The sequence below is a fragment of the Elephas maximus genome, chromosome 10 (assembly GCF_024166365.1).
Source record: "Elephas maximus indicus isolate mEleMax1 chromosome 10, mEleMax1 primary haplotype, whole genome shotgun sequence".
Classification (NCBI taxonomy): domain Eukaryota; kingdom Metazoa; phylum Chordata; class Mammalia; order Proboscidea; family Elephantidae; genus Elephas; species Elephas maximus.
The window spans coordinates 25,212,488-25,284,576 of record NC_064828.1 but is presented as its reverse complement, the minus strand read 5'-3'; the positions used below and the strand labels follow the sequence as shown (position 1 = coordinate 25,284,576).

Below are 72,089 nucleotides of genomic sequence, written 5' to 3'. Positions count from 1 at the left end.
CTTTCTATGGTTGAATGTAAATTGAATAGCCTGTCTGCAAATGATACCTTTTTTTTTTTGTAAATAGTGGGTAGTAGCCTCTGGTGTCAAGGTAAGTGTGCACTTTATGTCTCTTTCATTGTTTCATGAATCGCATGCAGATGCAGGGCTAGATTAAGGCTTGTAAAAAAACAAAACAAAACATGTAGGGGCCTAAAAACTGATAATCTGTGGTGCCCCCTCCTCGGCTTACACATTCAAATGGGATATTTGAACTATTATATTCATGTATGTGTATATATGTAATGTGTGTGTCTTAGTTATCCATGATGTAACCTATTTTTAAATGCAACTATAATATAAGCAATTGAGTGCAGAAGTGGTGTATACCATTTTAGAAGAATGAGATGAACTGGATCATAAAATTTTTAGTGAATGCCTGGTACTAAGATTTTTACTATATACCACATTTTCCACAAAAAGAATATTCCACATATTCTATAGCAATGAAAATGAGTCAGTGAGATCAGTTGTTTCAACATTCAACCTAAAATTCTGTTGATCACCCACAACAAAAAATTGACTTTCACCAATTTTTCTTTAAATGGTTTATACATCAATTTTGATGCTTATTTCATAACAAATGCTAGAATTATAAACAAATGAAAACAGATCATAAAAGAAAATTTAATGATCACAGAACAAATATTGTGACAAACTACTCTATTTTATTTTTAAATATATCTTACATGTCTAAAATGTAATAATTAAAAACATTTCTTTCTATTATTTGCTCTTACAAATTCTGCAATGATTTCTTCACAATTAAGCTTCCAAACAATATCTACTTCCACACATAATAAGGATAATGAATCAAGTCTTTCTTGAATCATTGCTATAAGCCGAAGGTTTTTGATTCTCTTTAGAAACATAAATGAGCATCCCGTTTTGAAGTTTGTGATCGTTAAAATTAAGAATATGTGTAAAGCAATTTCAACATTAGGAAATGTGTATTTTATTTTATCTTCTATTATGTATTTTATTTTATCTTCTATTATACATCCCTACATGAGTAATATTTGTCTTTCATGAATCTGTAAAATTAGTTCTCACGTAAGAATAAAATTGTCACACTTCTCCGTAAAGGTTTGTACTCAAGGCACCAGGATAAGCCTGCACTAATTTCTTGGATGCCTTCATGAATTTTTCATCAGGTATATCCACACTATTTAAGAGAAAAATCTATTTGAAAGAACTTCCTGCACTTTTGCCCTTTTTTCATGCAAAATTCAAGCTTGTCAATAATGGTTACACAAAATTGACCTTTGGCACTCAATGATACTTCTGGACTCGTTCCATCATTTACTTGTTTCTTTCTAACGCTTCTATGATGGTGAACTGCTTCACAATCAATATTTGACAGGATTTGTTTTGTTGTGGTTTCAAAATTTTCAAAACCTTTTCTTAGATAACATAAATAGTCTGTTAATGACTGGAAGAGATCTGTGCCTGTCTTTAACTTTACTTCTGAATCTTGGAGAGCTTAACTCATCCAATGAAAATGCTGCAATATATTATTCCACACACACACACACACAAAAAGAAAACCAAACCCAGTGCTGTCAAGTCAATTCCGACTCATAGCAACCCTATAGGACAGAGTAGAACTGCCCCATAGAGTTTCCAGGGAACACCTGGTGGATTCGAACTGCCAACCCTTTGGTTAGCAGCCATAGCACTTAACCACTATGCCACCAGGGTTTCCTTATTCCACATAACCAAGATAAATGCATACACTAGTGTTTGCATTTACTTGGTGGTGTTTTCAGCTTAATATTTTTTGGTATCTCCTTTTTCTGTCTGGTCTTCAGCAATATTTTCTAAGGTATCTAGAATCTGAATGTACAATTCCAGGATTGCACTCTTTGCTACAGCATGGGCTTCCCAACATATAATCGAAAGACATTTTAATACTCGATCATTGCCTAGATATGTTTTAAGAACTGCCCATTGATGAATAGAGGTGGCAAGAAATTATGTAGAGTAACTGAACAGTAGGAAAAAAAAAACTACTTCTGGACAACAATCAACTGTGCTACATCCTACAAGATTAAGTGAATGTGCAGCATATGATATGAAAATGGTATGTTCATTACATTCTAAAATTTTCTGTTGCATGCCTTATAAGGCATGAGATATTGGCCGTATTGTCCTAGGACTGTCCTCTGCACTCAGAAAAATCAATTTTGAAAACTTCACATAAGTCACAAAGTACTTGATCTGCAATTTCTTCACCGGTATGACTTTTTAAGCTAGTAAATACAAGTCACTTGACAGGTTTTCTATCTGTTGGAGATACATATCTTAAAACAATACTTAGCTTATCAGGAGTGGAATCTGCAGACAAACTGAAATATCAACCTGCACTTATTTCACCAAAAATGCTTCATTTATCTTTATCACTTGTTAAGTTTATTAATTCTTCATGCTTTTAGACATATATGATGGGTTGCCCTTTCTTGTGTTACCATATTTTGAGATGTGACCTGCTAAAACAGACCAAACTGAGCAACAAGTCAAGGAAACCCAGAAAAATTTCATTTTGGGGGCTAAGACACTTCATTTCTTCCTCAAAAAGATAGCCCATGTTCAGCAATTGTTATAATGACAGCAACAACATGTTGCAAAATGGCTTTCCAATACTGACCTTCTTCATTAATTTGTGTTTCCAGTTTATGAGTTAACCCAAAACCAGGTCTTTGTTTTAAAAATGACAACATAAAATTTCAGTAAATTGAAATGTTTTCATGTATATCAGTCATATTATAGTTGCACCAATTGCTAAATCCAGCTGTAGCAAATCAAGAATTAAATGACTTAGTTTGGAATAGTTTGTATACAAAACAGTGTACAGAGCTGACTGATGGAGAATACAATAGCCACAACCTCTTATAATTTTCACCATTAGCTTTGCACCCTAGAAATATATTCTGGTTACAGAATCCTATTTTTTGTTTTACCACCCAGAAATTTTCAACACAAACTTTCGAGTGGTCCAGTGTGATGTTGACAATCATTTGACCCTCTTTCAAGCCAATAATTTTCATCATTAGAGGAAAAATTATTCTGCAAAGCAGGATCTATATTTCTGCTATCTATGAGGCCTGCAGATGTGACAACTTCAGACCCTAAAATAGGTTCACTTTCTAAACTGTTATTATTATTATTGCTTTTTTTTTTACTGCAGCAAGGAATGGATTCAGACTTTTGAACAAATTCTATTTCATAAGTATTCCTATTAGTAATTTCAGCCCTAGTGATACTAGTACAATGACTTGCACCCATTAAATTTGAGCATTCAACAGAAAAAAATCTCTTCTGATTTGTTAATTTTGGAATTGTGTTTGTAGAGCCATGAATCCTTTATTTTTATCTTCTGAGAGCTTTTGTTTTTGTGCTCCATTTAGTTATTACTGCTTTATTTTCCATGGATATAAAAATATGTCATTTTTAAAATTTTGTTCTACCATAGCAAGTAAATTTGAATAATTGAAAATAGTAAAATTTACAACACAAGTAAATTTTATAAAATAAAATGGATATTAGCACAAAATTTATATTTGAAAATTATTAAGTAAAAAAATTGATTTGGAATGTATAACGTTGTTCTTTAGGTCTGAGAGAGTCAAAAGAAATAATACTTACAAAGCAGTTGGAAATAATTTCATTCATTTGGCTTAGGATGTTTGTTGACAGGCCCTTCATAGATCTCCATGAATGTTTTTAGTCTTAAAATAATATTTAAAAATTGTGCACTCACTTTCTATCCTTTGATGCTGCAACTTCACAGTTCATCGGACTATTGCTGATCCCCGACAGGGGCAAGAGCAATCTCAAAGAGTATGATACAAATACAAAGGTATGATTAATCTTAAGATGCATTTTGAATCACTTTGCACAAGAGCAGACATGCCAGAAGTCAAGTGATTATAGTGCCTCTGGCACAGTCTTATGTGGTCAAAGAGAGAGAACTGAACATGAGGTTATGCTCAGCACTTATACCTAATAGGTCAAAAATGAAAAGGAAAATATAATTGTTCTCATACACAAAATTTATAAAATAGTATCAATTTCATTTAGTGACCTGCCACTTCTTTGCACTATGGCACTCACTTTCCTTGTGTCCTGTCTGTTTGACATCTATGGGCCTTTGCTTTGAACAACTGGTGTCCCCGTTTTTTTGTTTTCCTGTTTTTTTGATGCCCTAAATCCATGCTTATCTTGCTTATTGGGTAACCTGTTCCTGTTCAGGTGGTACACTATAAATGAAAGAGTCAGGTGGTGTGTTATAAATGTAAGAAAGACTCAGGATGAATTCTACTAAACACACATTTATCAACAAGCAGACATTGACAATCATACAAACTATTCCATGGTACACACTCAGCATTTCTCAAGCTGAAAGAACTGAAGAAAAATTTCAAGCGTTGAGTCGTAATATTGAATGATTCTTTGGGAAAAACAGTGAATGACCCAAGAAGCATTAAAAGATGTTGGAAGGAATACAGAGTCACTGCCCCAAAAAGACATTCAGCCATTTTAGAAGTAGCATATGATCAAGAACTGATGGTATTGAAGGAAGAAGTTCAAGAAGCACTGAAGGCATTTGGGAAAACTAGTGTCTAGGAATTGACAGAATACCAATTGAGATGTTTCAACAACCAAATGCAACACTGGAAGCACTTACTCGCCTATGCCAAGAAATTTAGAAGACAGTTACCCAGCCAACTGACTGGAAAAGATCCATGTATGTGCCCATTCCAAAGAAAGGTGATCAAACAGAATGAGGAAATTATTGAACAATATCATTAATATCACATGCAAGGAAAACATTGCTGAAGATAATCAAAAACCAGTTGCAGCAGTACATTGAAAAGGATCAGAAATCCCAGCCAGATTCATATAAGGACATGCAATGAGGGATATTACTGCTGATGTCAGATAGATTTAGATGAAAGCAGAGAATACTGGAAAGATATATTCAACTGTGTGGATCATAACAAATTTTGGATAACATTGTGAAGAATGGGAATGTCAGAGCACTTCATGGTGCTCATGCAGAACCTGTGCATAGACCAAGAGGCAGTGGTTTGGCAAAGCAAGGACATACAGGATGGTATAAAATCAGAGGTGTGTGTGTAGGGGTTATATATTTTCACTACAATTATTCAATCTCTATGCTGAGCAAATAATTCAAAAAGCTGGACTATATGAAGAACTAGGTGTCAGGATTGGAGGAAAAGAATATTAACCTGTGATATGCAGATCACACAACTTTGCTGGCTGCAACTGAAGAGGACTAGAAGCACCTAGTGATAAGATCAAAGACTACAGACTTCTGCATGGATTACAACTCAACATAAGGAAAACAAACCTCCTCACAACTGGGTCAGTAAACAACATCCTGATTAAAAAAAATTTTTTTTTTTTAATTACATGGAGAAAATACTGAAATTGTCAAAGATTTCATTTTACTTGAGTTCACAATCAACACTCATGGAAGAAGCTGTCAAGAAATCAAACAACGCACTGCATTGTGCAAATCTGCTGCAAAAGAACTCTTGAAAGTGTTAAAAAGCAAATATGTCATTGTGGGGACTAGGGTGCACCTGACCCAAGGCATGGTATTTTCAATTGCCTCATATTCATGCTGTGCAGTTAATAAGGATGACCAAACAAAATTGAAGCATTTGAATTATGGTGTTGACAAAGAATATTGAATATATTATGGACTGTTAGAAGAACTAACAAATCTGAATTGGAAGAAGTATAGCCAAAATGCTCCTTAGAAGCAAGGAGGATGTAGACACTTTATATGATGTATTTTGGAAGTAAGGAGAGACCAGTCCCTGGAGAAGGACATCATGCTTGCTAGAGGATCAGTGAAAAAGAGGAAGACCCTCAGGAGACCGATTGACACAGTGGCTGCAACAATGATTTCAAACTTACTAATGATTGTGAGGATGGCACAAGACTTGTCAGTGTTTCGTTCTGTTGTCTATAGGGTCGCTAATAGTCAGAGCTCACTCGATGGCACTTGACAACAACCAACAAGGACATTCCACAGTATGAGTTCAATATATCAATTTTTTTTGTGGATCAGACTTTTGGTGTTGTGTCTAAAGCTATTTGCCTAGCCAAAATTTGTGTTTCCTCAATTATTTTTCCCATAAAATATAATATTACATTTTAAATTTAGGCCTATGATCAATTTTGGAGTTATTTTGTGTACACAATGTGGGACATAGGTTAATCTTTTCTTTCTTTTCTTTTTGCATGCTGTTGTTTTTGCATGTGCAAATGCAATATTTTCCCATATGACATTCAATTCTTCGTCATCGATCGCTGAAAACACGCTTGTTGCATTTTTAATATCTCTTCATCTTTTTGCTACTTTACATCAATATGTTAATGTACATAAGTCATCATCCTAAAGAAATCATTCTTTAATTTTGCTTCACCTTTGTCTACATGTCATATTTCCTATCCCTTCATCTTGAAACTTCTTAAAATAACTGTCTCACTCATTATTTCAACTTCCTGAACCCTCATTCATTTGGTCTCGTAACTCTTCATTCACTCATTCAAAGTTTGAAAATGGATTTGGCTCCAATTATTGCATTAAAAGTATTACTACTGTAATCAATAATGACTGGGCTAATTTCAGATATAATAGCCCACTTTTAATCTTCATCATCTGTGAAAAGTCTAGAGCATTGACCTTAATTTTTTTCTTATAACAATTTTACTTTTTATCTTTAGTCTACACGAATTTTTTTTTTTTTTTTTTATGCAAGAGAGGTGGGAAATAAACTTTGCTTTTATCTAAGCAAACAGCTTTCTTTGTCACAATTGAGATGTGGTCATGATTATAATGACAAATACAGCAGAAATGACTTTCCAAAGGATATTGCTTATAAGCTAGATTTAGAGATCCTGTTCTCTGGGAGGTGAGAAGTTTTGACTGTATCACCTACCTCTCAGAGGTAATGGAAAATGATGTTAATTTCAAATTCACTGGAGAACATTGAAGGACTCACAGGAATAAAAAAAAGATTATCAGCCTCTACACTATTAACGCTCTCTTCTTTGTCTTTACAGGTCATCCCAGACCAAGCCATATGATGGATTCCATGGAACAATTCAATCAGTCCCAAGTGTCAGAATTCATTTTGCTGGGACTGATCAGCTCCCAAAATACACAGTTCCTTCTCTTTGCACTCTTCTCAGTTACCTATGTGATCACTGTTTTGGGAAACCTTCTCATTGTGGTCACAGTGTTTTATACCCCATACCTGAACACCCCCATGTACTTTCTCCTTGGGAACCTCTCTTTTGTGGATATGACTCTTGCTTCTTTCGCCACCCCGAAGATGATTTTGAACTTGGTAAAAAAGCATAAGACCATTTCCTTTGCTGGATGTTTCACTCAGATCTTTCTCCTTCACTTCCTGGGTGGGGTTGAAATGGTACTGCTGGTCTCCATGTCATATGACAGATATGTGGCCATTTGTAAGCCTCTGCACTACACTGCCATCATGAACAAGAGGGTATGCATTTTGCTGGTAGTGACTTCATGGTTCTCAGGTCTTCTTCACTCAGGGCTTCAGATACCCTTTGTTGTGAATTTGCCTTTCTGTGGTCCCAATGTGGTAGACAGCATTTTCTGTGATCTGCCTCTGGTTACTAAGCTTGCCTGCATAGATACCTATGTTGTACAGATAGTCATTGTTGCCAACAGTGGAATGATCTCCCTGAGCTGTTTCTTTATTTTGCTTATCTCCTACAGTCTGATCCTCATTACCATTAGGAGCCACTCTTCTGTTGGGCAGTCCAAAGCCCGTTCCACACTGACTGCCCACATCACAGTGGTGATTCTCTTCTTTGGCCCATGCATCTTCATATATATCTGGCCTTTCAGCAACCACTCTGTGGATAAGTTTCTTGCTGTGTTTTATACCATTGTCACCCCCATCTTGAATCCAATAATCTACACTCTGAGAAACAAACAAATGAAGGCTGCCATGAAGAAACTCTGGGGTTCTTTTGTGAGTTCTAGACAAGATACTTAGGTTTAAAATATAATTCAGAAGGAAACAGAATATTTTTAAAGTTTTTAAAGATTACTTATAAAATTCCAGTTATTGTATCCATGTAGAAAGCCAAGTACAAAAGAGCAAGATTTTAAAAACCAGCCATATAAGGATATTTTGAATATAGTACTAACTAAAAGTAAATAATTTTTTTTTGGATTTTTAAAGTGATATTGTCTGAATTATAAAAATCATCAACCACAGACTCACTTGTCCTTCAGAAGAGCTAGTAAAGACATGCTCTATTAAGGTATTAAAATGACATTGCTTGAGATGAGGAGCCATGATGGCAGAATAGACAGACGTTTCTGACAAGCCCTCTTTACAACAAAGACTCAAAAAAACTATAAAAGTGTATATTTATGACAAGCTAGGAGCCCTGAGCATCAAAAGCAAGCTTAGAAAACCAACTAGGGGCAAGGGGAGGAAGAAATGGTTCAGAAGTGGAGATGAGTTACTGGACCTGAATTTCCAGGATACCTTCGGCACTATTCCCGGGAGTAGCTGCGGCAGGCTGGTACTAATGTTCTGCAGCAGTTTCCTCAGGGATAAGCAGCCAGCCACACAGCCTAATCATATGTCCGGAACCAGAAATGTACTTGTGTATATTTTACCATGCCCCCCGGCTCCCAAGCTGGCCTCAGCATCTGACTTCCCTGAGCCTGAGATAGGCGCTGTTGAGCACCTAGAGCCAAACTCCTGGCCTTGGAGAAGGAATAAATTTGCAGTTGGGGGAAAAGATAATTTGCCAGCTCCACTAACCAGGGGATCTCAGGACAGAAGCGGCTCCTGTCCAGGCATAAACAGTTCATGGACTTCGAGTACCTTTCCCCTCTGCATGGACTTGTGTGGACCTATTTCAGGAGAATAGGCCCTTGTTGGTGGACTCCAACCATTTCAGCTGTGTGGCAGAGAGGAGGGTGTTTGATGTTTGACATTGCTTTGCCTATTAAACATGGTCCTCACCTACCCACATCAGGGGCCTAAAGACTAGTGGCTCCACTCAAGTCACTCAGCCACCCGTGGCAGGGGTCCAAGGATAACTGGTACCTCCCAGTCCTTACAACCTAAAAAATTGGGTGCCCATGGTCTGTCTACAGAAACCACCCACTTGTACTCTCTAGGGAACAGGGACACACTTTCCTCAGACATATAGGGGATGATGCTCAGCCCCCAGCCTTGTTTAGAGTGTGGCTCCCTGCTGTAACCAGATACTGGTACTACATCAATCATCCCTGCCCCTTTAAGACTGTAGGACAGAGACTGTACCACACACTTGATGATCAGCTAGCTGAATTCATATAAGAAAAGTGAATGGACTCCTAGACTGATTAACTGATAATAGTTCTACCCATCTGAGGACAGGATGTCAGAGCTCCAAAGGTTAAAATAATCAAGCTAGCTCACTCAAGCAACCCATATGGGCATATCAAAACAAAGCAAACCAAGAAGCTATGACGCAGTAAGCAAGCATAAAATAAACTAATACAATAACTTATAGATGGCTCAGAGACAACAGTCAATATCAAGTCAAATAAAGAAACAGACCATGATCGCCTCAACAAGCTCTCAAAACAAAGAATTAAAGATCTTTTAGATGAAAGTGCATTCCTAGAATTACCAGAGGCAGAATACAAAAGATTAATATACAGAACCCTTCAAGACGTCAGGAAGGGAATGAGGCAATATGCAGAACAAGCCAAGGAAGACACAGATAAAGCAATGGCAAAAAAATTAAAAAGATTATTCAGGAGCATAATGAAAAATTTAATAAGCTGGAAAAATCTGTAGACAGACAGCAATCAGAAATTCAGAAGATTAACAATAAAATTACAGAAGTAGACAACTCAATAAAAACTCAGAGGAGCAGAATTGAGCAAGTGGAAGGCAGAATTCTGAACTTGAAGATAAAGTGCTTGGCACTAATATATTTGAAGAAAAGTCAGATAAAAGCATTAAAAAAATGAAGAAACCTTAAGAATCATGTGGGAATCTATCAAGAGAAATAACCTACAAGTGGTTGGAGTACCAGAACAGGAGGGATAACAGAAAATACAGAGAGAATTGTTGAAGACTTGTTGACAGAAAACTTTCCTGATATCATGAAAGATGAGAAGATATCTATCCAAGATACTTATTGACCTCCACATAAGGTAGATGTTTAAAAAAAATCACCAAGACATATTGTAATCAAACTTGCCAAAACCAAAGATAAAGAGAGAATTTTAAGAGCAGCTAGCGATAAATGAAAAGTCACCTACAAAGGAGAGCCAATAAGAACAAGCTCGGACTACTCGACAGAAACCATGCTGGCAAGGAGGCAATGGGAAGACTTATATAAAAAATTGAAGGAAAAAAATTGCCAGCCATGAATCATATATCCATCAAAACTGTCTCTCAGGTAGGAAGGTGAAATTGGGACATTTCCAGATAAACAGAAGTTTAGGGAATTTGTAAAAACCAAATCAAAACTACAAGAAATATTAAAGGGAGTTCTTTGGTTAGAAAATCAATAATAGTAAGTAGCATCCCAAGACTAAAACACTGGGCAGAGCAATCAGAAGTCAACCAAGATAGGGAAATCAAAAAAAAAAAAAAAATCAAGATTTAAAAAATGCTCAAAACAGGGTAACATCAATGTTATTATTTAAAAGAAGATGACATTAAAACAATAAAGAGGGACTAAGAAATGTAGTCATAGATCTTCCAAGTGGAAAGGAAGATAAGGTGATACAAAAAAAAAAAATAACAGTTAGGTTTAAATTTAGAAAAATAGGGGTAAATAAAAGGTAACCACAAAGGAGACAAACTATCCTACTCATCAAAATAAAATACAAGAAATAGAGACTCAACGGAAACAATATCAGCAACAATGAATATGAGGAAAGGACAATATATAATCTACTCTGCACATAAAATTAAGTGGGAAAAAAAACTGTCAACAGCGCACAAAAAAGATATCAAAATGATAGCATTAAATTCATACCTATCCATAATTACGCTGAACGTAAGTGGACTAAGTGCACCAATAAAGAGAGTGGCAGAATGAATTAAAAAAGAAGATCTGCCTATGTGCTGCCTACAAGAGACAAACCTTGGACTTAGAGACATAAACAAACTAAAACTCAAAGGATGGAAAAAATATATCAAGCAAACAACAATCAAAAAAGAGCAGGAGTGGCAATATTAATTTCTCACAAAATAGACTTTAAAGTTAAGTCCATCAGAAAGGATAAGGAAGGACACCATATAATGATTAAAGGGACAATACACCAAGAAGATATAACCATATTAAATATTTATGCAACCAATGACAGAGCTGCAAGATACATAAAACAAACTCTCTCAGCATTGAAAAGTGAGATAGACAGCTCCACGATAATAGTAGGAGACTTCAACACACCACTTTTGGTGAAGGACAGGACATCCAGAAAGAAGCTCAATAAAGATACGGAAGATCTAAATGCCACAATTAACCAAACTGACCTCATAGACATATAGAACACTCCACCCAACAGCAACCAAGTATACTTTCTTTTCTAGTGCACGTGGAACATTCTCTAGGATAGACCACATACTAGGTCATAAAGCAAGCTTTAGCAGAATTCAAAATATTTGAAATATTACAAAGCATCTTCTCTGACCGTAAGGCCATAAAAGTGGAAATCAATAACAGAAAAAGCAGGGAAAAGAAATCAAACACTTGGAAACTGAACAATACCCTGCTCGAAAATGACTGGATTATAGAAGACATTAAGGATGGAATAGAGAAATCCAGAGAATCCAATGAGAATGAAAACACCTCTTATCATAACCTTCGGGACACAGCGAAACAGTGCTCAGAGGTCAATTTGTAACACTAAATGCGCACACACAAAAAGAAGGACAAAAATCAAAGAATTATCTCTACAACTTGAACAAACAGAGAGCAACAAAAGAAACCCAACAGGTAACAAAAAATAAATAATAAAAATCAGAGCAGAACTAAATGAAACAGAAAAACAATTGAAAGAATTAACAAGATAAAAGCTGGTTTTTTGAAAAAATCAACAAAATTGATAAACCATTGGCCAAACTGGCAAAAGAAAAAAAGGAAAGGAAGCAAATAACCCAAATAAGAAATGAGGTGGGCAATATTACAACAGACCCAACTGAATTTAAAAGAATCATATCAGATTACTATGAAAAACTGTACTCTAACAAATTTGAAAACCCAGAAGAAGTGGATGAATTTCTAGAAACACACTATCTACCTAAACTAACACAAACAGAGGCAGAACAACTAAACAGACCCATAACAAAAGAAGAGATTGAAAAAGTAATCAAAAAACTCCCAACAGAAGAAAAGGCCTGGCCCGGACATCTTCAGTGCAGAGTTCTACCAAACTTTCAGAGGAGTTAACGCCACTACTACTAAAGGTATTTCAGAGCATAGAAAAGGGACGGAATACTCCCGAACTCATTCTATGAAGACTGCATATCCCTGACACCAAAACTAGGTAAGGACACGACAAAAAAAAAAAAAAAAATAACTGCTTTTGTACCACCTAGTGATACCGGTACCATTTATCACACTAGAGGATGATCCCAAGAGACAGAGACCACCTCCACAATTTTTTTAAATCTCCGTATGCCTCATCATGAATCTTAATTTCATTTTTCACAGCCAAGAATCAAAATTGTCCTACTGCCAGCTGAAGACAAGAGAGAGAAGAAAGCAAGTCGTTAACTCTAGAACATCGTCAATCTGCCTATTGGATCTAATTTCATCTGTCATATCCAAACTATCATTAAGGTTAAAGCACCAAATCACCACTAAACACTTTGTAGACCTGAAGCATTATCCCGTAACAGACAGAATTCCTGGTAGAATTACCTAGTAAGAATGGCCAGGGTTCCCAGCACTGATTAGACACGAACTAACACTAACAGAAACTATATTAGGAAGTCCTCAAGGTGGGGTGTGTATATGTTATTGACTTGTTCCTTCTTACGGTGCTATGAAATTAGAAGACTCCTGTCCTTCTAGATATTTTTTTTCCATCTGAAGTCATTTCCTGTTACTGCTTCTGAACTGGTAAGCAGAAGAGACATTGCTAACACAGTAAGGCCAATAGATTGTCTTGTTATGTCTCCAGCAAATTAGCAATTATTAAATGAATTTGTTATAATCAGTCATGGAAAGGCACAGTCTCAGGTTTGTGAAAATGGGCTAAATATGGACTAAAAATAGAATTAAATTCAGACTTATGAAAACTGGTGAGATAATTTGTATCACGTTTCTTTCTAGTACAGAGTCATGCATACAGCAGAGACGCAATAGGTGATTGCACTTGTTACCATTGAGGCAAGAATTTGAGCCTTTATTACATGCCAGACACTTCACTACATGCTAAGATAACAATGATGAGTTGCTGAAAGAATTCAGAATTTTGGGCTAAGGACAAAAATATGTATAAATAACTCAACTACAGGTTACAAGGACAGTACTATAGGATGACACAGGAGAATAGCATAAATTCTGACTCGGTTTGCTAGAAATGGCTCCACCAAAAATATATTGTTTTATTTACAAATTAAAGGGGAGTAGGCGTTAGAGAAACAACAGGATGATCCACCAGGTGCTCCTTGGAAACCCTACAGGGCAGTTCTACTCTGTCCGATAGGGTCGCCATGAGTCAATACTGAGTTGACGGCAACGGGTTTTTTTTTTTTCTTTTTTTGATGCATCGATTGAGATACATGTGTTTATTTTTAATAGGAAGTTAAATTTCCTGAAGCTATCCTCTCTAGAACCCTTTGAGAGGACAAATAGGCTACCGCTAAAGTAGAACCATTAAAACAGCAATTCTCAAAAACCCATATTCCTTTAAGAAAATCTAAGCATTTCATACCCAAATAGACACTCCCTAGCCAAATCCAGGAGAGAAACTGTTAGAGCTACAGTTGCTAATCTGAGAGCTTTTGCTGAGATGCTATGAAAACTAGAAGTGGGAAAATACTAGTGTATGCTACGTGAAGAATATATAGACTGTCATTACGTCTCTTAAAAACTGCATGAATCTCAGAAAATGGATCACCTGTGATTGGCTTTACTTCAATGACCCCACCCATAATTACTTCATTTTCCTGTGCCTTGGCTTCCCTTTATTGTTTAACCCCGTCAGTGAAGCAAACCCATTGCCTCTGAGTAGATTCCAACACATTGAGACTCTGTAGGACAGAGTAGAACTGCCCCATAAGGTATCCAAGGCTGAAATCATTATGCAAACAGGCTGCCACATCTTTCTCCTGCAGAGTGTGGCTGGTGGGTTTGAAGCACTGATTTTGGCTAGCAGCCAGGTGCTTTCACCTCTGCAGCACCAGGGCTCCTTAAATATCTGCACAGTAGCCCTGTTGGATTCCTCTTCCCAAAGGGAAGAGCAGCAATTCGATACCTACTTTCTCGTCATCGTAAATCTGACTAGAGAAAAGGAGTCTGGAAGGGAAAAAACAATGGGAGATAAGAAGTAACAAATGAAGGGCATGGTGTTTAGGAGAAGGGGGTTGTCTATTAAGGATAGGGATTGAGGAAACTGAACACTGAGAATGAATTTCAGAAAGAGTTAGTTCCTTTTTTATTTTAATTCACCATAGACTGAGGAGCTAAGCAGTGCTAAAAGCCTGAAAATCTACCCAGTTGCAATTGAGTCAAAAATAACTCACAATAACCCCATGTGTATCAGAGTAGAACTGTGCTCCATAGGGTTTTCAATGGATGCATTTCTTCCAAGGGGCCCGTGTGGACTTGAAACTTCAACCTTTTGGTTAGCAGCTGGGCGTGTTAGTGGTTTGTACCACCTAGCAGTGCCGATCAGATGGCAGAGTCAGTGCTTTCACCTCGCAAAACTCTCCAGGTGGGGTGTTGAATCAGGACAGTTGACTCTTCCTTAATAAGAACCATACATTTGTTAGCCTCTCTATTCTGCAAATCTTTTTTTTTTTTCCCAGTTGTGCTATATATGAAGGTTTATAGAGCAAACTAGTTTCTCATTAAACAATTTATGTATATAGATATTGTTTTATGACATCGGTTGCCAACTGTATTACATGTCAAAATTCTCCCCTTCTCAACCTTGGGTTCCCCATTACCAGCTTTCCTGTCCCTTCCTGACTTCTCATCCTTGCCCCTGGGCTAGTGTGCCCATTTAGCCTCTTTTTGCTTTATGAGCTCGTGTAATCCTTGGCTGAAGGGTGAACCACAGGAGTGACTTCATTACTGAGCTATCAGTGTGCCTGGGGGCCATATTTTCAGCGTTTCTCCAGTCTCTGTCAGACCGGTAGGTTTGATCTTTTTTAGTGTCTATGGTCTTAAAAGTTTGTGAATGGCCATCTAAGACCCATTCTCAAGCAAGGGAGAATGAGGAAAACCACAGACATAAGGGAAAGATTAGTCCAAAGGACAAATGGACCACAAGAACCACAGCCTCCACCAGACTGAGTCCAGCACAAGTAGATGGTGCCCGGCTACCGCCACCATTGGCAAATCTTTGGTTTCTCTCCCTCCAGAGTTTACACAGCATTGAAATACCTGTAAAAGGCAGGTGAGCATAATGCAGTCAGGGCTCCACAGTTGTTACTAATCAGGGTGTCCAAAGCCATGGGGTGGTGGTAAGGTCACCAATCAGGAAAGCACCAGTACCATAAGGTCTGACAAACTAGTTAGGTAAAGCTTTCACACACGACTAGCCACAGCATCAAAGCGATATGACAAAGCAACTAAATGGGCTGAGGGTGGAGGTCATAAGCAACCTAAATTCAGAGGAGACCAGAGCACCAGCTCAAGAAGTCCTTGAACCTAAAAGAAATATTTTCCCCAGAAAAGGTTTGCACAATACTTCTGTTTAGGCAACAATGACTTGCAGGGAGGAGATGCTGTGTTTATTTTTCTAGTGTAAGAGATTAGGAAAAGGAGAGGCAACATCCTAATTCTATTAGTGTTTTCCCTAAATTTCAAAGTATCTCAGATAAGATACAAATATATGAAAACTTCCAAGTTTGTTGGTGAAAATATGAATCCTCTAATTTAATGATAAAACAAACAAACAAAAAAACTTGTAAAAATAAAGAGAACTGCTAATCCACTGAAAAGGATGCAAGACTATGCTGGAGTGTAGCCTCAGCTGTATGGTTAATAACATTTGGTGTCACAAGTCCTGAGTGTCAATCCCAGTCCTTTATCTGTGTGAACCTTAGCAAGTTAGGAATAGTAGCAATCACTGACATTTATTGTGTACAAACTATATTCTAGGTTGTGTGCTAGTGCTTTTCACACAGTTCAATTAAAATACTCAGTCTCCCCAAGTCTTGTATTTTTTATGAGTAAAGTATAATCATTGAGATATGACACAATTACTCAGAGGAAAATCTAATATGAAAATTAACGTACAAGTAAACTTTGATCAAGGCTAAAACCTTGACAGTAGCTCCCTTCTGTTGTCTAACAATCCCAAGAGACAGACAGCCTAGAATGATAAGGTAAGCCTGGCCTTCCTACATTTCCTTATACTTTGTTTCTCCATTAATAGCTTTTGAACAATTACATGATTGAGGTCAGTTATAGCCCTTGTGAACATGACTGTAAGCAGGAAAATATTATAAAACAATTCTCATATCTAATAGAAAATTTTCTCTATTTATAAACAAGTTAGATTCCTAAATATAAGTTCCTAAGGCCATTTGTTCATAACTACAAGCAATTACTGAATCCCCCAGTTCAAAATTGGCAGCATTGATGCAGTTTGATCTAGGACAGAGGTCTGTTTTTCTTACTACGAATGACTGTAAGTTGAATGCAAGTGATACTTTTTTGTTGTTGTTGTTAAATAGTGGTAGCCTCTGGTGTTAAGGTAGGTGGGAATTTTATGTCTCCCTCTTCCTTTCATGAATCACACTCAGGTGCACGGCTGGCTTAAGGCATGTGAGGGCCATAAACACCGATAATCTGTGATGCCCCCTCCTCTGCTTACGCACGCATACAAATAGGATATGTGAGTTATATATGTACATGTATGTGTATATATATAGTGCGTGTGTCTTAAAACCCGTGTCTTAGTTATCCATGCTAAAACTTCTTTTTAAATGCAAGTATAATATAAGCAATTGAATGCAAAGGTGGTGTATAGCATTTTAGGGGAATAAGATGAACTGGATTATAAAATTTTTAGTGAATGTGTGGTACTAACATTTTTACTATATACCACATTTTCTACAAAAAGAATAGTCCATATATTCTACAACAAAGAAAACGAGTCACTGAAATTACTTGTTTCAACATTCAACCTAAAATTCTGTTGATCTCCCACAACAAAAAATTGGCTTTCACCAATTTTTCTCTAAATGGTTTATACTTCAGTTTTGATGCTTATTTCATAACAAATGCTAGAATTATAAATGAAAACATATCATAAAAGAAAATTTAATGATCAGAGAAATATTATTACAAATTATTATATTTTATTTTTAAGTAGATCTTACACCTCTAAAATATAATAATTAAAAACATTACTTTCTGTTCTTTGGTCTTACAAATTCTTCAATGATTTCATCACAGTTAAGCTTCCAAACAATATCTACTTCCATAATTATAAGGATAATGAATCAAGTCTTTCTTGAATCATTGCTATGAGCTGAGGGCTTTTGATTCTCTTTAGAAACATAAATGAGCATCCCATTTTGAAGTTTGTGATCATTAAAATTAAGAATATGTGTAAAGCGACTTCAACATCAGTAAATACGTATTGTATTTTATCTTCTATTATGGAATCATACATGCCTACATGAGTAATATTTGTCTTTCTTGAATCTGTAAAATTAGTTCTCATGTAAGAATGAAATCATCACACTTCTCCATAAAGGTTTGTTCTTAAGTCATTGGGATAAGCCTCCACTAATTTCTTGGATGCCTTCATGAATTTTTCATCAGGTATATCCACACTGTTTAAGAAGGGAAGGATATTTGAAAGAACTTTCTACACTTTTGCCCTTCTTTTTATGTAAAATACAGGTGTGTCAATGATGGTTACACAAAACTGATCTTTGGCACTCAATGATACTTCTGGAGCAGTTCTATCATTTGTTTCTTTCTAATGCTTCAATGAAGGTGAACTGCTTCATAATCAATATTTGGCCAGATTTTTTGCTGTGGTTTCAAAATCTTTGCTTATGTAAATACTTTTTTAAGACTAGAAGAGATCTCTGCATGTCTTTAAATTTACTTCCGAACCTTGGAGAGTTAGACTCATTCAATCAAAATGCTGAGGTATATTATTTCTCATAACCAACTTAAATGCATGCTCCTTTTGGTGTCTTCTTTTTGTGTCTGGTCTTCAGCAATATTTTACAAGGCATCTAGAATGTACAATTCCAGGATTGCACTCATTGCTACAGCATGCACTTCCCAACATGTACTTGAAAGCTATTTTAATCCTAGATCATGGCCTAAATATGTTTTAAGAACTGCCCAATGATGAATAGAGGTGGCAAAAAATATGTAGAGTAACTGAACAGTAGGAAAAAGAAAAATAAACTGTTTCTGGACAACACTCAACTGTGCTTTGTTCTACAAGATTAAGTGAATGTGCAGTACGTGGTATGAAAATGGTATGTTCATTACATTCTAAAATATTCTGTTGCAAGCCTTTATATGGAATGACATATTGGCAGCATTGTCATAGGACTGTCCTTTGCACTTAGGAAAATCAATTTTGAAAACTTCACAAAGGGGTAAAGTACTTGATCTGCAATTTCTTCACTTTTAAGCTAGTAAATATAAGTCACTCGACAGGTTTTCTGTCTGTTGGAGATACATATCTTAGAAACAATACTTAGCTTCTCTCTATGAGAAAGATCAGGAGTGAAACCTACAAACTGAAATATAAAGCTGTACTTATTTCACTGAAAATACTTTATTGATCTTTATCACTATTTGTTGATTCTTCACTAATTGTTTTAGATGTACATGATGGGTTGTCCTTTCTTGTGTTACCATATTTTGAGATGTGACCTGCTAAAAATAGACCAAACTGAGCAACAAGGTCAAGTAAACCAAGAAAATCGTCATTTTGTGGAGGCTGAAACACTTCATTTCTTCCTCTAAAAGATAGTCCATGTTCAGCGATTGTTATAATGACAGCAACAACACATTGAAAAACAGCTTTCCAGTAGTGGCCTTCTCCTTTAATTTGTGTTCCCAGTTCATGAGTTAAGCCAAAACCAGGTCTTTGGTTTAAAAATGACAACACACTATCTCTGAGAATTGAACTGTTTTCATGTTTATTGATCAAATTCTAGTTGCGCCAACTGCTAAATCCATCTGTAGCAAATCAAGAATTAAATGATTTAGGACTGAATAGTTTGCATACAAAACAGTATACAAAGCTGACTGATGGAGAATACAGTAGCCACTACCTCTTATAATTTTCACCATTCACTTTGCACCCTAGAATTATATTCTAGCTACAGAACCCTATTTATTTATCATCCAGAAATTTTCAACACGACTTTTCAAAAGGTCCACGGTGATGTTGACAATCATTTGGCCCTCTTTCAAGCCAGTAATTTTCATCATTAGGAGAAAAATTATTCCACAAAGCAGGATCTACATTTCTGCTATTTATGGGGTCTGCAGATGTGACAATTGAAGATCCTAAAATAGGTTCACTTTCTAAACCATCATCATTATTATTATTATTATTATTATTTTACTACGGCAAGGAATGAATGCAGACTTTGGAACAAATTCTATTACATTAGTATTCCTGTTAGTAATTTCAGCACTAGCAATACTAATACAACAATTTGCACTCATTAAACTTTAGCATTTCAGAAGAAATCTCTTCTGTTTTGTTACATTTTTAAAATAGGAATTAATTTTGGAATTGTCTTTATAGAGTCACAAATCCTTTCATTTTTATCTTCTGTGAGCTTTTGTTTTTGTGCTCCACTTAGTTGTCACTGTTTTATTTTACCTGGATATAAAATTATGCCATTTTAAAAAATTGGTTCTACCATAGCAAATAAATTTGAATAATTGAAAATAAGTAAAATTTACAAAACAAGTAAATTTTATAAAATAAAATGAATGTTAGCACAAAATTTATATTTGAAAATTATTAAGTAAAAAAAATGGTTTGCAACATGTAATGTTCTTTAGGTCTGAGATAGTCAAAAAAAATAGTACTTACAAAGAAGTTGGAAATAATTTCATTCATTTGTCTTAGGATGTTTGTTGGTGGGCCCTTCATAAATGTCCATGAATGTTCTTAGTCTTAGAATAATACTTAAAAACTTGTACACTCACTTTCCATCCTTTGATGCTGCATCTTCATAGTTCATTGGACTATTGCTGATCCCCAATGGGGGTGAGAACAATCTCAAAGAGTATGATACAAATACAACGGTATGACCAATCTGAAGATGCATTTTGAATCGCTTTGCACAAGACCAGATATGCCAGGAGTTGCATGATTATAGTGCCTCTGGCAGGGTCTTTTGTGGTGAACAAGAGAACTGAATGTGAGGTTATGTTCAGCAATTATATCTGATAGGTCAAAAATGGAAAGGAAAATATAATTGTTCTCACATACAAAATTAGTGACCTGCCAGTTCCCTTCCACCGTGCACTCACTTTCCTTATGTCCTGTCCAAGATGAACACATATTCTGATGCCTTTAATATGTGTTTATCTTGCTTATTGGGTATTCCGTCCCTGCTCAGGTGGTTTACTATAAAGAAAAGAAAGACTCAGGTGGTGTGTTATAAATGTAAGAAAGACTCAGACTGAATTCTACTAAAAACACACACATTTATCAACAATCAGACATAATCATACAACCTATTCCATAATACACACTCAGCATTTCTCAAGCTGAAAGAACTGAAGAAAAAATTCAAAGCCTCAAGTTTCAATATTGAATGATTCTTTGGGCAAAACATTGAATGACACAAGAAGCATCAAAAGAAGATGGAAGGAACACTCAGAATCACTGTACCAAAAAGAACTAGTCAACATTCAGCCATTTCAGAAGGCAGCATATGATCAACAACTGATGGTATTGAAGTAAGAAGTTCAAGAATCACTGAAGGCTTTTGGGAAAAACAAGTCCTTGTCTAGGAATTTACGAAATACCAAGTAAGATGTTTCAACAAACAAATGAAATGCTGGAAGCACTCACTCACATATGCCAAGAAATTTAGAAGACAGCTACCTAGCCAGACAACCAACTGGAAGAGATCCATATATGTGCCCATTCCAAAGAAAGGCGACCAAACAGAATGAGGAAATTATCGAACAATATCATTAATATCACACACAAGTAAAATTTTGTTGAAGGTAGTTAAAAAACTGCTGCAGCAGTACATTTAAAGGGAACAATCAGAAATCTAAGCCAGATTCATAAAAGGATGTGAAATGAGGGATGTTATTGCTGATGTCAGATGGATCTTAGCTGAAAGCAGAGAATACAGGAAAGATGTATTTGACTGTGTGGATCATAATAAATTATGGGTATCATTGTGAAGAATGGGAATGGCAGAACACTTAATGTGCTCATGCAGAGCCTGTGCATAGACCAAGAGGCAGTCATTCGACCGAACAAGGGCATATTGCATGGTATAAAATCAGGAAAGGTGTGTGTCAGGGTTCTATCCTTTCACCACACCTATTCAATCTGTATGCTGAGCAAATAATTTAAAAAGTTGGACTATATGAAGAACTAGGTATCAGGATTGGAGGAAAAAACATTAACAACCTGTGATATGCAGATCACACAACCTTGCTGGCTGAAAGTGAAGAGGACTTGAAGCACTTACTGATGAAATTCAAAGACTACAGACTTCAGTATGGATTACAACTCAACATAAAGAAAACAAAAGTCTTCACAACTGGGCCAATAAACAACATCATGATAAATGGAGAAAATATTGAAGCTGTCCAAGATTTCATTTTACTTGGCTCCACAATCAACACTTAATGGAAGCAGCAGTGAAGAAATCAAACAATGTATTGCATTGTGCAAATCTGCTGCAAAAGAACTGTTTAAAGTGCTAAAAAACAAAGATGTCACTGTGGGGACTAAGGTGCATCTGACCCAAGCCATAGTATTTTCAATTACCTCATATTCATGCTGTGCAATTAATAAGGAAGACCAAAGAAGAATTGATGCATTTGAATTATGATGTTGGTGAAGAATATTGAATATATCATGGACTGTTAGAAAAACTAACAAATCTGTCTTGGAAGAAGTTCAGCCAGAATGCTCCTGAGAAGCAAGAATGTAAACTTCATCTCATGTACTTTGGACATGAGGAGGGACCAGTCCCTGGAGAATGACATCATGCTTGTAGAGGATCAGAGAAAAAGAGGGATATCCTCAATGAGAGGAATTGGCATAGTGGCTGAAACAATGGGCTAAACTTACCAATGATTGTGAGAATGGCACAGGACTGGTCAGTGTTTTGTTCTGTTGTCCATAGGGTCACTATGAGTTGGAGCTTACTCAATGGCACCTAACAACAACCAACAGCAACATTCCACAGTACAAGTCCAATTTATCAATCATTATTTATGTATTAGATTTTTGGTGTTGTGTCTACAAACGGTTTGCCTAACCAAAATTTAGGAGTATTTTCCCCTATTTTTTCCTATAAAATTTAATATTATATTTTACATTTAGGTTTATGATCAATTTTGGAGTTAATTTGTATACACAGTGTGAGGTATAGGTTAATCTTTTCCTTTTTTTTTCATGTTGTAGTTTTTGCATATGCACATTCAACTTTTTTGCATATGACATTCAATTGTTCAGCAGTGATCATTGAAAACACATTTGTTGCATTTTTAATATCTCTTCATCTTTTGGCTACTTTACATCAACATATTAATGTACTTAAATCATCATCCTAAGGAAATAATTCTTTAATTCTGCTTCTCCTCTGTTCACATGTCATATTTCCTATCCCTTCATCTTGAAACTTCTTAAAATAACTGTCTCACTCATTATGTCAGCTCCCTGAACCCTCATTCATTTGGTCTCATAATTCTTCATTCACTCACAGAAAGTTTGAAAATGGATTTGATCCCAATTATTCCATTAAAAGCATTTCTACTGAAATCAATAATGACTAGGCTAATTTCAAATATAACAGCCCACTTTTAGTCATCATCATCTGTGAAAATTCTAATAGCATTGACCTTAATTTTTTAAATATTTTTCTTATAAAAATTTTACTTTTTATTTTTATATTTAGTCTACATGAATTTTTTTTTTTTTAATGCAAGAGAAATGGGAAACAAACTTTGCTTTTATCTAAGTAAACTTCTTTCTTTGTCACAATTGAGCTGTGGTTGTGACTATAAAGCCAAATACACCAGAAACTACTTTTGAAAGGGTATTGCTTACAAGCTAGGGTTAGAGTCCCTGTTTTCTGGGAGGTGAGGAGTTTTGACTGTATTACCTACTTCTCAGAGGTAATGGAAAACAACATTAAATTTGAAATTCAGTCGAGGATATTGAAGGACTCACAGGAATAAATAAAGATTGTCAGCTGCTACACTATTAATGTTTTCTTCTTTGTCTCTATAGGTCATCCCAGATCAAGCCATACGACGCATTTCATAGAACAATTCAATCAGTCTCAAGTGTCAGAATTAATTTTGCTGGAATTGGTCAGCTCCCAAGAGATACAGTTTCTTCTCTTTGCACTCTTCTCAGTTACCTATGTGATCACTATTTTGGGAAACCTTCTCATTGTGGTCACAGTGTTTTATACCCCAAACCTGAACTCCCCTATGTACTTTCTCCTTAGAAACCTCTCCTTTGTAGACATGACTCTTGCTTCTTTTGCCACCCCTAAGATAATTTTGAACTTGGTAAGAAAGCATAAGACCATTTCCTTTGCTGGATGTTTCACTCAGATCTTTCTCCTTCACTTCCTGGGTGGGGTTGAAATGGTACTGTTGGTCTCCATGTCGTATGACAGATATGTGGCCATTTGTAAGCCCCTACACTACACAACCATTATGAACAAGAGGGTGTGCGTCTTGCTAGTAGTGACCTCATGGTTTTCAGGCCTCCTCCACTCTGGGCTTCAGGTACCACTTGTTGTGAATTTGCCTTTCTGTGGTCCCAATGTGGTAGACAGCATTTTCTGTGATCTGCCTCTGGTTACTAAACTTGCCTGCATAGATACCTATGTTGTACAGATAGTCATTGCTGCCAACAGTGGAATGATCTCCCTGAGCTGTTTCTTTATTTTGCTTATCTCCTACAGTCTGATCCTCATTACCATTAGGAGCCACTCTTCTGTTGGGCAGTCCAAAGCCCGTTCCACACTGACTGCCCACATCACAATGGTGATTCTCTTCTTTGGCCCATGCATCTTTATATATACCTGGCCTTTCAGCAACCACTCTGTGGATAAGTTCCTTGCTGTGTTTTATACCATTGTCACCCCCATCTTGAATCCAATTATCTACGCTCTGAGAAACAAAGAAATGAAGGCTGCCATGAAGAAACTCTGGAGTTCTTTTGTGAGTTCTAGACAGGATACTTAGGATAAAAATATAATTTAGACAGAAACAGAATATTTTAAAAGCTTTTAAAGATTTCTTATAAACTTCAGGTTATTGGATCCATGTAGAGTAAGCCAAGTACAATATAATATAGCAAGATCTTAAAAACCAGCCATTTAAGGATATTTTGAACATAGTACTAATTAAAAATACATAACTTTTTTTTGGATTTTTAAAATGATATTGACTGAGTTATAAAAATCATCAACCAGATGCTCACTTGTCCTTCAGAAAAGCTAGTAAAGATTTGATCTATCAAGGCATTAAAATGACATTGGTTGAAAGGAAAAAATAAAATGAACTCTCAGACAGTCTATCACATTTTTCTGTACAGCCAGAACGATTTGGCTATTACTCTGGTCCCAAGGTTTGTCTCATTTTACTCAACAATATTAATATCTGAGTCAACACTCACATGTGGTACCTCATAAGAAAACAGGAACTATGGTTTTCAATATCTACCTACATCATCAAAATATGCTCATTTTCTTTGTTGCTGACAAAATGAGAAAGTTTCTACAGATTTTCTCTTGTCTGCTAATATTATGAAATGTTACTCCCATATTGTATCCAAAAGTATCTCAATTTTAGAAAACAATGCTCTTGATTTCCAAAAAATTACGCATTTCAGAAAGACATTTTTTCTCAAGAGTAATTTGAATCTAAAATATAATCTCTAATAATAAATAAATTTAACCATTTTGTTACTTTCTAGGGATTTAATGCAATGACTTTTGAATACCACAACATCACTACTAATTTCCATTAATAAAACACGATTTCTTGGATTTTTTTTTCTTACCTGTGAACCTGCTTAGATTGATTTACAACTTTTAATCTCTTTCCTTCTATAATACAAGTCATTGATGTATGAGATAAAAATCAGCAGCTATAGAAATTTTGTTTTATCATTTGACATGTCTAATTGTAAACCAAGTGGACTGTTGGCAATAAATAAAATCAATGCATATTTGTTGATAGATTATTTTCTTCACTTTTACATATCCTTTGACCATAATCAATTACAAAAATAGAATTAATGAATGAAGAAGACCTTGAGATCTTAGGGAAGGAATTTTAGATAGTGCCAGCAACCGTGATTACAAGGAAAAGGAAAATAAAAAATCATCTATTTATCCCAGCCTCCCCTTATGCCAGACACCTAGAATACCTATATTTTGAGGGCTCCTTCACAACTCTCCACTTGTGAACAAGAATTTTTATAGAAATTCACTGATCACTGTTACAAGTCTATCTTTTCTGCATGGATTTATTTTTCTTGTGTTTATTAGATGGCTGCCTATTCAAAATAGGCTTTTAAAACCTTAGACACTCTCCATGAAAGATAGCCAGGCACCATCTGTTCCATCTTTGCCATGCCATAGCTTGGATCTCTGCTTCTGTGATCTTTCAAGAAGGGGTGTACAAGATCAGGACAAAATTGATAGGCATCACTGAGAAGGTATCAGCCAAAATGAAGAGCTGAACTATTTTCTAAGGAATGACTCTGTACCAAATACATGATCATTTGTATAGCAAGTAGTGTTGCATTGGAGGACAAGTATTTGGAAAACATTTCATAAGACATTCAATTAATCCTATAATAATTATTATGATGCTTAAGAGAATTAATCCAGTTTATAAAATTGAACATAATGAAGAGCCAATTTCAGTAGGTAGCCAACTAAAAATATCAGGAAAAGGGGAGTTGGACACAGGGATTAGTTGAAGCCATGTAGCTTTCTAGCAGCTTTGTTTAAGACATTGTTCTACTTCTCCTGATGTAATTATCAAAGTATAGCAAGTGGTATTAGCAATTGCATAAAATCCTCTTTGTTGTGCTAGAAGAAAATCAAGGACAATTATATGATCCAACACAACTTTGAAAAGAGAGTTAAAGAATTCTTGTTGGAGTTCTATGCTATCAGCTAGCTCATTTGTTATTTGAAGCACAGTAGGAAACAAATTGTGAATAGATTTTCTAGTATAGGGATACCCACAGGTGGTAAAGGCCCTGGAAAAATGCCATCCACCCCGAGATCTGTCCATTTTGTTGTTGTTGTTGTTAGGTGTCATCAGGTTAGTTTTGACTCATAGCGACCCTTTGTCCAACTGAACTGAAACGCTGCCTTTATAGTGTTTTCTAATTTTTTTTGTATTGGGAAAAGAGTTTCAGATCATTGGCCAAATGTGCACTTTCATTATAAGAGTGGAGATTCAGGAGAATTACTAAAAAGCCAAACATACATTGACATGTCGTTTTAAAACCATCTAGGCATGATAGTGCCCAAGCATAAGGTTTGTTATTTGGATTAGGATTTTTCTTAGTTGGGTATTTTGACCCCTCACAAAAAATATGCTTCTAAGATACAGATCGTATTATTTCCTGTGTCATTTTGTGAAAAATGGATGATTTGTTTAACTTTTTTGAGCCATTCTTCAATCAAATAGACAATAGCCTAATATGTAGGGTAGGAAATGCAATACAAAAGGGTGGCTTTCCTTTGGTACTGCTTCAAGGTACTTGTATAAAAGTTTGAAGATACCAGGAATTCCTTGGGTTATGAGTGGCCAATCAGTACATGAATAAAGCTTTTATGTATTTTTGGTGCAGTTTTTCAGATTTCTCTCTGTATCATTGACTTCAGGGCATTGAGTTAAATTGAAACATGGCACCTGGGACTCAGTCGTAATTCTGGAGGGTTCCACAACCTGACACATGTATCTATTTTAAAGGAAATATTAGGGTTTACAGTAGAATCAGGTACAGAGACATAGTTAAACCAGGCATAGCTAGAAGGCCTGAATTAGTATTCCAAATTTTGAAATTTGATGGCAAATTCAATAGTCAAATTACTGGCACTAGCTACCAAGTGAGCTAATTTAACAAAGGCATTATCATGTCAGACATCAGCAATAGTCATGATGTACAGCTTAAGAAAAGCTTCATAGTGTAAGAATACTAACTAAAAAGTAATGCAATAAGGCAAATATCAATATAACAGCTATGATAAAACAAACTCCACCTTCAGTTACTCACATGAAAGAAGGAGGATATTAAAACAAGGGATAATACCAATATACTGTAGTACAGCAATCAGTAGAAGGATGGCTATAAGTATGAAGCAAATGACAAAAATATCAATAGTCTGCATAAAAAGTTCTTATCAATCAGCTCAAGCTTGAAAAATAAGGCCATACCAAAACAAAGCCCAATAATTTCAAAAGTGTCATGTAAAATGGGTCCCACTGTCACGGCAAAGAATTATTTATGCTCCCCAGGTGGGGTTTATATTTTCAAGAAGTTTCTTAGCTACAAAAGAAGCAGCGGCATGGTGACTAGGAAAGACCTCTACCCAGTAGACTGAGTTCTGCCTCATTAAAATAACTGCCTCTAACCCTGTCTCATTAACATTATAGAGGTAGGATTTATAAAATATAGGAAATCACAACCAGATGACAAAATGGTAGACAATCACACAATACTGGGAATCATGACCTAGCCAAGATGACACATATTGGGGGGGGGAGCAATTCAATCCATAATGCATGCTATTATTTCATGTGTAGACCCACTTTGTTTAAGGCTTAAAAATACAATTGTCATTGTTGTTAGGTGCTGTCAATTTTATTTCAATTCATAACGACATTCTGTGATAGAGTGGATCTGCCCCATTGGGTTTTTAGGCTGTAATCTGAGCCTGAGCAGATAGCCACATGAATTAGAACAGTCAAGCTTTTGGTTAGTAGCCACATGTTTAACAGTTGCACCACCAGGGATCCTTAAATATACAATATATTAAATTCTTAACACCAGTCTTGGTGAACATTCCCCAAATAGCTCTTGATTGGATGAAGCTTGTTCTCTAGTAGATCCCTCAAGAAGTGTTTATGCATAGAACATTCTACCTAAGCTTGCATACTTAATTCTATTTTTGTATAATCCTGATTTACCTGAAGGAGAGATTGGCTATATGACAAATAAATGTTGCACATTTTGTTTCTTTGATACTTTTGAAAATGTGTTCCATTGTTATCTTTCATTGTATATTAGTCTCAAGAAGTCTGGTACCAACTCGATTTTCTCTAATATTTAAGTTACTTGAGCTCTTTGCTAGGAGACATAGAAGATACTATTTTTTTAAGATCTTATAATTTTACTGGGATATGTCTCAGGATTGATCGTCTGGTCTCAATTTTCACAAATATACTACAAGTTTTTTCATTATGTAGATTCTGGTCTTCGTTTCTTAACACAGTAATAAAAGTTTTAGGTATTAATTCAATAGTGTCTTGGTTACATTTTTGAGGGGCTCAAATCACACACATATTAGACATCATTTACCTGGTTCCACATAACCTTTTCTTTAGTCATGATTGAGGTGGGGCACTAACATCTTGAAATAAATAAGAATTGTCTATCACAGCTGTGGTTAAAATCAAGGGATATGGCATATTGAACCTGCTACATAAAGGTATAAATATGGCAATTATTGCCGTATAGATTATAGCCACAGCACTGGATGGACTTACAAAGAGAAAACTTTAAATAGATGAACCTAGAAAGGAGTTCTGGGTACATAAGGATTTAGAGGTTAAGGAAAAAAAAAGCTAGAAAAGGAGACTGTGAAGGAGTCATCAGTGAGAATGGAGGACGATAGGAGCCAAGTGATGAAAACATGTTAAGAAGGGAATGATCTAATTCTGTCAAATACAGCTAACGTATCAAATAAGATGAGGACCCCCAATCTTGCATTGAATAAATAACACGAGCCTTTCATGTTATTGAGACGATCAGCTGAGGATGGAATACTGTAGATAAGTAACGACTGAAGACACATAGACCAGTGGAATAGGATCCAGAACCCAGATCTAAATACATACACTTGTAGTCAATTGATCTTTGGCAAATGACCAGATCCATTAAATGGGTGAAAAGATAGTCTTTTTAACAATGATTTTGCTAAAACTGGATGTCTATCTGTAAAAAAATGAAACAGAACCCATATCGCATACCTTACACCAAAAAAAAAATGAAGCTAACGTAAAATGGATCAAAGACCTCAATATAAAACCTGAATCGATAAATATCACGGAATTAAAAATGCGACAATACTAGGGGCCCCGATGCATAGCATAAATGCAACACAAAACATAACTAACAATGCACAAACACCAGAAGATAAGCTAGGTAATTGGAAGCTCCTAAAAAATTAAACACTATGCTCATCAAAAGCCTTCACCAAAAGAGTAAAAAGGTAACCACCAGACCGGAGGAAAAAAAAAAAAAGTTGGCTAGGCCATATCTGACAATGGTCTAATCTCTCAAATCTATAGACTACCTCAACATCTCAACAACAAAAAAACAATTCAGTCAAAAAATGGGCAAAGGATAGGAGAAACCATTTCACCAAAGAAGACATTAAGGTGGCTTAGAGACACATGAGGAAATGCTCCCTATCGTTAGCCATTAGAGAAATGCAAATCAAAACTGCCATGAGATACCATCTCACCCCAACCTTATAGCCACTAACTAAAAAAACAGAAAATGACAAACGGAGAGGTTGCAGGGAGATTGGAACTTTATCCGCTGCTGGTGGGAATGTAAAATAGTACGACTACTATGGAAAACAATACAGCACCTCCTTAAAAATCAAGAAATAGAAACAGCATACACTTCAGCAATCCTACTCCCAGGAATGTATCCTAGAGAAATAAGAGCTGTCACACGAATAGACATATGCACACCCATGTTCATTGCAGCATTGTTTACAATAGCAAAAAGATGGAAACAAGGTAATTGCCCATTAACAGATGAATGAATAAACAAATTATGGTACATACACACAATGAAATACTGTGAAAGGATACAGAACAATGATGATTTCTTGTAACATCTCACGACATGGATGAATCTGGAAGGCATTATGCTAAAAAGTGATACAAATCTGATTGTATGAGATCAGTATTATAAAAATCCAAGAAAAGGTTTACACACAGGAAAAAACAACCCTCAGTGGTTATGAGACAGAGGAAGGGTGGGAAGGAGAAATCACTAACTGGATAGTAGGCAAGTGATAACTTCGATGAATGGAAAGGTAACCACAATATTGGGGAAGTCAGCACAACTTGAGCAAAGCAAACCCATAGATGCTTTCGAGACACTTCCAAACACCATGAGTATTCGAGTTACTGGGGCTGAGGGCTGGGGACCATGCTCTTGGGGGTTACCTAGGTCAATTGGCATAACATAAAAAAGTTCATAAATAAAATGTTTTACATCCTTTTTTAGTAAGTAGCATTTGGGGTTTAAAAGCTTGCAAGCTGCCATCTGAGATACACCTATTGGTCACATCCTATTCTTAGAAAAGGAGGCTGAAAAAAACCAAAGACACAAGGAAAATATTAGTCCAGAGGACTAACGGACCACATGAACCATGGCCTCCACCACCTGCGACCAGAGAACTAAATGGTTTCTGGCTACCATCACAGGCAACTCTGACAGGGATCACAATAGAGTTTCCGGGACAGAGTGAGAGAAAAATGTAGAACAAAATTGAAATTCACAAAAAAGACTAGGTTTACTGGTCTAACAGAGACTGGAGGAGCCCCCGAGGCTATGGTACCCAGACACTCTGCTATCTCAGAACCGAAGCCATGCCTGAAGTCCGCCGTTCAGCCAAAGTTTAGACAGGCCTGTAAAACAAACAATAACACGTGTGAGGAACGCGCTTCTTAGTTAAATCAAGCATATGAGACCAAATGGGCAGCGCTGCTGGGCTTCTAACCTGAAGACTGGTGGTTGAAACACACCCAGAGGTGGGGGAAAAATAATAATATTCATTTAAGTGTTACTTATGGAAAAGTGGTTTGGGAATCTCTTCTCTGACTTCCCCTCACACCTAGTTGGATCTGAAAACAACCTCAGCAGAGAAGGTCACCTGCTTTTTGGAAAAAAAAAAAAAAAAATTAAAAACTCCATGTAAATGCCCCCTTTCTGCGTGTGCTGACTCAAGAGCAAGTGTGTTTAATAATAATAATTGAAGAATTTTTAAGAGATACTTTAAAAAGACAAATTTTAGACACGGCTGCTGGGGACTTTTGCTGCTTTTTTGCAAGAAATAGAGTGGCAGCCGGTAGGAGAAAAATGGTCACTTTTTTCTTTTCTTTAAAGCAGAGAGGTAATAACAAGGTTTATGCTGCGAGAACGATGCAGTGTTTTTGCCGTATGGACGTGCATGCAGTGTGCATACAGACTAAGAATGATGCACTTTTCCTCTTGAGCTCTAATTGACGCCTATTGTTTTACATAAATTATTTTGAATCCTTCTAATACTATCCATACTTTGCAAATGAGAAAACAAGACTCAGAAAAATGAGAAATGCATTTTCACCTGGTCACAGAGCCTGTCAATGTCTACGCTAGAATTAAAACACAGATCAATTTGATTTGAACGAACGTTAAATCTTACATGGCATTGGTAGGTGCAACAGTGAATTCTCCCTAAAAAAGAACTGAAATAGTAGGTCATGGGACAAAAAAAAAAACAAAAACAAAAACTAAATTTTCCAGAATTACACGATTATTCTAAATTTAAAAATCAACATTAGAGGTCATAAAATTAATAAGAAAATTAAATATTTTGTACTTCTGTTTGATGTAACTCTCAAGCAGAGAATGAAACCACAGAGTTCCAAGCATAAACACATACAGGGTTAAAAGAATGCAATGGATCATTTTGGTTATCTTTTTTTTATTTTTTTAGGACTGTTGTCTGTATGTTCCTTTAGGGATATGTCCATTGCTCCACTGTGTTTATCACCATCACGCTATCTTTTTTTTTTATGGTATTTTTTTTTGTTAGGTGCTGTTGAGTTGGTTCTAACTCATAGCAACCCTATGCACAACAGACCGAAACATTGCCTGGTACTGCTCCATCTTCACAATTGTTATGCTTGAGCCCATTGTTGCAGCCACTGTGTTAATGTGTATCATTGAGCATCTTCCTCTTTTTCGATGACCCTCTACCAAGAATGATGTCCTTCTCCAGGGACTGGTACCTGCTGAAAACACATCCAAAGTACTTGAAATGAAGTCTTGCCATACTCACTTCTAAGGAGCATTCTGGCTGTACTTTTTCCAAGACAGACTTCTTTGTTCTTCTAGCAGTCCATGGTATATTCAGTATTCTTTGCCAATACCATAATTCAAAGGTGTCAATTCTTTTCTGGTCTTCCTTATTCATTGTCCAGCTCCTGCATGCATATGAGGTGATTGAAAATACCATGGCTGTGGTCAGGTGCATCTTAGCCCACAAAGTGATATCTTTGCCTTTTAACACTTTAAAGAAATCTTTTGCAGCAGATTTGCCAAATTCCATTTGTTGTTTGATTCCTCGACTGCTGGCTTCATGGGCATTGATTGTGGATCCAAGTAAAATGAAATCTTTTATAATTTCTGTACTTTCTCTGCTTATCATGATGTTACTTATTGGTCCAGTTGTGAGGATTTTTGTTTCCTCTGTGTTGAGGTACAATTCACATTGAAGGCTATAGTCTTTGGTCTTCAACAGATCTTCATCAGATCTTCAAGTCCCCCTCACTTTTAGCAAGCAAGGTTGTGTCATCTGCATATTGCAGGTTGTTAATGAGTCTTCCTCCAATCCTGATGCCGCATTCTTTGCACAGTCCAGCTTCTCGGATTATTTGCTCAGCATACAGATTGAATAAGTATGGTGAAAGGATAAAACCATGACACACACCTTTCCTGACTTTAAACCACAAGGTATCCCTCTGTTCTGTCTGAAAAACTGCCTCTTGATCTATGTAGAGGTTCCTCATGAGCAAAATTCAGTGTTCTGGAATTCCCATTCTTTGCAATGTTATCCATAATTTGTTATGATCTACTCTGTAGAATGCCTTGCATAGTCAATAAAACACAGGTAAACATCTTTCTGGTGTTCTCTGCTTTGAGCCAAGATTCATCTGACATCAGCAATGATATCCCTCATTCCACATCTTCTTCTGAATCTGACTTGAATTTCTGAAAGTTCCTTGTTAGTGTACTGCTGCAACTGTTTTTGAATGATCTTCAGCAAAATTTTGTTTGTGTGGTGTTAGTGACATTATTCAATAATGTCTGCATTCTGTTGGATCGCCTTTCTTTGGAATGAGTACAAATATGGCTCTCTTTCAGTTGGTTGGCCAGGCAGCTGTACTCCAAATTTCTTGGCATTCACAAGTGAGCACCTCCAGTGCTGCATCCATTGGCTGAAACATCTCAACTGTTTTTGAATGATCTCAATTGGTATTCCTTAAATTTCTGGAACCTTGTTTTTCTCTAATGCCTTCAGTGTAGCTCGGAGTTCTTCCTTCAGTATCATCGGTTCTTCGTCAAATGCTACCTCCTGAAATGATTGAAAGTTAACAAATTCTTTTTGGTACAGTAATTATGTGTATTCCTTCTATTTTCTTCTGATTCTTTCCGTATCATTCAATATTTTCCCTATAGAATCCTTCAGTATGGCAACTCGAGGTTGGAGTTTTTTTCCTTCATTTTTTTCAGCTTGAGAAATTCTGAGCGTGTTCTTTCCCTTTGGTTTTCTAACTCCAGATCTTTTCACATGTCATAGAACTTTATTTTGTCTTCTCAAGACACTCTGAAACCTTCTGTTTGGCTCTTTTACTTCATTATATCTACATTCAAGAGCAAGTTTCAAAGTCTCTTTTGACATCCTTTTTGGTGTTTTATTTCTTTCCTGACTTTTTAATGACCTCTTGCTTTCTTCACGTATGATGTCCTTGATGTCATTCCACAACTCATCTAGTCTTTGGTCATTAGTGTTCAATTTGTCAAATTTATTCCTGAGATGGTCTCTAAATTCAGGTGGGATATACTCAAGGTCATATTTTGGCTCTTATGGACTTGTTCTAATTTTCTTCTGCTTCAACTTGAACTTGTATATGAGCAACTGATTATCTGTCCCACAGTCAGCCCCTAGTGATTTTTTGTTTGTTTGTTTGTTTTTAGCTGTTGTGGATTCCCCAGTATTGTGCGTTAACTGGTCTTCCTTGTACATGCACGGATATTATCCTGTCACTGACAGCACTGTACTTCAAGATACATCATGGAATATTTTTGACAATGAATGTGACACCATTCTTCTTCAACTTGTCATTCCCAGCATAGTAGACCATATGATTGTCCAATTCCAAATGGCCAATGTCAGTCCATTTTAGCTCACTAATGCCTAGGATATTGTTCTTTACGTGTTCATTTCATCTCTGATGACTTCCAATTTTCCTAGGTTCATACTTCGTACATTCCACATTCTGATTATTAATGAATGTTTGCAGCAGTTTCTCCTCATTTTGAGTCATGCCACATCAGTAGAAGAAGTTCCCAAAACTCTACTTCGAGGAGGCAGCTCTTCCTCAGTTGTATTTTGAGTGTCTTCCAACCTGAGGTGCTCATCTTCCAGCACTGTATTAGATAATATTTTGATGCTTCATACCTCAGTTCTTGATCATATGCTATCTCCTGAAATGGTTGGATATCAACTAGTTATTTTTGGTACAGTGACTGAGTGTATTCCTTCCATCTTCTTTTGATGCTTTCTGTGACATTCAATATTTTGCCCACAGAATCCTTCAATATTGCAACACAATGCTTGAATATTTTCTTCAGTTCTTTCAGTTTCTTTAACAACTTGTGATATGCAGATGACATACTTTGCTTGCTGGGACCAAATAGGACTTGAAGCACTTATTGATGAGGAATTAAAGACGACAGTCTTCAGTATGTATTACACGTCAACATAAAGAAAACAGAAACCCTCACAACTCCACCAATAAGCGGCATCATGATAAACAGAGAAAATAGTGATGTTGTAAAGGATTTCAATTTACTTGGATCTACAATCAATACCCATGGAAGTAGCAATCAAGACATCAAATAAGGTATTGACTTGGGCAAATCTGCTGTAAAGGCTCCCTTAAAATGTTAAAAATCAAAAATACCACTGTGAGGACTAAGGTGCGCCTGACCCAACTCATGGTATTTTCAATCGCCTCATATGCATATGAAAGCTGGACAATGAATAAAGAAGATCTAAGAAGAATTGATTCCTTTGAATTATGGCAAAGAATATTGACTATACCACAGACTATACCATCGAACAAATCCGATTTGGAAGAAGTAGAGCCAGAACGCCCTTTAGAAGCAAGAATGGCAAGACTTTTTTTAACATGTTATCAGCAAGGACCAGTCCCAGGAGAAGGACACTACGCTTGGTAAAGTAGAGAGTCAGTGAAAAGATAAGACCCTCAACAAAATGAATTGACACAGTGGCTCAATGATGGGCTGAAACATAGCAAGGATTTTGTGGATGGCACAGGACCAGGCAGTGTTTTGTTGTGTTGTACTTAGGGTTGCTGTGTGTCAAAACCAACTTGACGGCACCTAACAACAGGCAATGGCAACAACCGCTGTCCAGATCCATGCGTTAACATTTTCATCAACTCTAAAACTTCCTTCATGCCCATTACAAGACAATACCTCTAAAGGTAGCAACTATTTATATCTTTTATTATAGACTTGTTTTGCCTGTTCTAGAACATAACTTGAATGCGATTATGCCTTATTTTGCCCTTTACTGTCACACAATGATTTTAAAATGCATCATGAAGCTTCATGTATCAGGGGTTCTTTCCCATTTATTGCTTAGTAGTATTTCGTATGATTATGTGATAGTTTACCCGTTACCTTGTGGATAGATATTTGGGTTGTTTCTAGTGTATTGGGCTATACTAGACTATTATTAATAAAGTTACTAGAAATATTCTTGTACAGTTTTGTTCAGATAAGATTATTTAAAAATAAAAGCCAGTAAGGGTAATCCTACAGGCCAAAGTGAAGACAATACTGAATAACAGAATGAGAATCTGAAGCAGAAGCCATGGCTGCCTCGGGGTTCTTGTCTACCTCCTAACCATGATACACAGTTTTAAGCAACAACATATACAGTCAAGAACATTTTGTGTCTGCACACTAGGATTGAGTTTGAATTAATATCCTAGAATAAAGGTGGGGACATCAATTAATTAAAAAATGTAGTACAATTTATCATACATGCTATAGACTGTATTATTCTTCAAACTAGATGATATAATAGTATCACTTTTATTTTCAAACATGAAAGGTGGGGACACTATGGACAATGCATCATCCTGCACAGATTCAAATTATACAATGAGGACTACGGTATGAAAATTATAATGAAACAGATTCCTTCTAAATACAAGGATGCAATTTCGACAAGTAAATTTTACCAAAAGATATGGTGTTACTTTGTGTGGTAGTGTGTTTCCCATGTCTGGAAGTCAACAAACACAGGATTAACGGCTGAACATAGAGTAGTGTTAATTCCTGCATTGTATCCATTGTTCCATTGTTGAGCAAGATGACCTATGAGGTTTCCGTTCTTTAAAGTTTTTTCAGTCCCAGCCTAGTCATACCCTCTTTGGCTGAAAGTCAATCCTAAATTCATATCATTTTATTGCCTGTACACATTTAAAGGACATGGTTAAACTCAGAATTGAGACGAGGAAGACATTACTTTACTCTTTTAGACACTACATCATAAAATGGCCTTCAAAACACTTACAATTGTTTAATTATTTCTCTGTCCACTTTTATAGTTTTCTGTGTATGTGAATATTAGAAAACAATTGATTAAGAAATAACATTTCTTCAGAATATAATACTCATATTAAAAATAAAATCAATTGCTGTCTATTCAATTATCACTCATGAAGACCCTATGTATGTCAGAGTAAAATTGTGTTCATTGGGTTTTCAGTGATTGCTTTTTCTAAAGTAGACTCTCAGGCCTTTCTCTGAAATAGTGATGTAACTGAGTGCATTTTTTAACATAAGAAATAGAGTAAGGGGAGGGAAAAAAAGAAGAGCAAACCCGAACCACCTTAGAAGACTACTTTGCTTGCAAAGAATACCTATGATAAAAACCAGTCATTCCTTTCATAAGAGAATATCTCTCAATTCAATGGTAGAGTAAAATATCAACATCCACCAGTAGCTCTGCAAATACAGCTCTATAACTTGTAATTCATGAAAATCTTTAGGATATTCTATCAACTAGTCAAAATGTCAGCCACACAAAAAGTATGTTTGCAGTATTTTAAAATCTTATAACTGTATGAAATTATTAGGTAATAATTAAATATATGGTAAAATCATTGGGCATTAACTTGTAGAATAAACTATGGATGGTTTTTGGAGCTGCTGAATTTAGGACAATAAATTGTCCCAACTTATCATAACATTTTTAACTTTGTGTTAATAGTACTGTTTACAGAAATTATCACTTGTGCACTAATGAAATAATTAGGAGATCTTCCTTAAACTCAGGAGTTGACTGCTCAGTCTTCTCATTGCCATCTTCATCTTCTTGTTCCTCAATGCATAGATGGCAGGATTCAGTATGGGTGTAATCATGAAGTCCAAAATAGCAAGAAACTTATCCACTGGCACTGTGGGAAATGGCCACACATAGGTAAAAATGCACAGTCCAAAAACAAAACCACCACAGTGATGTGAGCTGACAAAGTAGAAAAAGCCTTGGACAAGCCACCTGAAGAGTGTTTCCATACAGTGACCAGGATGAAGATGTAGGAGGAAGTCAGTAAGAACACGGTTCCCATGAAAATAAATCCACTGTTGGCAGTAATCACAAACTCCAGTCTGTAGGTGTCTGTGCAGGCAAGTTTGATAAACCGAGGGAGATCACAGTAAAAGCTGTCTACCTCATTAGGGCCACAAAAGTGCAAATGGACAACAAAAGCTAGCTGGGCCACTGAGTGAATGAGACCAATAACCCAAGCACTAACCAGAAGCCAAATGCACATCCATGGACTCATGATGGTCAGGTAGTGGAGGGGCTTACATATGGCCACATATCAGTCCAAGGCCATGGCTATGAGCAGCACCATCTCAGATCCACCCAGGACATGAACTACAAAAATCTGGATCACACACCCCTGGAATGATATAGTGTTTTGCCCAGAGTACAGGTCAGAGATCATTTTAGGAACTGTTAAAGTGGAAAGACACAAATCAATAAATGACAGGTTGGCTAGCAGGAAGTACATAGGAGAATGCAAATGAGAGTCAAAAGTCACTGTAAACACAACCAGGAGGTTGCCCAGAACAATTGTTACATAAAATACTGTGGAGAAGGCAAGGAGGAAATGTTGCATTCGTCTAGAAGTAGAAAGTCCCAGGAACACAAACTCAGACACTTCAGAGTAATTTGCTTCATACATTGACTTTGTCTATTGTTGCCTACAAGACCAGAAACAAAGAAATGACAAAAGAGATGTACCAGAAATAAACATTGACAGAAACAGTTTTGAGTTGTTTTTAAATTCTAGTATAAAAAGAAATTTTCACTAACAGCAACAATGTATTTTGAAAAATTCATGAATTCGTTTATTCACTCAACTAATATTCCTAAAGAACAATCACCACATGCCTCTTACTGTGTCAAAAGCCAAGATAAAACACAGACCCCGACTTAATGGCATTTACAGTGTAATGGTGAAGGTAAACATTAAGTATTCATTAATACAGATATAATTACAATTGCTGATTTGAAGGAACAAAACAGAGTACTATGAGAACAGTGTAACTCATCAAAGAGGTGCCTGCTCTGGACTCTGCTAATTCTGTATTGTTTAAATGGTCTAAAAGAACCTTTTATTACTTTTGACTTAAAAACTGGTTTTAAAAAAATACAAAATAAGAAGTTCAAACACACAGTTCAGCAGATTCTGAATACAGTGATGTCAATACCACTAACATGAGCATTGAAGAATTGAAATAAAGTTTTAGAAATGTGCGAACAACTGTTTGCTTATAAAAGGTGCAAGAGTCACTTTTTGCAAATGTTCTCAGTGAGGAATTCCTCCCTGAGGTAAAACCTCATATTTGTGACTAGTTTTTTCCTACTTTCTTAAAAATAACTCTGTTACTCCGTTGGTTGATACAAGTAAGGAAAGAGATGACAGAAAAAGAAAGAGAAGGGAGAAAAGGGAAGGGTCAGACTTAAGGACAGGAAGAATATAGGAGAGAACAGGAACAGAAACAAGCAAGAAAAGTACCATAAAGGTAAGAGCGAATCAGAACAGCATACAGAGACTCCTGCCTTCAGAACACCTCAGCGTGGCACACAAAGCCCTTGGGATCTGTCTGCTGCCCATCTTCCTAGCCTGTCATCTTGTCTCTCCCTGCATAAAGTTCACTCAAAACCTCATGAACTACAGTCAATCCTTGTTCTCTCATGACTACTCATGCTTACCTTGCTTTTGTCCTCCATGAAAAAATTCTCAAAGATTTTCCTTTGGATGATCACATCCCATTCTAAAAATTCCACTTCATTCATCAATTCATCAAATATGTCTCCCTCCCTCTTTCAGTCTGGGTTAAGCATTCCCCCTCTCTACTCACAGATCATGCTTGCAACCTCTCAGAATACTTAGTTTGTTACATTAGAATTAACAATGACTAGTCTGTCTCCTCTGCAAGGCCTATGAGCTTATGGGTGGAGATCAGGGACTGTCTCTTATTCATAAATCTGGCCCATAGTAAGTGTCCCAACTTTGGGAAGGATAAAGAGGTGGTTAGATGGATGTAGGCTTGCATGCATAAATTAATGGAAAGACAATTGATGATAATGATTTCATGATAAAGAACATTTTTTTCTGTATCTTGACCCTATTGAAAACTAATGCCAATAGAATTGTTAAAAAAAATTTGTGACTGTAGAACATTTGGCAGGTCTGAGGCAGACCACATTAAAATCAATTTCCAAGGTCCATTTCACTAGTGCCTACTGGAATGCAATGTAATCTAGACTCAGAAATTTCTGTGTGAATCAAGGCACAATCTACGCACACAGAACAACACATACAACCTGGCACCTGCAGGTGTTCCATAAATGCTTATTGAATTAGAAAATAGAAATTGAGGTAAGAAAGAGAGGAAGGGAGGGAGAAACAGAGAATGAGAGAGGGCAATAGATTTTGTTCTAGCATAGGTACCAGGCATTACCTGTATAAGGAAACAGCTGAGAATTGAAGCAGGCTACTGACTAATTATATCTTCTCCATGTACCTGGACAAAAGAAGGGCCCCAGAAACCAGTATTTTCAGCTATTACTGGAACATTACTAATACGTTTCCCTCTTTGATAAGGGAAAGTTAGTGCTTCTCACAACCACTCTCCTCCTAAAAAGCGTAAGAACAGGTCTGGGTGACCACTTGATGCCTCCTGGCTTGAGTCCCCAGGCCATTCATCATGGGAATCCTGCTTTTCGATTCCCATGGCTCTAAGTGGGGAATAAAATACTAAACATTTGGTCGTTGTTATAAAACGAACTATCTCGTATAAAATATGACAGCAAAGTATCTTCCAGGAAAATCACCATCTCCTAACATTTGAATGTTTATAAACCGAATATCATTTAGACTAAAGATAACAAGGAATAACTTTTTTTTAAATTGTGCTTTAGGTGCAAGTTTACAGCTCAAGTTAGTTTCTCATACAAAAATTTATACACACGTAGTTATATGACCCTAGGTGTTATCTGTATAATGTGACAGCACTCTCTCCCTTTCCACCGGGATTTCCCGTGTCCATTCAACCAGCTCCTGACCCTTTCTGCCTTTTCATCTCGCCTCAGGACAGGAGCTGCCAATTTAGCCTCGTGTATCTACTTGAACTAAGAAGCACAGTCTTCATGAGTATCATTTTTCATCTTATAGTCCAGTCTAACCTTTGCCTGAAGAGTTAGCTTCGGGAATGGTTTCAGTTCTGGGTTAGCAGAGAACCCCGAGACCATGTCTTCTGGGGTTCCTCCAGTCTCAGTCAGACCATTAAGTTGGTCTTTTTACTAGAATTTGAATTCTGCATCCTACTTTCCTCCTGCTTCATCAGGGACTCTGTTGTGTTCCCTGTCAGGGCGGTTATTGGTGGTAGCCAGGCACCACGTAGTTCTTCTGGTCTCAGGCTGAGGGAGTCTCTGGTTTATGTGGCCCTTTTGTCTCTTGGGCTAATATTTTCCTTCTGTCTTTTGTGTTCTTCTTTCTCCTTTGCTCCAGGTGTGTTGGGACAAATTGATGCATCTTAGATGGCCACTCGCTAGCTTTTAGGACCTCAGATGCCACTCACCAAAGTGAGATGTAGAACATTTTCTTAATAAGCTTTGTTATGCCAATTGACGTATATGTCCACCAAAAACATGATCCCACACCCCCGCCCCCCCTACTCTGCCCCTCAAAAATGTTCGGCTGTGTTCAGGAAACTTCTTAGCTTTTGGTTTTGTCCAGTTGTGCCGACCTCCCCCATATGGTGTGTTGTCCTTCCCTTCTTTCTTTTTTTTTTTACTACTAGTTAGTGAATACCTTTCTCCCTCCCTCCCCACTCTCATAACCATCAAAGGAATATTTTTTTCTGTGTTTAAAACTTTTCTTGAGTTCTTATAATAGTGGTCTTATATATTTGTCCTTTTGCAACTGACTAATATCACTCAGCATGATGTCTTCCAGATTCATCCATATTATGAGATGTTTCTCAGATTCATTGTTGTTCTTTATTTTTGTGTAGTATTGCATTGTGTGAATATACCATAATACGTTTATCCATTCCTCCATTGATGGGCACCTAGGTTGTTTCCGTCTTTTCACTATTGTGAACAGTGCTGCAATGAACATGGTGTGCGTATATTTATTCATGTGATGGCTTTTATTTCCCTAGGATATATTTCAAGGAGTGGGATTGCTGGATCATATGGTAGTTCTATTTCTAGCTTTTTAAGGAAGCACAAAAGTGATTTCCAAAGTGGTTGTACTATTTTACATTCCCACCAGCAGTGTGTAAGTGTTCCAGTCTCTCCACAACCACTTCAACATTTATTATTTTTGGGGGGACTAATGCTAGCCTTGTGGGGGTGTGATGTTATCTCATTATAGTTTTGATTTGCATTTCTCTAATGGCTAATGATTGTGAGCATATCCTCATGTATCTGTTAGCCACCTGTCTTCTTTGGTTAAGTGCCTGTTCATACCTTTTGCCCATTTTTTCACTGGATTATTTGTCTTTTTGTTGTTAAAGTTTTGCAGTATCTTGTAGATTTTAGAGTTTACACCCTGATCAGATATTTCATAGCCAAAATTTTTTTCCCAGTCTGTAGGTTGTCTTTTTACTTTTTTGGTGAAGTCTTTGGATGAGCATAAGTGTTTGATTTTTAGGAGCTCCCAGTTATCTAGTTTCTTTTCTGGTGTTTGTACATTATTAGTTATGTTTTGTTTTCTGTTTATGCCATGTATTAGGGCTCCCAGCATTGTCCCTATTTTTTCTTCCATGATCTTCATCATTTTAGATTTTGTATTTAAATCTCTGATCCGTTTTCAGTTAGTTTTTGTGCATGGTGTGAGCATGGGTCTTATTTCATTTTTTTGCAAATGGATATCTGGTTATGCCAGCACCATTTGTTAAAGAGACTGTCTTTTCCCCAAGTAATGGACTTTGGGCCTTTGTCAAATATCAGCTGCTCATAGATGGATGAATTTACTTCTGGATTCTCAATTCTGTTCCATTGGTCTGTGTATATATTGTACCAGTACCAGGCTGTTTTGACTACCGTGGCGGTATAATAGGTTCTAAAAACAGGTAGTGTTCTTTGTTTTTCTTTTTCAGTATTGTTTTACTTATCTGGGGCCTCTTTTCCTTCCATATGAAGTTGGTGATTTGTTTCTCCATCTCGTTAAAAAATGTCACTGGTATTTGGATCTGGATCGCATTGTATCTATAGATCACTTTGGGTTGAATAGACGTTTTTACAATGTTGAGTCTTCCTATGCATGAGCAAGCTAAGTTTTTTCCACTTACGTAGTTCTCTTTTTTGGTTTCTTGCAGTAGTGTCTTATAGTTTTCTTTGTATAGGTCTTTTACATCTCTGGTTAGATTTATTCCTAAGTATTTTATCTTCTTGGGGGCTACTGTAAATGGTATTGATTTGGTGATTTCATATTCAAAGTTCTCTTTGTTAGTGTAGGGGGAGGCAACTGATTTTTATGTTTATCTTGTATCCCGGTACTTTGCTGAAATCTTCTATTTCAGTAGTTTTCTTATGGATTCTTTGGGGTTTTCTGTGTATCATCTGCAAATAGGGACACTTTTACTTCCTCAACAATTTGGATGCCTTTTATTTCTTTTTCTTACCTTATTTTTCTGGCTAGAACCTCCAGCTCAATGTTGAATAAGAGTGGTGATAAAAGGCATCCTTGTCTGTTTCCCCTTCTCAAGGGGAATGCTTTCAGATTCTCTTCATTTAGGATGATGTTGGCTGTTGGCTTTGTATAAATGCACTTAATTATATTGAGGAATTTGCCTTCTATTCCAGTTTTGCTGAGAGTTTTTATCATGACTGGGCACTGGACTTTGTCAAATGCCTTTTCTGCATCAATTGATAAGATCATGTGGTTCTTGTCTTTTGTTTTATTTATGTGGTGGATTACATTGATTTTTTTTTTTTTAATATTGAACCATCCCTGCATACCTGGTATGAATCCCACTTGGTCGTGGTGAATTATTTTTTTGATATGTTGTTGAATTTTATTGGCTATAATTTTGTTGAGGATTTCTGTGTTTATGTTCATGAGAGATATTGGCCTGTAATTTTCTTTTTTTGTGGTGTCTTTACCTGGTTTGGTATCAGGGATATGTTGGCTTCATAGAATGAGTTTGGGTGTATTCCATCCTTTTCTATGCTCTGAAATACCTTTAGTAGTAGTGGTATTAACTCTTCTCTGAAAGTTTGGTGGAATTCTCCAGTGAAGCCGTCAGGGTCAGGGCTTTTTGTCGTTGTTGTTGTTGGAAGTTTTTCAGTTACCTTTCAATCTCTTCCTCTTCCTTTGTTATAGGTTTATTTAGTTGCTCTTCTTCTATTTGTATTAGTTTTGGTAGGTGGTGTGTTTCTAGAAATTTGTCCATTTCCTCTAGGTTTTCCAATTTGTTGGAGTACCATTTTGCATGGTATTCTGTTATGATTTTCAATACCAGTTTATTCTATTGTGATATTGCTCATCTCGTTTCTTATACTGGTTATTTGCTTCCTCTACTATTTTTCTTTTGTCAGCTTGGCCAGTGGTTTATGTATTTTGTTGATATTTTCAAAGAACCAGTTTTGGTCTTGTTAGCCCTTCCAATTTTTTTTCTATTCTCTATTTCATTTAAGTCTACTCCAATTTTTATTAATTCCTCTCTTCTGGTGCCCCAGGGCTTCTATTGGTGTTTTCTTTCTATTTGTTTAAGTTGTAGGACTAATGTTTTGATATTGGCCCTTTTTTTCTTTTGGATGTGTGTATTTATTGCTATAAGCTGACTTTCGAGTACTGCTTTTGCTGTGCCCCAAAGGTTCTGGTAGGATGTGTTTTCATTCTAACTGAATTCTGTGAATTTCTTTATTCTGTTCTTAATTTCTTCTATGACCCAGTAGTTTTTGAGCAAGGCGCTGTTCAGTTTCCATGCATTTGATTTTTCTTCCTTTCTTTTTCTGTTATTGATTTCCACTTTTATATCTTTATGCTCACAAAGATCTTTGTAATATTTCAATGTTTTGGATTCTTTTAAGGCTGCTTTGTGGCCTAAAGTGTGGTCTATTCTGGAGAATGTTCCATGTGCATTGGAAAAGAAAAAAAATACTTGCCTGCTGTTGGATGGAGTGTTCTAAATGTGTCTACAGATCAAGTTGGTTGATTGTGGCATTTAGTTCTTCCATGTCTTAATTGGGCTTCTTTCTAGATGTTCTGTCCTTCACGAAGGTGGTGTATTGAAGTCTCCTACTATTATTGTGGAGATGTCTAATTCTCTTTTCAATGTCCTTAGAGTTTTTTTTTTTTTTTTACATATTTTGGAGCCCTGTTGTAAATATTTATTATGATTATGTCCTCCTGGTGTACTGATCCTTTAATCATTATATAGTGTCTTTCCTTATCCTTTATGGTTGATTTTGTTTTAAAATTTATTTTGTCAGAGGTTAATATTGCCACTCCTCCTGTTTTTTGATTGTTGTTTGCTTGATATATTTTTTCCATCCTCTGAGTTTTTGTTTGTGTCTTTAAGCCTAAGGTGTGTCTCTTGCAGGCAGAACATAGACAGATCATGTGTTTTTTTATCCATCTTGCCACTCTCTGTCTCTTTATTGGTGCGTTTAGTCCATTTACATTCCACATTAAATATTGATAGGTATGAGTTTAGCGCCATCATTTTGATGTATTTGTGTGTGTGTTGTTAACAGTTTCTTTGTTCCACTTAATTTTCTGTGCTGGTTAGTTTTTCTTTATGTATTTTCTTTTCATCTTTTTTATTGTCGTTGATTTTGTATTTGCTGAGTCTTTATGTTTTTCTTCCTTTCTAGTTTGATGTGTAGAATTGTTAGTTTCCTTTGTGGTTACCTTAATATTTATGTCTATTTTTCTAAGTTTAAACCAATCTTTTATTTCTTGATAATACCTTGACTTCCTTTCCATATAAAAGATCTATGACTACATTATTTAGTCCTCTTTTTTGTTTTAATGTGTCATGTTTTACATATTGATGTCTCTGTTTCCCTATTTCCAGTGTTTTAGCTTTGATTTATTTTTGTGACTTCCATATCTGGGTTGATATCTGGTTGTTCTATCCTGTGTTCTAGTCTTGGGTTGTTATTTAATGTTATTGAATTTCTAACTGGAAGACTCCCTTTAGTATTTCCTGTAATTTTGGTTTGGTGTTTACAAATTCCCTAAACTTCTGTTTATCTGGAAATGCCCTAATTTTGCCACCATATTTGAGAGACAGTTTTGTTGGATATATAATTCTCAGCTGGCATTTTTTTTTTCCTTCAAGGCTTTATATATGTCATCCCATTGCCTTCCTGCCTGAATGATTTCTGCTGACTAGTCAGAGCTTAGCCTTATTGACTCTCCTTTGTAGATGACTTTTTGTTTACCCCCAGCTGCTCTTAAAATTATCTCTTTATCTTTGGTTTTGGTAGGCTTGATTATAATAAGTCTCTGTGATTTTAGGGGTCTAACTATTAAAAAACTCATTAAATAGCCATTATTTAAAATTCTATTGAAAATGTATTTGTAAAATAACCTAACAGTGTACTTCTTTTAGCTCATCTATGTAATTGGGATACTCATTTTTAGAGATACTAACTTTTAACATTAACTAAAGTTCACTATGCTAAGTGTAAGAGACAATGTAAAATGTACTTTTTTTCATATTTCAAATTCCATGGGTTTAGCAACTATTCTGTACTGCCTCCCTTTTATATCATACCGTAACATACAAATATGAGTCCATAGGACTATTTAGGTTTAAAATTTTAGAAAACATTTTTATAAAACCTATCTCATTTCTACTTTTGAACAAAACCATGAAGTGGAAATGAAGTTCTCTTCCACATTAATAGATGCATAAATGAGGTTGTAACTCATTTACAGTTGGTGGCAGAACAGGCCTAGAACTCATGTTCCCTGGGATTCAGCCTAATGGCCTTCTCACTGGGTGACTAATGTCAGACACACTGAATGTCTGCAGTGCTGCTTGGAAAAGCAACATACACACATAGAAAAACAAACCCCAAGCATTCTTAGTCACAAGCATTCAACCCTATTATAAGAACTCCCTTTCCAACATATTGTATTAACAAACTTGATTTAATTAAATTGTTATCAAGTTCTACATAAGACCTTGCAGTTTAATCAATTCCAGACTGAAGCAGTTTACAAAAATCTTCAATTTGTTCATCTTTGGCATTAGTGGTTGGAACATAAATCTGAATAGTCATATTAACTGGTCTTCCTTGTAGGAGTATGGATATTCTATCACAGACAGCATTGCACTACAGGATAGATCTTGAAATGTTCTTTTTGACAACGAATGCATCACCATTCCTCTTCAATTTCTTCTTCCTGGGATAGGAGACCATATGATTTTTCAATTCAAAATGGCCAATACCAGTCCATTTCAGCTCACTAATGCCTAGGATATTGATCTTCAAACATTTTATTTCATTTTTGAAGATTTCCAATTTTCCTTGATTCATATTTTTACATTCCATGTTCCAATTACTAATGGATATTTGAAGCTGTGACTTCTGATTTTGAGTCATGCTACATTAGCAAATGAAGGTCCCAAAAGCTTTATTCCAACAATTTCATTAAGGTCAACTCCACATTGAAGATGCAGCTCTTCCCCAGTCATATTTTCAGTGTCTTCCAACCTGAGGTGCTCATCTTCCAGCACTATATCAGACAGTGTTCCGGTATTAATCATAAGGTTTTCACTGGTTACTTTTCATCAGAAGTAGATCAATAAGTCCTTTGTCCTTGTGTTTTAGTCTGGAAGCTTTGCTGAAACCCGTCCACTGTGGGTGGCCCTGCTGGTATCTGAAATACCAGTGGCATAGCTTCCAGCGTAGCAGTAACACGTAAGCCACCACAGTATGACAAACTTACAGACTGATAGATATTGAAATGTACAGCTTTCAGTATGGATTACACTTCAACATAAAAGAAACAAAAATCCTCACAACTGGACTAATAAGCAACATTGTGATAAATGGGGAAAATACTGAAGCTGTCAAGGATTTCATTCTACTTGGATTAATAATCAACACTCATGGAAGTAGAAGTCAAGAAATCAAATGACGTATTGCATTAGGCAAATCTTATGCAAAAGACCTCTTTAAAATCTTAAAAAACAAAGATGGGAGGTGGGGCCAAGATGGCTGACTAGGTAGATGCTACCTTGGATCCCTCTTGCAACAAAGACTCAGAAAAACAAGTGAATTGATCACATACATGACAATGTACTAACCCTGACCATCAAACAGAGATCTAAAGAGTTGACCTGAGTGACAGGTGAGTGAAAAGCTGGGCCCTGAACCAGCAACCGCTTCTGTAACTCGCAACCCACTCCACAGACTTGAGCCCTCACTGTTCCCTGGTGCCGAGTGGCGGGGCTGATAGCAGCTTGCTGAGGTGGGGCAGGCATGGGACACAGCCCTAACCCCTAACCCCATGGGGTAACCTCCACAGAGACTCAGCCAGTGCAAGCAGGCTGCACACTGACGTGGCAAAGGAGAGAACGAACGAGCAATCATGGGAAAGCAGTGACTGTTTTCGGAGCCTGGAGCCAGCATCCCAGTCTGAAAACATTGGCACTGGGCTTTGGACTGGGCACAAGGGAGCTGAACCCGGCATCCTGAGAGGGTGCAAACACAGGACGCAGCCCTAGCACCCTGAAGTGACCTTGGGGGAAGCCCAGCCAGTGCACGCAGGCAGTGCAGTGATGCAGCTGACAGGAGGATAGGTCACTGGGAGGCAGTGACTGGTTTTGGAGCTGGGAGTGTGGCATCCCAGCTGGGGAAACTGGGCGCTGGGCTTTGGACTGAGAATGGAAGAACTGACCATGGCTTCTGAGGCACCACATGCACAGGACGCGGGCCTGACCCTCGGGGGCAGTCTCGACCCAGCCAATGCACACAGGATACATGCCCCTCGGGAATCTGAGATGAAACAGTCCTCACCAAGCAAGAAAAGTAACTTTGTCTATATTCCTGGGTGCTACTCTCTCCTACCTTTCTGATCCCTCCCCTTCCCTTCCCAGGCAGCTTCATTAACATTGGAATTTCCTAAGCCAGAGAGTGAAGTGCTCTGCATTTTTTGTTTCTTTGTTTGGTTTGTCTTTTCCTAACCCATTCTCCTGGTCTGAGAGAAGCAGCTACAAAAAACCCAGGGAACAAGAATCCTTCCCTGACTTCCCGAAATTGGACTAAAAATGCAGAACCAGCTCCAGCCAAGCATATGAGATCCATAGTCTTGGGCTTTCATCCCTACAGGGAACAAGGCAGCTATTATAATGCAAAGGCAATTCTGATAGTGATCTGACTATAATTCTTTTAGCTGATTACTGGAAAGACATGTTTCCCAGGTCTGATATCTCTACCTATTAAACAGAGCCTCACTGACCCACAACGGGGAAATGAGGGCTGAAGCTCCCCCCCAGACCACATAACCTCCCGCCATAGGGGTCTGAGGATAGTGACACCTACCAATCTGTAGAGGTACATGCATTGGGTGCCTAAGGTACAGCTGCAGAGCCCACCCACCAAAGTGCTTTAGGAATAGAGACACACCTACCTCACTGGCACTTGGGGGAAGCCTGTTAGAATCTTGCTCCCCCTGGAATGTGACCCACTGCTTCTACTAGAATCTGGTGCACACCACTACTCCTCTAAGCGAATAGATGACAGTCTACCCCACACACTTGGTGACCCAAAATCAGATTCTACTAAAGAATAGTGAATGGACTCTTAGGCTTATATTTCTGGTAATGGCCCAAACCAGCTGGTAAGAGGAGATGAGTGATTCAAAGGCTACAACAATCAAGACAGCACAATCTAGTAGCCCATCTATGTATACTGAAAGAAAACAAGATAAGACTGAGTGAGCAATATAAAATAAATCATTATAATATCTTATAGATGGCTCGGAGGCAGCAGTTGATACCAAACCACATAAAGAAGCAAACCATGATTGCTTCCACAACTCCCCAAATTAAAGAATCAAAATCTTTCCCAAATGAAGATACAATCCTGGAGCTGCCAGATGCAGAATATTAAAAACTAATATACAGAATACTTCAAGACATCAGGGATGACCTCAAAAATGAAATAAGACAATCTACAGAAAAAGCCAAGGAACACACTGATAAAGCAGTGGAAGAAATCAAAAAGATTATTCAAGAACATAGTGGAAAAATTAATAAGCTGCAAGAATCCATAGAGAGAGAGCATTCAGAAATCCAAAAGATTAACAGTAAAATTACAGAATCAGACAACTCAATAGGAAGGCAGAGGAGCAGAATCGATCAATTGGAAGGCAGAGTGGGGGAGGTGGAGGATAAAGCAATTGACACCAATATAGTTGAAGAAAAATCAGTTAAAAGAATTTAAGAAAAAATGAAGAAACCCTAAGAATCATGTGGGACTCTATCAAGAAGAATAACTTGCATGTGATTGGAGTTCCAGAACAGGGAGGGATAACAGAAAATACAGAGAGAATAGTTGAAGATATGTTGGCAGAAAACTCCCCTGACATCATGAAAGACAAAAGGATATCTATACAAGATGCTCATCGAAACCCATATAAGAATGATCCAAAAAGAAAATCACCAAGACATATTATCATCAAACTTGCCAAAACCAAAGATAAAGAGAAAATTTTAAAAGCAGCCAGGGATAAAAGAAAGGTCTCCTACAAAGGAGAATCAATAAGTTCAGACTACTCAGCAGAAACCATGCAGTCAAGAAGGCAATGGGATGACATATATAGGGCACTGAAGGAGAAAAACTGCCAGCCAGGGATCATTTATGCAGCAAAACTCTCCCTCAAATATGAAGGCAAAATTAAAACATTTACAGATAAACACAAGCTTAGAGAATTTGCAAAAACCAAACCAAAGCTACAAGAAATACTAAAGGAAATTGGTCAGAAAATCAGTAACATCAGATAACAACAAAACACAAGGTCACAGAACAGAACATCCTGATATCAACTCAAATAAGGAAATCACAAAAACAAATTAAGATTAATTTTAAAAAAGAAAAAAATGCTCAAAACAAGGAATCATTGAAGTCATTATATAAAAGATCAGAATAATCAAAAAGAGGTACTAAATACAGGAGGCATAGACCTGCCATATGGAGAGGAAAACAATGCGATATAGGACGATACAAGTTAGGTTTTTACTTAGAAAAATGGGGTAAATATTAAGGTAACCACAAAGAGGTCTAACAATGCCATAACTCAAAACAAAAACCAAGAAAAACATAACGACTCAGCAAACATAAATCCGACTACCATGAAAATGAGGAACACACAATTTACAAAGAAAAACATCTCAGCACAAAAAAAGTAAGTGGAAAAATGAAACTGTCAACAACACACACAAAAAGGAATCAAAATGACAGCACTAAACACAATTACACTGAACGTAAATGGACTAAATGCACCAAAAAAGAGACGGACAGTCTCAGACTGGATAAAGAAACATGATCCATCTATATGCTGCCTACAAGAAACACACCTTAGACTTAGAGACACAAACAAACTAAAACTCACAGGATGGAAAAAAACGTATCAAGCAAACAACAATCAAAAAAGAACAGGAGTGGCAATATTAATTTCTGACAAAATAGACTTCAAAGTTAAATCCACCACAAAGGATAAGGAACGCCACCACATAATGATTAAAGGGACAATTGATCAGGATGATATAACCATATTAAATATTTATGCACCCAATGACAGGGCTGCAAGATACATAAATCAAACTTTAACAGAACTGAAAAGTGAGATAGACACCTCCACAATTATAGTAGGAGACTTCAACACACCACTTTCGCAGAAAGATAGGACTTCCCGTAAGAAGCTCAATAGAGACATGGAAGACCTAATTGCTACAATCAACCAACTTGACCTCATAGACTTATACAGAACACTCCACCCAACAGCTGCAAAGTATACTTTTTTTTTCTAGTGCACATAGAACTCTCTAGAATAGACCACATATTTGGTTGTAAAACAAACCTTTGCAGAATCCAAAACATTGAAATATTACAAAGCATCTTCTCAGGCCACAAGGCCATAAAGGTGGAAATCAATAAGAGAAAAATCAGGGAAAAGAAATCAAATACTTGGAAACTGAACAATACCCTGCTCAAAAAAGACTGGGTTATAGAAGACATTAAGGAGGGAATAAAGGAATCTTAGAATGCAACGAGAATGAAAACACTCCCTATCAAAACCTCTGGGATACAGCTAAAGCAGTGCTCAGAGGTCAATTTATATCAATAAATGCACACATACAAAAAGAAGAAAGAGCCAAAATCAGAGAGCTGTCCCTACAAATTGAACAAATAGAAACTGAGCAACAAAAGAATCCATCAGGAACCAGAAGAAAACAAATAATAAAAATTAGAGCTGAACTAAATGAATTAGAGAACAGAAAAACAATTGAAAGAATTAACAAAGCCAAAAGCTGGTTCTTTGAAAAAATTAACAAAATTGATAAACCATTGGCCAGATTGACTAGAGAAATAAAGGAAAGGAAACAAATAACCCGAATAAGAGACAAGATGGGCCACATCACAACAGACCCAACAGAAATTAAAAGAATCATATCAGATTATTACGAAAAATTGTAATCTAATAAATTTCCAACCTAGAAGTAATGGATGAATTCCTAGAAAAACACTACCTACCTAAACTAACACAATCAGAAGTAGAACAACTAAATAGACCCATAATAAAAAAAGAGATTGAAAAGGTAATCAAAAAACTCCCAACAAAAAAAAGCCCTGGCCCGGACGGCTTCACTGCAGAGTTCTACCAAACTTTCAGAGAAGAGTTAACACCACTACTAGTAAAGCTATTTCAAAGCATAGAAAATGATGGAATACTACCTACCTCATTCTATGACGCCACCATATCCCTGATACCAAAACCAGGTAAAGACACCACAAAAAAAGAAAATTACAGACATATATCCCTCATAAACATAGATGCAAAAATCCTCAACAAAATTCTAACCAATAGAATTCAACAACATATCAAAAAAATAATCCACCATGACCAAGTGGGATTTATACCAGGTATGCAAGTTTGGTTTAATATTAGAAAAACCATTAATGTAATCCACCATATAAATAAAACAAAAGACAAAAACCACATGATCTTATCAATTGATGCAGAAAAGGCATTTCACAAAGTCCAACACCCATTCATGATAAAAATTCTCAGCAAAATAGGAATTGAAGGAAAACGCCTCAACATAATAAAAGGCTTCTATACAAAGCCAACAGCCAACATCATTCTAAATGGAGAGAGCCTGAAAGCATTTCCCTTGAGAACGAGAACCAGACAAGGATGCCCTTTATCACCGCTCTTATTCAACATCGTGCTAGAGGTCCTAGCCAGAGCAATTAGGCTAGACAAAGAAATAAAGGGCATCTGGATTAGCAAGGAAGAAGTCAAATTATCTCTATTTGCAGATGACATGATCTTATACACAGAAAACCCTAATGAATCCTCCAGAAAACTACTGAAACTAATGAAAGAGTTCAGCAGAGTCTCAGGTTACAAGATAAACACACAAAAATCGCTTGGATTCCTCTACATCAACAAAAAGAACATCGAAGAGGAAATCACCAAATCAGTACCATTCACAGTAGCCCCCAAGAAGATAAAATACTTAGGAATAAATCTTACCAAAGATGTAAAAGACCTATACAAAGAAAACTACAAAGTACTAGTACAAGAAACTAAAAGGGACCTACTTAAGTGGAAAAACATACTTATCTCATTGATAGGAAGACCTAACATAGTAAAAATGTCTATTCTACCAAAAGCCATCTATACATACAATGCACTTCCGATCCAAATTCCAATGACATTTTTTAATGTGATGGAGAAACAAATCACCAACTTCATATGGAAGGGAAAGAAGCCCCAGATAAGTAAAGCATTGCTGAAAGAGAAGAAGAAAGTGGGAGGCCTCACTCTAGCTGATTTTAGAACATATTATACAGCCACAGTAGTCAAAACAGCCTGGTACTGGTACAACAACAGGCACATAGACCAGTGGAACAGAATTGAGAACCCAGATATAAATCCATCCACATATGAGCAGCTGATATTTGACAAAGGCCCAGTGTCAGTTAATTGGGGAGAAGACAGTCTTTTTAACAAATGGTGCTGGCATAACTGGATATCCATTTGCAAAAAAATGAAACAGGACCCATACCTCACACCATGCACAAAAACTAACTCCAAGTGGATCAAAGACCTAAACATAAAGACTAAAATGATAAAGATCATGGAAGAAAAATTAGGGACAACGTTAGGAGCCCTAATACAAGGCATAAACAGAATACAAAACATTACCAAAAATGACAAAGAGAAACCAGACAACTGGGAGCTCCTAAAAATCAAACACCTATGCTCATCTAAAGACTTCTCCAAAAGAGTAAAAAGACCACCTACAGACTGGGAAAGAATTTTCAGCTATGACATCTCTGACCAGCACCTGATCTCTAAAATCTATATGATTCTGATAAAACTCAACCACAAAAAGACAAACAACCCAATCAAAAAGTGGGCAAAGGATATGAACACACACTTCACTAAAGAAGATATTCAGGCAGCTAACAGACACATGAGAAAATGCTCTCGATCATTAGCCATTAGAGAAATGCAAATTAAAACTACGATGAGATTCCATCTCACTCCAAAATGCTGGCATTAATCCAAAAAACACAAAATGATAAATGTTGGAGAGGCTGCAGAGAGATTGGAACTCTTATACACTGCTGGTGGGAATGTAAAATGGTACAACCACTTTGGAAATCCATCTGGCGTTATCTTAAACAGTTAGAAATAGAACTACCATACAACCCAGCAACCCAGAAATCCCACTCCTCGGAATATACCCTAGAGAAATAAGAGCATTCACACAAACAGATATATGCACACCCATGTTTATTGCAGCTCTGTTCACAATAGCAAAAAGCTGGAAGCAACCAAGGTGTCCATCAACGGATGAATGGTTAAATAAATTATGGTATATTCACACAATGGAATACTACGCATTGATAAAGAACAGTAATGAATTTTTGAAACATTTCATAACATGGAGGAACCTGGAAGACATTATGCTGAGTGAAATCAGTCACATGCAAAAGGACAAATACTGTATAAAACCACTATTAGAAGTTCTGGAGAAATAATATAAACTGAGAAGAACACATTCTTTTGTGGTTACGAGAGGGGGGGCAGGGGGGTAGAGGGTTATTTACTGGCTAGTTAGTAGATAAGAACTACTTTAGGTGAAAGGAAGGACTACACTGAATACAGGGAAGGTCAGCTGAACTGGACTGGACCAAAAGCAAAGAAGTTTCTGGAATAAACTGAATGCTTCGAAGGTCAGCGGAGCATGAGCGGGGTTTTGGGGACTATTGCTTAAGGGGACTTCTAAGTCAATTGGCATGATAAACTCTATTATGAAAACATTCTGCATCCCACTTTGAACTGTGGCGTCTGGGATCTTAAGTGCTAACAAGAAGCCATCTAAGATGCTTCAATTGGTCTCAACCCGCCTGGATCAAAGGAGAATGAAGAACACCAAGGTCACACGATAACTATGAGCCCAAGAGACAGAAAGGGCCTAATGAACCAGAGACTTACATCACCCTGAGACCAGAAGAAGTAGATGGTGCCCGGCCACAACCGATGACTGCCCTGACAGGGAGCACAACAGAGAACTCCTGAGGGAGCAGGAGAACAGTGGGATGCACACCCCAAATTCTCATAAAAAGACCAGACTTAATGGTCTGACTGAGACTAGAAGAATCCGGGCGGTCATGGTTCCCAAACCTTCTGTTGGCCCAAGACAGGAACCATTCCTGAAGAGTACTCATCAGATATGGAAGGGACTGGACAATGGATAGGAGAGAGATGCTGATGAAGAGTGAGCTACTTGTATCAGGTGGACATTTGAGACTGTGTTGGCATCTCCCGTCTGGAGGGGAGATGGGAGGGTAGACAGGGTTAGAAACTGGCAAAACAGTCGCGAAAGGAGAGACTGGAAGAAGGGAGCAGGCTGACTCATTAGGGGGAGAGTAAATGGGAGTATGTAGTAAGGTGTATTTAAGCTTATATGTGACAGACTGACTTGATTTGTAAACTTTCACTTAAAGCACAATAAATTTATTAAAAAAAAAAACAAATATGTCACTTTGATGACTAATGTGTACCTAATCAGTGAGGTGTAGTCCATGCTGAAAGCTGCATTCTTTGATCGTCCTCAGTAAGTGCTTCAAGTCGTCTTAACTTACAGCAAGCAACGTGTGTCATCTTCATATCACAGGTTGTTAATGAATTTGATTAACAATCCTGATGCCAAGTTCTTCTTCATATAGTTCAGCTTCTGGGATTATGTGCTCATCATACAGATTGAATAAGTGTGGTGAAAGATACAATGCTAACGCATACATTCCATGACTATAAAACACCCAGTATCCCCTTGTTCTATTTGAATGTCTGCCTCTTGGTCTACGTACAGGTTCCTCATGGGCACAATTAAGTGTTCTGAAATTCCCATTCTTCAAAATGTTATTCATAATTTGTTAGAGTCCACACAGTCAAATGACTTTGTATAGTCAGTAAAACACATGTAAACATCTTTCTGGTATTCTCTGCTTTCAGCCATGATCCATCTGACATCAGAAATGATACCCATGGTTTCATGTCCTCTTCTGAATATGGCTTGAATTTCTGGCAGTTCCCTGTTGATGTACTACTGCATGAATGATCTTTGAATGATCTTTGGCAAAATTTTACTTTTATGTGATATTAATGATATTGTTTGATAATTTTCACCTTTCTTTGAAAAAGGTACAAATATGGATCTCTTCTAGTTGGTTGTCAGGTAGCTGCCTTCCAAATTTTTTGGTATAGACCAGTGAGCAACTCCAGTGGTGCATTCATTTCTTGAAATATCTCAATTGGTATTCCTTCAATTCTTTGGCCTTGTTTTTCAACAATGCCTTCAGTACAGCTTGGACCTCTCCCTTCAGCACCGTCAGTTCTTGATCATATGCTACCTCATGAAATGGTTGAATCTTGACCAATTCTTTTGGTACTGTGATTCTGTGTATTCCTTCCATGTTCTTTTGATGTTTTGGGGGTCATTTAATAATTTCCCCGTAGAATCCTTCAATACTGCAACTTGATGTTTGAGTTTTTTCTTCAATCTGTTCAACTTGAGAAATGCTGAGCGTGTTCTTCCTTTTTGATTTTCTAATTCAGGGTCTTTTCACGTTTCATTATGATTCTTTACTTTGTCATCTCAAGCCTCCCTTGATATCTTCTGCTCAGCTTTTTTGGTTCATCATTTCTTCCTTTTGCTTTAGTTACTCTGTGTTCAGGAAAAGTTTCACAGTCTCATCTGACATCCATTCTGGTGTTCTCTTTCTTTCTTGTCTTTTTAATGACCTCTTGTTTTCTTCATGCATGATGTCTTTGATGTCATTCCACAACTTCTCTGTTCTTTGGTTATTAGCGTTCAGTGCAAGAAATTTATTCTTGAAATGATCTCTAAATTTGGACTTACTCAAGGTTTTATGTTGGCTCTTATAGAATTGTTCTAATTTTCTTCAACTTCAACTTAAACTTGCATATGAGCAACTGTTGGTCTGTTCCACAGATAGCCCGTGGACTTGTTCTGAGTGATGTTACTGAGCTTTTCCATCATTTCTTTCCATAGATGTAGTCAATTTGATTCCTAGGTACTCCATCTGGCAAGGTCCCTATATATAGTTGCTGTTCATGTTGTTGAAAAAGGTACTTGCAAATAAAAAGTCATTGGTCTTGCAAAATTCTATCATGCAATCTCTGACATTGTTTCTTTCACCAAGGTTGTATTTTCCAACTACCAATCCTTCTTTGTTTCCAACTTTCACATTTCAATAATCAGTAATTATTTATGCATCTTGATTGCAAGTTTGATCAATTTCAGACTGCAGAAGTTGGTAAAAATCTTCAATTTCTTCATCTTCAGCCTTAGTGGTTGGCGTGTAAATTTGAATAATAGTCATATTAACTGGTTTTCCTTGTAGACATATGGATACTATCCTAACATGAAAGAATTGTACTTCAGGATAGATAGTGAAATATTATTTTTGACAATGAAGGGGATGGCATTTGCTTTCATTTTGTCATTCTTGGCATAGTAGATCATATGATTGCTTCAAAATGGCCAATACCAGTCCATTTTGGCTTACTAACGCCAAGGACATTGATCTTTATGCGAGCCATTTCATTTCTGATGACTTCCAATTTTCCTAGATTCATACTTTATATAGTCCATATTCTGATTATTAATGGATTTTTGCAGATCTTTCTTCTCTTTTGGAGAAGTGATACATCAGCAAATGAAGGTCCCAGAACTTGACTCCACCCAAGTCAGGTTAAGGTTAATTCTACTTAGAGGAAGCAGTCTTTTCCATCCTGAGGGGTTCATCTTCCAGTAGTATATCAGACAATGTTTCACTGCTATTTATAAGGTTTTCATTGGCCAAATTTTTCAAAAGTAGACTGCCAGATCCTTCTTCCTAGTCTGTATTAGTTTGGAAGTTCCACTGAAACCTGCCCATCAAGGGTGACGTTGCTAGTATTTGAAATACTGGGGGTATTCCAGTATCATATCAACATGCAAGCCACCAAAGTATGACAAACTGACACATATGTGGTGGAATTGAATGAATGAATGAATAAAATTAATAAATATATAATTATGTGGAATGGAAACTGAAACAGTACATACTCAAATGTTAACAAATGTTGTTGTTGTTAGGTGCCATCAAGTCGGTTCCAACTCATAGTGACCTTATGCAGAACAGACCAAAACACTGCCTGGTCCTGTGCCATCCTTGCAATCATTGTTATGCCTGAGCTCATTGTTGGCAGCCAACGTGTCAATCCACCTTTTTGAGAGTCTTTCTCTTTCCCACTGACCCTCTGTTTTATCAAGCATGATGTCCTTCTCCAGGGACTGATCTCTTCTGACAACATGTCCAAAATATTTAAGACCCAGTCTTGCCATCCTTGCTTTTAAGGAGCATTCTGGTTGTACTTCTTCCAAGACAGATTTGTTCGTTCTTCTAGCAGTACATGGTGTATTCAATATTCTTCATCAATTCCACAATTCAAAATTCGTCTTCCTTATTCATTGTCCAGCTTTCACATGCATATGATGCAACTGAAAATACCATGGCTTGAGTCAGACTCACCTTAGTCTTCAAGGTGACATCTTTGTTTTTCAACACTTTAAAGAGGTTCTTTGCAGCAGATTTGCCCAATACAATGCATCTTTTGATTTCTTGACTGCTGCTTCCATGGGTGCTGATTGTGGATCCAAGTCAAATGAAATCCTTAACAACTTCAGTCTTTTCTCTGTTTTTCATGATTGTGAGGATTTCTGTTTTCTTTATGTTGAGGTGTAACCCATACTGAAGCTGTGGTCTTTGATCTTCACTAATATGTCCTTCAAGTCCTCTTCACTTTCAGCAAGCAAGGTTGTGTCATCTGCATAACGCAGGTTGTTAACAAGTCTTCCTCCAATCCTAATGCCCGGTTCTTTTTCATAAGGTACAGCTTCTCGGATTATATGCTTAGCATACAGATTGGATAGGTATAGTTAAAGGATAAAACCCAGATGCACACCTTTCCTGACTTTAACCACTCAGTATCCCCTTGTTCTGTCCAAACAACTGCCTCTTGATCTGTTGACCTATGTACCGGTTCATCATGAGCACAATTAAGTGTTCTGGAATTCCCGTCCTTCTCAAAGTTATCCATAATTCGTTATGACCCACACAGTCAAATGCCTTTGCAAAGTCAATAAAACACAGGTAAACATCCTTCTGGTATTCTCTGCTTTCAGCCAGGATCCATCTGACATGAGCAATGATATCCCTGGTTCCACGTCCTGTTCTGAATCCGGCCTGAATTTCTGAAAGTTCCCTGTCAATATACTGCTACAGCCATTTTTGAAGATCTTCAGCAAAATTTAGCTTGCGTGGATATTAATGATATTGTTCTATAATTTCCACATTCAATTGGATCACCTTTCTTGGGAACAGGCATAAACATGGATCTCTTCTATTCAGTTGGCCAGGAAGCTATCTTCCATATTTCTTGGCATAGACGAGTGAGCACTTCCAGCACTGCATCTGTTTGTTGAAACATCTCAATTGATATTCCATCAATTCCTGGAGCCTTGTTTTTCACCAATGCCTTCAGAGCAGCTTGGACTTCTTCCTTCAGTACCATCGGTTCCTGTTCATATGCCGCCACTTGAAATGGTTGAACATAGACTAATTTTTTTTTTGGTATAATGACTCTGTGTATTCCTTCCATCTTCTTTTGATGCTTCCTGCATCATTTAATATTTTCCCCATAGAATCCTTCACTATTGCAACTCGAGGCTTGAAATTTTTCTTCAGTTCTTTCAGCTTGAGAAATGCCGAATGTGTTCTTCCCTTCAGTTTTCCATCTCACAGCTCTTTGCACATGTCATTATAATGCCTTACTTTGTCTTTTAGAGCTGCCCTTTGAAATCTTCTGTTCAGTTCTTTTACTTCATCAATTCGTCCTTTTGCTTTAGCTGCTTGATATTCTAGAGCAAGTTTCAGAGTCTCCTCTGACATCCATCTTGGTCTTTTCTTTCTTTCCTGTCTTTTCGATGACCTCTTGCTTTCTTTATGAATGATGTCCTTGATGTCATTCCAGAAATCATCTGGTCTTCAGACACTAGTGTTGAATGTGTCAAATATGTTCTTCAGACGGTCTCTAAATTCAGGTGGGATATACTCGAAGTCATATTTTGGCTCTCATGGACCTGCTCTGATTTTCTTCAGTTTCAGCTTGAACTTGCGTGTGAGCAATTGATGGTCTGTTCCACAGTCGGCCCCTGGCCTTGTTCTGACTGATGATATTGAGCTTTTCCATCGTCTCTTTCCACAGATGTAGTCAATTTGATTTCTGTGTGTTCCATCTGGCGAGGTCCATGTGTATATTCACTGTTTATGTCGGTGAAAGAAGGTATTTGCAATGAAGAAGTCATTGGTCTTGCAAAATTCTATCATTCGATCTCCGGCATTGTTTCTATCACCAAGGCCATATTTTCCATCAACTGGTCCTTCTTCTTTGTTTCCAACTTTTGCATTTCAATTGCCAGTAATTATCAATACATCTTGATTGCATGTTCGATCAATTTCAGACTGCAGCAGGTTTTAAAAATCTTCTATTTCTTTATCTTTGGCCCTAGTGGTTGGTGCATAAATTTGAATAATGGCCTTATTAACCCTTCTTCCTTGTAGACGTATGGATATTATCCTATCACTGACAGCGTTGTACTTCAGGATACATCTTGAAATGTTCTTTTTGAGGATGAATGCAACACCATTCTTCTTTTAGTTGTTATTCCCAGCATAGTAGACTATATGATTGTCTGATTCAAAACGGCCAATACCAAGCCCCCACGGTATGACAAACTGACAGACATATGGGGGTGAATCATCTATGGTATGCTTCTATTAACTATTTTCCTTTGAATTCTGAGCCACAAATTTCTGCTTCTTACCATATGTCATAATTATTTTATGGAAGTTTCACATTGTATATAAAAGATCATAGAGCTCTAATCTGATATATTCCTTCAGAAAGCATTTAATCTTTCTCTATTACATATAATAGAGTTAAGACGAACCACCTAAATTCAGTCAGGAGCTGAGCTGACTTGAGTCTGGATTGTAGATTTTGTAAAACTCAATCTGCTGTGGTTTGTTCCTGCGTTTTAGTTATGTTCTTTCCAGATTTTGATTGTGACCCTGATGGATCCCTTTTTCCTCAACCTGTGAGATTTCAGAGTATTTAGTTTTATCCTTCAGCATTTTTGAGTTTACCACTGTAACTCTCTTTCATTTCCCCCAGCTTCAAAAACACAGCAAATTACTCAAGCAGAAAACTGACTTTATTTTTGTACTTTTTAATTTAATGCAGCTAATAAAAATCCAATTATGAATACAATTGTTAAGCAAAAAAAGATCATGAAAAGAAGAAACATAAAATATCACTAAATGTATAATCTAGAAATAATTTTGGATCACAGGTATTCAGGCCCAGGTGTACTCCCAAAATAGTTTGAAATTAAGTTCAGTTTTCTATTTATTTAAGCAAAACATAAATTATATCAGTTTCATAATTGATGAGTTATGACCATATATATGAAGCAATCACACAATAAAGTCTTGGAACCCAACTCTTGAGCAACAGAAGGGTTAAATGAGTTATACAAGAAAATAAGTCAGCAAATAATCTGGGCAGGGTAGTTGCTGGATAATAATAACACCAGCCATGAAATGATAAGATCAACATCTATTTGAGGCCAGGTTCAAAAAATATTCACTATAACAAGACCCATACATCACACCATACACAAAAACTATTTCAGAGTGGATCAAAGACCTTAATATAAAACTGAAGACTATAAAGATTATAGAAGAAAAAATACAGTCAACACTAGGGACCCTAATACACTGCATTAGCAGAATATAAACCGTAACTAACAACACACAAACTCCAGAAGATAAGGTAGATAACTGGGATCTTCTAACAATTAAACACTTAGTTCATCAAAAGATTTCATCAAAAGAGTAAAAAGAGAATCTACAGACTGGGAAAAACATTTGGCTATGACAAATCCAACGAAGATATACTCTATAAAATCTATAGGAAAAACCAACAACTCTACAACAAAAAGACAAATAATTCAATTAAAAAATGAGTAAAAGAAATGAACAGACACTTCACCAAAGAGACATTGAAGTGGCTAACAGACACATAAGGAAATGCTCGCCATCACTAGCCCTTACAGAAATGTAAATCAAAACCACAATGAGATACCATCTCACTCTGACATTACTGGCACAAATCAAAAAACAGAAAATAACAAATGCTGGAGAGGCTGTGGGAAGATTGGAAATATTATGCACTGCTGGTGGGAATGCAAATGGTACCTCCATTTTGGAAAATGATATGGTGCTGCCTTAGAAAGCTAGAAATAGAAATCCCATATGATCCAGCAATCCCATTCCTAGGAATACATCCTAAAGAAATGAAAGCCTTCACACAAATAGATATATGCACACCCATGTTCATTGCAGCATTGTTCACAATAGCAAAAAGATGGAAACAACCTAGATGCCCATCAAAAGATGAATGGAAAAACAAACTATGCTACATACATACAATGGAGTGCCACCCGACAGTAAAGAACAATGATGAATCTGCTAAGCATCTCACAACATGGCTGAATCTGGAGGGCATTATGCTGAGTGAAATAAGTCAATCACAGAAGAACAAATATCGTATGAGACCACTACTATAAAAACTCATGAGAGGGGTTTGTAAACAAAAAGAAACAAACTTTGATGGTTATGAGGGAAAGGAGGGATGGGGACGGAAAAATCCAATGGATGGGTGGTAACTTTGGTGAAGGATGGGACAGTGCACAGTCCTGGGGAGGCCAGCACAACTCATACAGGGCGGAGTCATATAGGCTCCATTGATACATCCAGACTCCCAGAGGGCCTGAATTGCTGAGCTGAGGGCTGTGGGGACCATGGTCTCAGGGAATGTCTAGCTCAATTGGCATAACATAGTTTATAAAGAAAATGCTCTACATTCTACTTTGGTGAGTAGCGTCTTGGGTCTTAAAAGCTTGTGAGCAGTCATTTAAGATACTCCACTGGTCTCATCCTTCAGGAGCAAAAGAGTATGAAGAAAACTAAAGACACAAGGGAAAGATTAGCCCAAAAGACTGATGGGCCAAAACTACCATGAATCTAGTACAACTGAATGGTGTTTGGCTGCCACCTACGACTGCTCTGACAGGGATCACAGTGGAGGGTCCTGGACAAAGCTGGAGAAAAATGTAGAACAAAATTCTAACTCACAAAAATAGACCAGACTTACTGGCCTTACCGAGACTAGAGAAACCCCAAGATTATGGCCCCTAGACACCCTTTAGCTCAGCAATGAAGTCACTTTGGGTGTTGGACAGGCCCATAAAAAAAAAAAAAAAATGAGACTAAATGGGTCCATGAGCCCAGGGGCAAGGACTAGAGGCAGCAGGGCACAGGAAAGCTGGTAATAGGGAATCCAAGGTCGAGAAGGGTGAGTATTGACATGTCATGGAGTTGGTAACCAATGTCACAAAACAATATGTGTACTGTGTAATGAGAAGCTAGTTTGTTCTGTAAACCCTCACCTAAAGTACAATTAAAAAAGGAAACAGAACAAAAACAATTATCCTTCCTACAAAATCTATTTTAAATATATTTTAATATTTAGGGAAAAAAATACCTCAATTCCCAGCATATATTCCAAAACTGGTTTTCATTTTAATTCAAATATGAATAAAAAGTATAACTGTCTTCTGGGGGAAGAGAGTGGGTAGGGAATCTAGATTAAAAATAAAAAGTGAAAAAAAAATTCATTGCCTGAGTCATAAAAATTGAGTCAAAATTTCAAAAGTTATGAAATGTGCAGCAAAAAAATATGAATATAGCTACAGATACATAGATATAATATATGTATAGATATATTCAGATGCAGATATAGATATTAACCTGCTGTAGATGAACTGGATAGACAGTTTCAGTCAATTGGAATTGACACAAGCAAAAGTGAGAGCAGAAGATACAGGCCAATCACTGATACATACCTTTCTTGTTTTCTAACCCACCTTATATCAATCAACCCTTACCACACCTCTCTATCCATTCTGTTTACACCCTTCTCTCAATCTCTTTTTCTTTTCTCAGGTTTTAAATCTCTCTCATACACTTCTTCTCTTCCATACAAAATGTAATTATTCCCATACTGAGTTTAAATATAAGAATAGTTATGTATTTCATGTTGTTGTTTGGTGCCGTCAAGTCGGTTCCAACTCATAGCGACCCTATGTACAACAGAATAAAACCCTGCCTAGTTCAGCGCCGTCTTCATAGTCATAATGCTTGAGCCCTTGTTGCAGCCACTGTGCCAATCCAACTCATTGAGGGACTTTCTCTTTTTCACTGACCCTCTACTTTACCAAACACGTCCTTCTCCAGAGGCGTTCCCTCCTGAGAACATGTCCAAAATGTGTGAGACAAAGTCTCCCCATCATTATTTCTAAGGAGCACCCTGGTTGTACTTCTTCCAAGACAGATTTGTTCATTCTTTTGGCAGTCCATTGTATATTCAATATTCTTCACCAACACAGTAATTTAGAGGCATCAGTTCTTCTTTGGTCTTCCTATTCATTGTCCAGCTTTGACACGCATATGAGGCAATTGAAAACATCATGGCTTGGGTCAGGCGCACCTTAGTCCTCAAAGCATCTTTGCTTTTGAACACTTTAAAGAGGTCTTTTGCAGCAGATTTGACAAATGCAATACATGGCTTAATTTCTTGTCTGCTGCTTCTGTGGGAGTTGATTGTGGATTCAAAGAAAATGAAATTCTTGACAACTTCAATCTTTTCTCTGTTTATCATGATATTGCTCATTGGTCCAGGTGTGAGGATTTTTATTTTCTTTATGCTGAGGTGTAATTCATACTGAAGGATTACAGTCTTTGATCTTCATCAGCAAGTGCTCCAAATCCTCATCACTTTCAGCAAGCAAGTTTGTGTCATCTGCATATAGCAGGTTGTTAATGAATCTTCCTCCAATCCGGATTCCAATTCTTCATTACATAGTCCAGCTTCTTTTATTACTTGGTCAACATACAGCTTGAATAAGTATGGTGAAAGGATACAACGCTGATGCACACCTTTCCTGACTTTAAACCATGCAGTATCATCTTGTTATTTTGGAATGACTGCTCTTTGTTCTATGTACAGGTTCCTCATGAGCCCAATTAAGTGTTTTGGAATTGCCATTCTTCATAATGCTATCCGTAATTTATTACGATCCGCATAGTCAAATGCCTTTGCATAGTCAATAATACATTGGTAAACATCTTTCTGGCATTCTTTGCTTTCAGCCATGATCTATCTGACATCAGCAATGATATCCCTTATTCCATGTTCTCTTCTAAATCTAGGTGGAATTTCTGGCAACCACTTTTGAATGATCTTCAGCAAAAATTTACTTGGGTGTGATATTAATGATATTGTTTGATAATTTCCACATTCCATGTATTTCACAGTGCCTACAAAAGTTTGAGTATTTTGTTTGTAAGTTAATAAATTTGAATCCAGGCTGCCTAATGCCTGAGGCCATACTTTCAGCATTTCCAATGCTATACTCTATGCTTTTTCCATGAACTTCACATAAATGTTTATCAGGACTGTCACCCAATTGCTAAACGACTTCCTAAATAGAGAGTTAATGTGAGATATATCATAACCTATTAATCAACCATCTATTCTGAATATTGTAAAATAGTGGATTTAGATTAGAACACAGTTAAGCCTACAATGATTTATCTTTTACAATGAGTAATTCAGAACATTTTTGAACTAAGTAATAAATCAATGAACATAAAACATAAATCAACATAGAGCATAGGTTACTTTGTTTCAGAGGAATTAATGTGATGGGAGTTTATTTATCCTTTTATATGAATAAATTTTCCAATCCATGCTGTTGTTAGATGCTGTCAGGTTGGTTCTGATTCATAGCAACCCTGTGTACAACAGAAGGAAACGCTCCTTGGCTCTGCACCATACTCACAATAGTTGCTATGTTCGAGCCCATTGTTACAGCCTCTGTGTCAATCCAACTCTTCCAGAGTCTTCATCTTTTTCACTGACCCTATATTTTACCAAGCATGATGTCCTTCTCCAGGGACTGGTCCTTCCTGATAACATGTCCAAGTTATGGAAGACGAAATGTAGCCATCCTCACTTCTAAGAATCATTCTGGCTGTGCTTCTTTCAAAACAGATTTGTTCACTCTTCTGGCAGTTCATGGCATATGCAATATTCTTCACCAACATCATAACTCAGAGGCATCAATACTACTTTGGTTTTCCTTATTCATCATCCAGCTTTCACACGCATGTGAGAATTAAGTCAGGGGCACCTTAGTCCTCAAAGTGATATTGCCACTTTTTAACACTTTAAAGAGATCTTTTGCAACAGATTTGCCCAATGCAATATGTCATTATTTCTTGACTGCTGCTTCCATGGCTGTTGATTGTGGATGTAAGAAAAACAAAATCCTTGACAACTTCAATAAATAGAGGAAAATAACAGAAACTATTAGTGATTCTGTGACTAGAGTACTATAGTCAGGATTTTTTAAAAAAATTTCAGCATTATCTATGGACAATTAAAAATGTAGGCTACACAAAAAGAACGTGTGCTTTCGGTATTTGAAAGTCCTGAAATACAAAGAAATAACTCATTAAATGAGCAATTAAATATGTAATAAATAAATAATTAACTTTGAACAAAATAATCCAAGAGATTTCCCTCCTGAGTTTAGAACAAGTAACACATATGATTGAATAAGATGGCCTATACATCAAACACTTGGAGTATTAGGTAAATTCCTAATTTTGTATACTTATTTAAGCATTTGTGTTACTTGAAGTGGTTTGAAAATACACAACACAGCATGTACTCTCTTTTGCTTAGATTGTTATCAAATTCAGGAATTGACTACTCAGTTTCTTCACTGCCATCTTCATGTCCTTGTTCCTCAATGTGTAGATGGCGGGATTCAAAAGAGGTGTAATCAAAAAGTCCAAAATAGCAAGAAATTTATCCACTGGCACTGTGGGACATGGCCACATATAGACAACGATGCATGGTCCAAAGAACAAAACCACCACAGTGATGTGAGCTGACAATGTAGGAAGGCCTTGGATAGACCGCTTGAAGAGCGTTTCCATACAGTGACTAGAATGAACATGTAGGAGAAAATCAATAAGAAGAAGGTTCCCATGGAAACGATCCCACTGTTGGCAGTAACTATGAACTCCAGTTTGTAGGTGTCTCCACAGGCAAGTTTGATAAACCAAGGTAGATCACAGTAAAAGCTGTCTATCTCATTAAAATAGGGCCACAAAAATGCAAATGGGCAACAAATGCTAGCTGGAACCCTGAATGAATGATACCAATAACCCAAGCACTAACCAGAAGCCAAATGCACATCCGTGGGCTCATGATGGTCAGGTAGTTGAGGGGCTTACATATGGCTACATATCGATCCAAGGCCATGGCTATGAGCAGCATCATCTCAGATGCACCCAGGACATGAAGTATAAAAATCTGGATGACACACCCTTGAAATGATATGATGTTTTTCCCAGAGTACAGACCAGAAAGCATCTTAGGAACTGTTAGAGTAGAAAAACACAAATCCATAAAGGACAAGTTGGCTAACAGGAAGTACATTGGGGAATGTAAATGGGAGTCAAAAGTCACTGTAAACACAACCAGGAGGTTTCCGAGCACAATTGATATGTATGAAATGGTAGACCAGGAAAGAATAAAATGCTGCATTGGCCTAGAGTCAGAAAGTCCCAGGAACACAAATTCAGACACCATAGAATAATTTGTTATACTCATTGACTTGTCTTTGTAATCTAAAAGGAAGAAAAACAAACAAAAAAAAGAGATTAACTAGACCTGTTGAAAGAATCAGACGCCATTTCCTTTTAAACTCTGATATTAAACAAACATCTTCACCAGTAGCCGCAAAAGTTCTTCTGAAAAAGAAATGCATTAGTTTATTCTTTTAACAAATATTGAGTAGCTACCATGAACACCCCGTATAAAACAAGCATTATATTGCATTCGGGGATAAAATACAGACTCTGTCTTGATGCAGCTTGCTATTTACTAGTGAAGCTCAACATTAAGTAAAAAATCACATATTGGAGTATTATAATGTTGATAATTGATATGAAGAAAAGAACAAAGTGCTATGAGAACAATGAAAACTCATAACAGTGCTATCTGCTCTGGTCTGAAAGACGATATTTGTGTTAAGATCTGCATGATGAATAAAGTTAATTAACTGAGAAAGTGTAGCAAGAGTGATCTAGGTACAGGAAAACCCAGAAGCATGAAGAAAGAGATCAACTTGGAATAAATAAAACAATAGTAAGGTTCAGAACAAGAAGAACATTAGAGTGTGTGTTAAGAATTTGGCCTATAGCTTATAAGTGATAAAAGCTATTGAAGCAGAACAGCGAAATTATCATATTTGTGCTTTAAGAAACTTACAGTAGCTGCCCTCATGGTAAAATGGTTAAGCACTTAGCTGCTAACCAAAAGGTCAGAAATTGAAACCCACCAGCAGCTCCATGTAATAAAAGGCCAGACAATCTGCTCTCACAAATATAGCCTAGGGAAGAAGACAGAGTAGTCAGACACTTCATAACATACTACTTACGACAAAGACCCAAGAAAACAAGTGAATTGGATATAGATGACAACTTTGGAACCCTAAGCATCAAAGACAAGGCTGAAGAATTGAACCAAATGCCAAGTGAAAGGAAGGACAGTATAAAAACAGCAGACACAGGGAAATACAGATCACCAGCATCCTGCTAGTTAAATCTGCATAGTGTGGCCATATTGACACAAAGCAAGTAGTGTTCCCAGCTGAAACCCCCATAACCTGGTACAGCCAAGCAGGAGAGACTACACTCATGTTCAGAGCCAGGCAGAAGTGCTTCCTGCCCTGCGAAAATAAAGTGCACACACCTCACTCACCACAATAAGCTGAGATCCCATGCCAGTGACCCATGGGCCTGTAGGCCTCTCCACACCATCCTTGCCCATGTCCCTGCCCCCCACACATTAACAGTCCAGAAATACCCACCACTGTCCAGTCCACTAAGCCAGGAGCCTACAAACTGGAGGCTTAGCCACTTGCACCCGGGGCTGACAGGCCTATAGCACCTCCTACTCCCTTCAGCCACCCATGCTGGGAGCTTAAGGACCAATGATTCCTCTCACTCCTTCTGGCCACCCACTCCAGGGATCTGAGGGCTTATGGTGCCTCTCACTCCCTCCAGTCACCTATGCCAGGAATCTGAGTGCCAGCAGTGCCCTCTACTCCCTCTATCCTCCCTTGCCAGGGGCCTGAGGGCCAGCATTGCCTTCCACTCCATCCAGCCACCCATGCTGGGGACCAGAGAGATAAAGATACTTCCTACTCCTTCTAGCTGCTTGCACTGGGGGCCTGAGGGTCAGTGGTGCCTACCACTCCATCCAACCACATGTGCACTGGAACTGAGAACCAGTGGTGTCTCCTATTCCTTATAACTACCTGCACCAGGAGCAGGAAGACTAGCTGCATAATCTCCCCCATAACACATTCCTAGCAGACAGAGGCTCATCCTCTAATCAGACACCCATTGACAAGAGAAATCATCCCTGCCTCACCCTTGTGTCATCCCCTGCCCCTGCAACTAGTCTTGTGCCCATTCTGACCTCCCCAGTGCAGCATGGTACACCTGGGACCATTGGTGAGATCTGTTCACTTCTCTTTTTTATATCTCAAGAGATTGCCTGAAAACACAATCAAGTCTTGTAGGTTGACTCCTGCCTCACTGACACAACTGCTGTCTATCCTCCCTCATTAACATCATAGAGGCAGGGTTTACAACATACAGGAAAATCACACAATACTGGGAATCATGGCCCAGCCCAACTGGTGACCGATGACACGGGCTGCCTTGCCCCAACCACCCAGCAATCTGCAGAGTGCACATAAAACACCTAACCCTGTGACCAATGACAAGCCCCCTGCACCCACAGCTGTGTGACCAACTAAACAGATAATCATCTCACCAGAAACTACAGCTACCCCCTCAGCAGCCCTGCAAGACTACCAAACAGAGGCTTGCACACACACACCCAGTCACTGCTACACCCACCAGGAGACAAGAGATGAGAGCTTCAGTGCAGCCAGATTAGTGACCAGAGTAGCATGCAGGCTAAGCATATCTGGATTTATCAAAACAAAACAAAAATTCAGAATGCAGGAAACATAAAATATAATAACATCTTGATGCCTTGGAGACAACAGACAATATAAAATCATATAAAGAAGGAGGGCAAGATGACTCCAGCAAGTGACCAAAATAAAGAACCAGAAAACTTTCCAGAGGAAGAAAGGCAATGGAACTACCTGATAAAGAATTCAAAAGACTAACATACAGGGCTCTCCTTTTTTTTTTTCCCAAGAGATTAAGACAGATATCAAGGAAAACACAGAAAAAACAATAGAAGAATTCAGGCTAACAATACAAAAACAAAATGACAGGAGAGACAATTAGAAACCACACAGAAAGAGCAACTAGAAATCCAAAAGATTAACAATAAAATTTCTGAAATAGACAATTTCATAGAAGGATATAGGAGCAGAATTGAAACAACAGAAGATGAAATCAGTGAATCTGTAGACAAATTCCTTGACACAAATTTGTTTGAGGGAAAATCAGACAAAAGCATAAAGAAAGATGAAGAAACCTAAGAATTTTGTAGGACACTATCAAGAGCAAAAAACTGGGTGTGATCAGAGTTCCAGAAGAAAGGAAGGCAATGGAAAACACAGAGAGAACTGTCAAACATTTGCT

At 37.2% G+C, this 72,089-nt stretch overlaps 2 protein-coding genes across 2 annotated transcripts; both read left to right on the top strand.

Moving 5' to 3' along the window:
• Positions 1-7,109: 7,109 nt before the first annotated feature.
• Positions 7,110-8,111, top strand: LOC126084199 (olfactory receptor 4K17). Its single transcript, XM_049898519.1, has one exon. It carries the CDS (start codon positions 7,161-7,163, stop codon positions 8,109-8,111), a length of 951 nt encoding a protein of 316 aa, XP_049754476.1. The 5' UTR covers positions 7,110-7,160.
• An 8,530-nt stretch (positions 8,112-16,641) lies between these two features.
• Positions 16,642-24,726, top strand: LOC126084442 (olfactory receptor 4K17-like). The gene is made up of 2 exons (XM_049899032.1): positions 16,642-16,649; positions 23,718-24,726. Exons 1-2 carry the CDS (start codon positions 16,642-16,644, stop codon positions 24,724-24,726), a joined length of 1,017 nt encoding a protein of 338 aa, XP_049754989.1.
• The last annotated feature ends 47,363 nt before the right edge of the window (positions 24,727-72,089 follow it).

What these genes read in the sequence shown, in the direction of transcription:
- LOC126084199 (XM_049898519.1), top strand. Translation starts at nt 7,161, where the DNA reads ATGATGGATTCCATGGAACAATTCAATCAGTCCCAAGTGTCAGAATTC.